Source organism: Anarrhichthys ocellatus, unplaced genomic scaffold (assembly GCF_004355925.1).
Source record: "Anarrhichthys ocellatus isolate YVR2014 unplaced genomic scaffold, GSC_Weel_1.0 scaffold90, whole genome shotgun sequence".
In the NCBI taxonomy this organism is placed as follows: Eukaryota; Metazoa; Chordata; class Actinopteri; order Perciformes; family Anarhichadidae; genus Anarrhichthys; species Anarrhichthys ocellatus.
Window position 1 is genome coordinate 939589 of NW_022280120.1, and position 72089 is coordinate 1011677.

General features: G+C 42.0%; 1 protein-coding gene across 1 annotated transcript; it reads right to left on the reverse strand.

Annotated features, from left to right (window-relative positions):
* Nucleotides 1–44110: 44110 nt before the first annotated feature.
* LOC116398789 (Krueppel-like factor 15) lies at nt 44111–56500 on the reverse strand. Its single transcript, XM_031875418.1, has 3 exons — nt 56241–56500; nt 53491–54977; nt 44111–45128 (listed from the first exon to the last, which is right to left on the reverse strand). Exons 2-3 carry the CDS (start codon nt 54738–54740, stop codon nt 44960–44962), a joined length of 1419 nt encoding a protein of 472 aa, XP_031731278.1. The 5' UTR covers nt 54741–54977; nt 56241–56500; the 3' UTR covers nt 44111–44959.
* Between the last annotated feature and the right edge of the window lie 15589 nt (nt 56501–72089).

The window sequence follows — 72089 nt, forward strand, 5'->3', positions numbered from 1 at the left end:
ACCTTGACTGGATTTGCACGCAGAGCACCTTTAATGTCTTAGTGTTGATGCAGGCTTAGTGTTGACGTGTAGCTTCTGGCATATTGTGTAAGTGGGCGTGTGCTTTCCGCAGCATTTTTACAGATCCTGCATGACTGTGGACAGATAATCGGCCTCCAGACTGTGTGTTTGGAGACAATATATTTATGGGATGTTATAGAGCTCCAGCCACAGCACCCACCCATCTCAAAGGAAAGGAGAGGATGGGATTAAGGATTATTGCTCTATATTTATTAATGTCCAATTTCAAATGAAGGAGTGTTACTTAAACCAGTAAGTAACTTTTTTTTTTTTTTAAACCTAGCCAGTTTGCATTGTTCTTAATCTCTGTTAGAGATATTTACAAAGGACTTTTGTTCCAATCTGTACGTGCTAAACAGTCAAACGGCTGGGCAGTATCAAGGTTTGGGCTGGTTAAATGGAAGAAAAGTGGCTCCACAACCAGGGAATACTTTATTTGTTTGTTTAGTAATTTTCAAAACAGAAAGAATGACACTTTTTACTTCACTGAAGTGAAAGGAGATACATGTATCGGCTTTGAAATGTATCCATCATATAAAAACATCTTTCTTTGTTCAGCGTATTTTAGAGGGGGAACCAAATTTGCACACAAAGTCGATTTTAAAAATAGATGATGATGTCACCAATATGCAAATAAACATATGACGACTTTTTAAAGCTATTGATGCTAGCGCTAGCTACTTTCATTGCAAGAGAAAGAACACTATGTACACAGCGCTGCTTTGACCTAAATGCTAACATCTGACCTTTTGCTATCGATGGAGCCAAATAGAGCCAAATAGAGCCAAATAAGCCAGCAGTGAAGCTTTGTTTATACTGCCGTTTGGTGCTGTAGCCTCTGCAGACGGTGCGCAAGCGCCGAGCACGAAGGTGTTTATACTATATATAACAACAAGAACAACAAGTGTAACCCAGAGACATGCCCAAAAAGCCATAAACTAACCTCCACAATGCAGAGGAGGGTTCATTGTAATTATCTGTAAACTCATACCTCATATTCATGGACTACTGTAAGATATTTACTCAAATGAAGATTTTTGAGACCACCTATTTCGAAAGCATCTCAAAAGGAATTGGCCTTCTTTGTATAATCCAGACATGTAAATAGTGTTTTTATCAGTGAACTATTTGTGACAGTCTTGTGATCGCGCGGCCCAAGTTACAAAAATTTCAGAGGTGCACAACCAAGCACCACGACCAATTGCAGGGCCACACGCCGGCCTTGATTACATCATTTTCTGGCGCTCTCGCCGGCTTCACTGCGAGTATGAACAAAGCTTAAGCATGCACAAACAACAGGGAGCCGCAGTGTAGAAAGTCCCTGACCCACCTTCCAAATTAGAAACATTTCTCCTTTAATTCATTGCAAATCCTGTTAGTTTATGTAATGAAACTCTTTATAAAATACAGATTTAGTCTTTCATTAAAAATCAAACCATGTCTGGTTTCAATTGTTTTAAAAAGGTCAATTTAAGGATGTACCCCCTCACTAAACGCACACCATAATGTTCCCATTCCCCTCATCACAGAGAGTTACAGCCAGTAAAATCTTTAAAATGTCAACAGTGTTGGCCTGTGCTCAGTTACATGGTAGCCATGCTCACGATAAGTCTGTCTAGTGACTAGCTTTTGTGAGATATGGTATAAGTCATAAGAAGTTAAGAGATGTTAATGTACAGAGGCAGCAAGGTAAACTCAGTGTGAGTCGAAAAGTGTTACACTAAAAGCATATTAACAGCACAACTCCAAAAAGAACCGTGATCTTATGAGGCCGGGAGATTTATTCAGTGGGAAACAGTCCTTTTGCTGTGAAGGGGCATGTTATGTAATCCGTTACGGCCTCAGTTCCAGCAGAGCAATGCACACAAATCTAACACAAGCGTAATTTCAAGTATTTCATTTTCACTCTTATTTCTCTGTAGAAATGTAGAATAGTATCATGGTAGTGTAAGTGTAGTTCCTCATGTTGTATAACACTCGAGTCCATACAAACATTTTTTTTCAGCACACAATGTAACCTACAGTATTAAATCAAACATTTGTAATAAACCAAGATGCTCCAGCTGCACCATTTTATCGATATTGTAGCTGTCTTGATTTTTACGTCTTTGCCCTAAAGGGACACTGCTGTGCTTCACGGGGCCAAAATAAACCCTTGAGATGAACAAAACACAAACTCTGTGTTCATCTACAAATCTGTTTTTGATGCAACCTCCAATCGTGATATTCAAATCAACTCATTTGAGGTTCTTGTATTGAAACCATCCCCATCACCTACAAATAAAGTTGTCCAGGACAAGGGCAGGCCCCCTTTTCCCCCCAATTTTTAGAAGAATTTAGAGAATTTATCTCAGACCTTTTTAGTCACTGATTTAACTTATCACTGATTTAAATATTTACCCGCATAAGGCCGACCATCCTCTGGAAATGTAAAGCCTTTCTGGCATTTCTTAATACTTTTGGCTTCGCTCAGCTTGTACAGGAACTCACTCTTCTATCAAGAAGAGTAAATGTTACTGCCGCAACCATCTCCATAGTCCCATCTGCGATGTTGGATTGCTTTCTCAGCATATCTGAAGCAACACTAGGCCCGGCCGTCTATGTGATGTTGGCGCCGATCTATTCATCACTCGCCACATTGGTCTGTAAACCGGAAAACTGTACCAGGGACTTGAAGCTCACAGCTCTTTCTAGACTTCTAGAATAGTTGCATCTCTTACTGCTAAAACTAGAGAGTCAAAGAGGTCTACACCCTAGTATAATAATGAAACATGTGCTCCTCCGCAGGCCTGCAGAAGATTGGAACGCTAATGGGACTTAACTACCTCTCATGGCACCGGTGTGTATTAAATTACAAGCGTGCTCTGTCCTCTGCCAACAGCAGCAAAATGATATCGCTCCTAACCAGTATTAATAAAGTCAATGCTTGATTTCTCTTTGACACTGTAGCCAGACTTACCCCCAAAACAGCCAACTTTCAGCTGCTAATCCTTTATGGGATTTATTATCTTTTTCTTTTTTTCTTTTGCAGAAGAATAGAGATTTGATATAAAATTAGTTCTTCATCTGCAGTAAAACATGAACGTATAGCACCAGGCAACTAGCCATATTTAGAAAAAAAACAATAAAAAAGCAAAAGTCAGTTGGTTCTTTGTCAAGTTCCATGCTTGAAAATCCTTCCACTCTGTCGAGTCGTCGGACCAGGAGGACGGAGAAGTTCAAGTTGGGTCTGACTTTCAAAGTAAAAAAAATAAAGGAGCACATTCATCCTCCTGTTATTCCTCTTACATCTGATACAGTCCATTACCATGGACATGATACTTCCACTTCATGGCTTTTATTTTCTATCCACATCTGATATCCCCAGCTGCTGGAGTGAAGACCACTTCAAGCAAGCACTTACAGTGTTTGCCAACGATAATAAATGCCCTCACGCTGCTTTCGTGTGTCTGACTGGTAAAGTTACCAGAGGGTGTGCTGTGGGAGAAAAGAGTGCATGTATTTCCTGGTCAAACACTATCCCATATTGTTCTGCCTTGTTGGGTATTGCTCTCTGTGTCATCCACACACACACACACACACACACACACACACTTGAAACTCAGAGCACAGAGTTCACCTCTGAACAAACACATGTGAATGACGCATTCACACCAGTTTACAGTAAGGTTACTACAGTGCATGTAAATGTGTCTGTTAATCTGCATAACCTGGTGTCTTTGAGTAACCTAATCGTACGTTATCCACGTAAGCTTGAACGAGGAAGTATAAAGACCGCTAAATCACACAGGTCGGGTGGAAGTGGAGGTGTTTGGGTCCAACAATCTTTCAGCCTGGAGACTGATGTTTGCTCCCATGTGAAACGAGAAGTCAATGTTGATGTCTTTGTCACGTTACTTGTGTACTTCAGTAACGACACATCCGTGCTTAAACCTAACCCAGTGGTTTTGTTGCCTAAACCTAACTAAGTAGTTTTGTTGCCTAAACCTAACTGTGTTTCCTGTGAAGATGGAAGTATATTTTGAAAACACAGAATGCATGTAAGGAGCGAAAATAAACTTTTCCTAAGATATCATACAAACCATTGTATGAGGTATGATACGTTGTTGTATAAAGATACGTTGTTGTATGACATGACATATCACTGAACAAGATTCATTGGACTAATGTACGAACTGCCTATTTAAACAGCAAGCAGAAATGGAGTAAAGTAAACATTCATTTGGAGACATGTTGCTGTCCATCTGATGAATGAAAGTCCAATATTCACTCTCTTTTTCTAACCTCGGTTTTGGTCTCCACCAACTCCTGAGAGAAACATTTAGCTGCTTCCCAGGGTTCTATGTTCCCCAGCTCAATATCCTCTTAATATGAAATATTATTGGGACCTTTCAAAGAGGTTAATGTTCTCAACAATGCTTTTATTTTTCATTGTTTCAAATGTTCAATGTATGTTTCGCTGGGTCAGTTATGTTGCAACATAATTTCATCCCTACTCGTTGAAGGCAGCCTTCTGCATTGTATCGTGATAAAGAAATGTGTGAGAGCTAACGTTGTTAAACAGTCGGTGGTTAACGTTGGTTAACGTTGTAAACCTTGGTTAACGTTGTGAAACAGTCGTGGTTATGTTTTTGGTGAGGGTGACAAATCAAGGACAGGATTAAATTAAGTACATTTGTAATGGAACTCAAGCTACGGATGGAACGTCATGTGACTCAGTCACGTGTCACTTAATCACTCAACTTTTTTAAAAGTTGTTTTGACCCATCCTCCACCCCTCCTCTTTCTAATAATGACACAGACTGGATTTAGTTGAAAGCCCGGTGTTTTCTTTCCAGTTTTCTTAACTTTAGACATTGATATCTTCACAGTGGCTGAATGGATTTTTACCATTAATACTGCATTTTAAAATGTCCATCACTCTCTTGAGTGATGGACATTTCTCAGTTCTCTTGTACAGTTCAAACGGCGAAGATAACACTTACCAATCTCATACAATTAGGGCCCTGGGAACATAACATCCTGGGAACATTGGGTTGACCCCCACTGGGGAGTTTCTAACTTTGTAGTCTGCTGTTTTAATGCTTAGCAGGTAGTGTAACAGTCGTCTGCGGCCGGAAGTGAGACTAATAAGACACCTGAAACTGGACTGAAAAAAATGAAAAAACCTATACTAACTTATCCACCTGATTGACACATTCTCACATTCGACCACTACATACGCTTTGAATTATGACTACACGTCAGGGACGGCATTCAACATACGCTTATTACATGCATAGTGTTTTTTCAAAATAAACTTCCGTCATCACAGGAAAGCAGGTTTAGGGAACAAAACTACTTAGTTAGTGTAGGGTAAAGATAGTGGTTGCCGTTAAATTGACTGACCAACGACTATTGACTGTCATGTCAAAATAAGTCAATGTTGGTCGCCTAAAAAGGTCGTACTCAGCGTTTGGTTGTACTTAGCTCCTCCCTCTCATGTCACTTCTGGCTCCAAAAAACTCGAAGGTTCAAAACCGCAGTCCACAAACCAATGGGTGACGTCACGGTGACTTCAACCACTTTTTAGATACCGTTTATGGTTGAAACGAGCACTCCTTGTATAATGCATCAATTGTATCACACTCGCTACCTGGAGCAGCAAATCCCGGCCACTGTATTACTGTTCTATGGGTGTTATCTGAAGCACGGGGTGTGTGTTGCACTGTCCGATACATGATGGAAGTGATAGTTTTCAACCCACAAACTCTGAAAGCTCTGTTTGCTCTCATAGAATAGCACCCTTTTCCAATGATTTTATTTACAATAGGGTTTAAAGTTATTAAAGTAGCCATAAGTAGCTGTAACTTGCACCATAATATCTGACATAACCACCTTAACTACAGTGTCTTTGAGTAATTGTAGTGTGTCTTGAAGGAAGTAAAAAACAGTGCACTGTCTGACCACAGCTGGTTAGCATTAGGAAGGTCTAGGCCCAGACCTATTCTCTATCACATTACAGGCACACAGACACACACACACACACAGAATTTGCTCATTTGCTTTCGTTCTTAATCTTTCTCTCTGTGTCTCCTGGAGAAAATCTTCCCGGTCTGAACAAAGCAGAGCCCTAACGTGTACTGACAGCTGCTCAATGTGAACCATCCTTCGTGGGTTAAGCCATGAGATCCGTTTGGCTGGGCAGATCCATTGCTGAGACAGGCGGAACAGCCCATAACGGAAAACATATCACAACATCACAGTGTCTGATTTACTTTACATGTGGGTTTACACCATATGAATGTGGATAAGTTACTCATCACATTTTTATTATTCTTGATGGACTGCTTGAAATATTTGTTACACGTATTTAAAGTTACTGTGAGGAAAATTTTACTGGTTATGAAACAGTGGGGGGAATGTCAGATCCTGCTGCAAGCCATTAAGGTTTCCTTAATGGACTCTGGTGCTCGGAAACAGTACCACTTTAACTCAACAGAAAATGAAAGTTCCTTGTAGCAGCCTTAAATGTACAGAGGAGTTTACACTATATATTTATGTACTCTTACATCTGTGGTGACAATCTAAAAAATGTATATGCTCACTTAGAAACGCATCACTTTAAAAAAAATCTTGTTGAACTGACCAATGTTTTTACTTAAAAGCGGTGTCCTTTATTTGATGTTATTTGAAATAGTTGAACAAAATTTCCTTTTATCATTCGCTCATATAGCAAAGTTAAGACCTCTACTGCGCCACTAAGATGCAGAAAAGCTTGTTCATGCTTTTGTTTGTAGTCGTCTTGACTATTGCTACGCTCTATTTAGCGGCCTACCAACAACAGCCATTTCAAAACTACAGAGCATTCAGAATACTGCTGCCAGGGCTCTAACAAAACTAAACTACAATGAGAGATGATAGAACTCCTGTTTTACTTGACCTACACTGGCTTCCTGTATCTTTAAAGTTGGAGTTTAAAGTCTCTTAGTTTTTACGGCACAAAATGGCCCCGCCCCCTATGACATCACATACTTCCTATCATTTTATGATCCTCCGCAGCTGTTATTTTAACAGTTGCCAAGGTCACCACATAAACCTGTGGGGACTTTCAGCTGATATGGTCCAAAAATATGGAACGCTGCCTTTAAATATTAGACTTGCTGACTCGTTGTTTTAAACAAGAGATCAAAACGCATCTTGAGAGTAGCCTATTACTAGCAGTGTGTTTTTAATCTTTCATCATTTTCTCAATTTTTTTTGTTTAATAAACACTCAAAAAAACACTCAAAAAATAGATACTGTAAAGCCCAAACTATTTTGAAGTTACTTTTCATGTAAAAGCACCAATAACACTTTGATGTCTCACATTGTGTCAATACCAGCATTGACATTGTGTTAAAAAATGCTGCCCTCTCATTAACTTCAATGAAACCACCTTGTGGGTTCTGGTAAATCAAGCCAAATACCCGTAATGGTTTGTAACGTGAATGGTGTCATTCTACAGTTAACTTCTGATCCTCAAGAATGAGTGTAAAATAATTGTTGACTTTTCAGTCTTGAAATCCAACAAGATCTCACAGAAATACGTGAAAGGACCGTAACCTCTTGACGTTGCATTACGCAGTGGTGGCACAGAATAAGTTAAAATTCACAGTAACAATTTAGGCAAAAAAACCCCTATTGATTATGTTTAGGAAAGAAACATCACAGTCTCACGTAGCCTACGGAAGTTCAAATAATATTCACTTGTTGTATCGCTCAGGGCACATCCACTGTTCTCCTGGGTGAAAGTCCCGTGTTTGACCCACCCATCCACACAGACCACCTCCCATATTCAGACTTTGAGTAACACATATTTCATGGATCTGTTTCTCAAACTAGACTTCTAGACTTCATCTAGACTTCATCATCCCAACATGCTCCAACAAACACAGTGCTGTTAATGAGTCCAAACACCCCGTTAAATGTAACTCATAAAGGCCCTGGTATACATGGCAGGGTGGAGAGTGGACGCACATGCGGCTCTGTTTATAACATACCGATACATGAGCTTCACACGTCAATACATACACAGTCCATGCAGTCATCCTTTTCCGGCTGCATTCAGAACATTTTATGGACATGGGCAGAAATATAATTTGGTTTTCTTTTGTAAATAAACAAAGTGACTTTATGTTTTACATCCAGCGTTTCTAACTGAAACAGATTGTGAGTATCCTTGAGGCCTAACTAACATGTTGAATGCATTTATTTTCTCATAAAACATTCTAAAGCAGCTTTTCGGAACTCACTTTTTTTCTTCCTCTCCACCTTTGTTGGTATACTCAAGGTTTAGATTGTGAGATTGTGGGTTTGGTTAAAATAACTAAGGAAGTGACAATACTTAAGTACCCAAGTTACGCAACAAATGAGTCTGTTTTTAGACCCAAACAATCTACCCCAACCTCTTCATAGTGAAGACTTTATCCTTCTTTATACTACATCACGTCTCCTGGCTCAAAATGACGTGGATTACATATGATTACATGAGTTTTCTCACAAAAACATCGCTCCATAGCAATACCACAAATCCAAAACTCCACAGGGTCCCTTTAAGCTTGATATTACCTGACAGGTTGATATATATTTGGCTCCGTATTTTGGTTCATAAAGCCACTATGTGTCGAGCTTTTCTGTGAATAAAAAATGGCATCGATTTTTGTTCTGTGGTGTGGGAGTGGGAGGGATTATATGCACTGTACTGCATCACCACTGGGGTTGTTCTAAAGTCCGGAATTTAAAAAATCTTCACTGAGTGACTTAAATGTTGCATTAGTGTTTGTTTTCTTCACATAAGTTAGGTAGGATGTGAGAATATTTTAAAACAAAGTGAAACGCCTCCACCTGCACGTCATCTACATTTTTATAAGCCACTTTTGACTCGGAGGCTTAAGGCTCAGAGTGGACCTTCGTTAGTTTGAATAAAGATAAAATGTATTTAAAAGCCTGAGACGTGAACACGATGATAACACATCATAGTGTACGGCAGCATTTACAGTGTGCTAACAGAGTTGGACTCAAATCTAATGTCTATGGATTTATGGGCATTCCTTCACGCACCGTGGAGAAGAAACCCCTTCTTGTTCCCCATGAGCCCTCATCCAACCCCAACCCCGCCACACACACACACACACACACTCTGCTTTGTGTTACGTAACCGGAGCCCCATTATCACACACTCAGTTTTAAAGCCAGGGGGTCCCTTTTCCCAGCAGCACCATCACTCACTTACTCAAACATGTAACACACATACGTACATGGAGAGAGGGAGAGAAGGTAATGTGTGTGAGTGTGTGTGTGTGTGTGTGTGTGTGTGTGTGTGTGTGTGTGTGGGAGAGAGAGAGCTTCCTTGCTCATCTTCCAGGAAGGAAGACACAGAATTATGTGCTTCTTCACTCCTGAGTTCCAACACAGGACACATGCAGATGTCGACTCTCTCTGTCTCTCTGTCTCTCTCTCTGTCTCTCTCTCTGTCTGTCCGTCTCTCTCTCTCTGTCTCTCTCTCTGTCTCTCTGTCTCGCTCTCTCTGTCTCTCTCTCTCTCCCCCCTGTTGTATTTCAATGACCTGGAAGTCACATGTTGAAGTTGTTTTACTCTTCAAATACACACACACACATTTCAGCGTGATCAACATTCCTCCAGCTACCTCTATTTCGGTCTTTTATATGAGCTGCAAACATACTTTCAGGAATGTGAGAGTCACCCAGAATAAGAAGAGACGTATATGTGTGTGTGTGTGTGTGTGTGTGTGTGTGTGTGGAGGACCAACAACAGCTTATATCTTGAGCTACCAATGTCACCCTGCATTGTGTGTGTGCGTGTGTGTGTGTGTAAGCAAGTGTATGTGTGTATGGTGATGGTGACTTTGATTCAGGGCTCCGGACTTACTGTTCCATTTTTTCTCAGTTGGTCACACCAGCACATGATTTGGTCGCACCCTTTTGTTTTGGTACAGCGTGATATTAATGACACTTACTTTCATCATCAGTGTGTCTCTCTCTCTCTCTCCCCACCAGCCTCCTCCTCTCTCTCCTCATTTAGCTTTTTAAAATAATCAGCTAGACTGTTTCCTTTGTGGAACACGGTAACCCATAATGGACTGTTTCGTAATGTTCTACGCCGCTACGTACACTTGCCACACTCGCCGTGCACCCCTACCGTACATATACACGTACGGCGTTTAATTCATTTTAAAACCCGCGCGCATAAAAACCAGGCGCATGCACGCATTTCTGCTCCGTGTGCACAAATGTGGTGCTCGCAACTGCTCCTCAAGTTGACCTTTGAGACTCTGGAGGCGGAGATGGAATAGACAGTAGACATCTATTGCACTTCTGTCCATCCTGGGAGAGGGAACCCTCCTCTGTTGCTCTCCCTAAGGTTTCTTCCTCTTTTCTCCCCGTTAAAGGGCTTTTTTTCTGTTCCGATGTGAGGGTCCCGGGACAAGAGGATGTCAAATGTGTACATATTGTAAAGCCCTCTGAGGCAAATTTGTAATTTGTGATTTTGGGCTATACAAAAATAAATTGAAATTGAAATTGAGTAGCAAGTGGAGGCACCAACGATAATGATCATAATTCAATTCAATTCAATTTATTTTGTTTAGGCTAAAATTTACAAATCACAAATTGGCCTGAGAGGGCTTTACAATTTTGCACAACATACGACGTCCCAGGACTCTCGCGTCATGCACCCGAATGAAAGCGACCACGTGAAACCCTAACTCACACTCACATAAAATGATCACATATGGAGCCCTGTCATTGATATATATTCCTTATATCTTTTCAAAGCTGTTAACAAAGCTAAAACAGTGGGATTTTTATCTTTCCATATGGATTAACATGTGAAAACAACAAGCCCTCATAGCAAAATGATAATGTAGATTGTTTGTCATTGCCCTCAAAAGTGACACCTACAAGGGTCGTAATTTTCTAATGGATCACCTCTACAAATCAAGTCAAGCAAAGCAAGTCAAGCAAAACTCCTTTTGGCAGCCAAAAATCATTGATGAAGTAATTTTTACATTAGCAATTGATTGGGACAAGTGTTTTGGGTCATCTTGACATTTGTTAAGTTTTTTGTTTTTATAACAGCTGACTGTTAGCTAACCTGCCACGTAATGCTAACAGAAACGCTGTGTTCTGACCAGTATATGCACAGACCGGGCAGCAGCCTCCAGCTGCTGAAAAATCAATCTTGTCGAGAAAACATGGGTGATGGGTTTTAGAATCCGTTACTCTGTGGAGGACAGTCTGAGAACATGTGTGTCTTTTCTGTTTGTGCTTATAGTCTCATCTATCAAATGCTCACCGGGTCAATAAGCTGGCTTCCACTTTTCAAGGACAAAACTAGGCCACGACAGACGAACGCAGAAACGCTCCAATATGTCAACAAGCCAGACACACACACCAGGAACTTAATATGCCGTCCTACAGACGTGTGTACGGGATGCATGAATGAACATTACCATTTAGATAGCGGGTCTTTTGCGAGGAAGCTCGGTGTTGATTTAGGCTGCTGTGTTTTGGAAGTCTCTCAGTTTATGGGCTGATCAGTATTCATTGCAACGGGACAATTTCAAAGAAACCATAGACTTTGAATGTTAAAAGATCCTATCTGCCCATCTCTTCATAATAGCAGCAGGGTTTTTTTTCCCACCACAAATTGAATGAAAGCAACATTTTCAGATGTAGTTTGTGACAGAGGGAAGCTGTGCAGTCTGGTCATATTTGACTTAAAGGCCATTTCTTCTTCACTTGCACAGATACATGTTGTCTTGATTCCTCTGCAACATCATTTTCTCAAGTTTGATTTGGAGACAGCCTTCTTTTGTGTTAAAATGGGACGGGGGGGCCTCCAAAGTCCAGACTGGGGCTATTTTGGGTGGGCTGTGAGGGACCGTGGTGATAACTGGTGTGTTGGATGAAAGGCTCCCCTCCCACTCATCAGCCAAGAGCTGGGGCCACTGCAAGGTAACTGGGAGGGCAACAACCTCGGACAATCCCTCTATGGATGCCAACAATTTGAAACGTGACAAGGTGCCAGGGGGCCTCAAGAGAAACAACACCTAAAATCTGAAAGGACGCAGTAAACTCAGTAAACTACCAACACATCCTATTTTTTCCCTGATGTTACATTGCGGACAACATTTTCAACAATCTTTGTTGAAATCAGCAGGAAGAGAACTAGTTAACGTTAGCCGTTAGCCGTTAGCAGGCGGTGGGCAGCGCAGTCCTGCGGTTTCATTATACTGCGTCCAAGCTCTGCTCGTTAAATATTACTAGTAGCCAAAGGTAAATTATACATTATCATGATATGTTAAAATGTATGAAAAAATGAATATTTTTTACATTTTAGTGTATCTTGTTTTGTTTTGTGTTTTTTCCCCCGTGGTATCGAATTGGTTATCGAAAATCATGGAATTTCTTGAGTATTGACTACTACATTTCTGGTATCCTGACATTCCTATGTTGTTTAGACTTTATCAGCATACTGATTGGTTTGCATTGTCTATTGTTGAAAGTGTGATAATCAACTGCTGGGATCAGTAACTGAAAATGATACCAGCAGTAAGTCCTGTGATTTGCATTAGACCTGCTTTCAATGGAAAACAGATGGCTGAATTTTAAATCAAACATTACAAGCCTAGCAAGTTATTATCTCATTTTTAGACTCAAGCTATTTATTTTTAGTCACTGTAGACAGACAGTTAATAATTATATAGGAAGCAAAAGTGGAAGTATAGGAAGACTTTTATGTTGTTACTTCAGCATCAAGCCAACAAGCTGCTTGTGAAACAACCACGTTTCCTAAACTTAACCAAACACAGAGCAGATCAGAGAATAATTGTGAAGAACAAACAACACAAATTTCCCCGTGGGTCAGTTTACCTTTTATTGTCCCATAAATGTCTCTCTGTCTGTCTCTTTCATCATGTGACAGGTGGATCAGCTGTCAGGCTTCACCACACAGAAATCTCACCTTGGCCATTTTTCAGATGTCTCACTCTCCTCTTTGTACACACAGACAAACAAACCGCTTGCATGTGATTCACATACTGGTACATACAGCACATAGCAAACACACACGCACATGACAAAACACAAGCCAGGACACTCTGTGTCCCTTTCTTCTATCCTCCGCTCTATCCCTACACACCCTGTGGCCCGTCGTAAACAACACAACACCCCATGTACCAGGAGCTGGTGTGGACTGACATGAATGTGATGAAGAGGCGACATCCCCAAACAGCATCTGTGATGTTAAAGCTGTGACACCTGGTTCCGTCATGGGAAGCTGCCATCTGTAACCTATCTTTAGCCTGTTCTCGTGTCCTCTCTCTGTCATTCGCATTAATGGGGTTACATGCTGCTGTACGCGCTGGAGCGCACAATACATTTAGGGTGTCATTGGGCGACAAAGTCGAATTTTCGTGCCAAAACTTAAAAGTTAAATAAAGAATGTATTGAAGAGTTCTCTCAGACCACAGCAGATACAAGATGAATGAAGAATAGTTTGCACTCTCGATTTCACCACAAAATCTTGCAAACAATACTACCTATGTGGTTTTCACAGTGGCGGGCCGTGCATTTTATACCTAGGCCTTCACTGTTGTCCTGCAGCTGAAATACCACCTTATAACCACATGATGGCACCACAGTTATCAGTTTCTAAGGCTGTAACTATGTACGTATTAAATGTACTTACCTATGTAACGTTCAGTACGAGACTTGCAATATGTTTGAATAGTACTAGATCATCTGGAAAATGCAGAAGCTTATATTCAGGAAAATATAATGTTTTCTGCACTCATGGAGGACAGTGGTTCTCAGCTGGTCTGGCTGTGGAACCCACCATCACTCATTAATGACACGTCACGGGCTAAAGAGATCATCTTATGATTTTACTTTCACAACTTGAACATTGTACGTACTGCTCTGCAGTGTCTTTCCTCGTCTCAGTCTCCTGTGTCATGGTGTGTGGTAATCTAACTCAGTCAGAATGCCCATATTTGATTGGCTGAGCTGCATCACGTGATGTGATTCACTACCCGACAGCCTCTGCTGTTTTGTTTCACGATAGTCACGTGCTCGCCCACTGACCAATCACAGCACACTCTGCACTCGCGGCAGAGCTGCATGGACACTGAGCTGCACGTTATGCTGACGTCATTATAGGCCGGCTCGCAGGCGCTGACACGTCAAAGAATACGCCCAATATGTCAAACTAAAGATCTGATTGGTTGAAGAATATGACAATCAACAATATCGTCCCCATTTACTTTAATCTGCACTGGATGCACCTGAGACTCTGCAGGCCTCTGCCTCTCTACTTAAGCTCTACTTAAAACAAGTTGCACTGGAAGCAGAGCAACTGAGGAAGACAGTAGCTGTGCAATGAGAAAATAAGATAATGGGTAAAATATTTTTATAAATTATAATACATGTAGTGTATTTCAAAAAAACTATTAAATTATAAAATAGATATAGCTTTGTGATTCTGTTTAGGCCAGCAGAGAAGGCCTTGCAGGCCCACCACTGGGTTTTCATGATGCATTTGAAATGGTTAACATGAACATCAATCATAAAATGGCTTCACTGAGAGCTACAGCTCAGTGCATACAGAAATATACCAGCAGCTTTGCTTTCCAGGAAACCAACCACTCCCCTAATGGGCACCAGGTTGGGACATTGTTGGACATCATTCACCAGTACTAACTGAGCGTGACCACTACCGGAGCCTTGAGGCACCTCGCCATCTCACCACAAACAGATCCCCCGCCGTGGACCGCTCCAGCAAAACACATCGTACTAACAACCAAAGCCTCCAAAACTGTGAAGCAACACAAACAACAGGTTTCACACACACACACACACACACTCATACACACTTTCTGATGCACAGCGTAACAAGAGATAACTTTTTGTTCGTCGAGCAGTTTGACAGAACAGAGGAGACATGAACGTGTTTAAATTAAGGTATGACAATGTCAACAGATCCCATGCTACACATGTCTTCACTCATGTTAGAGATTCTCACACCTTAAAAGGGGATAATGAGAACACGCCTATGCTTTCTACGAGCGAGGAATCGAAGGACCGCCTAAGGAACTGTTGCAGATTCATTCTTGGCTAATGGGTCAATCAATTACATCAAAGGTGAATAAATGTCAGTGCTGACAAACAAAAAGTCAGGCAATGTAGCAATGAGTGTGAAGCAAACAAATTGACATAATGGCTGAAACCTGACTACGAAAACCTACAAAAACTAGAAAACTAGAAATTCCATCAACATACATGGATTTCTCGGCAGACAGAAATAGCCCAGATTCAAGGTCTACTGGGGACTATGACTAGACATGAACCAAAAGTCAACCCCCCAAAAAAGATAGCGATAGGTTAAGGAAATAGGTTAAGGAAAATAAAGACAAATGCGGGTGAAATAATGAAGAAAGACATGTGGCCACAGATTGTAAACTCCTCGGAGAGAGATGGAGGGGAACTTTGCTGAGCCGTGGCTGAAACCTATCTGTCAACACTTCTTGACCGGGACCCTTTCTTCAGAAGAAAACACTTCTAAATGAAAACTGTTGACAGAGGTCTGTGGATTAACCCAGATTAACTGGGACATTGTTTCTGGAAAGGTATGCTGTTTTCTTAATTCCTTGTTTGGATGGAGGCGTGACCATTTAAGATCCAACTGCTTCCATATTTTTCGGCCGAAAGTCCAACTTTGGAAGCTACAAAATTGTCTGAGAGATCAGCACTGCAGCCTCAGTGGCTCAGCAATAGGAAGTCAGCCACAGTCACAATATCTTAATTGCACTGACAGCAATCTTAAAATCTATCACAAGGCAGAAACATTATAAACAAAACACCACAATGTGTGCGTGTAAAGAGGGTGGTTCACCAACCAGCAAGGGGAACATGACTGACTAAGTAATAACTTACTGTTAATTAGTATTTGACAGTAAGAGATCAATAGGGGTGATTTATATGGACGCATCCAGGAAGATATGAAGTTCGGTAATGAGATGTTTCAAAGCAACACTGCTGCACACGGTGCCTGCTTTTATTTTGAAATATTTATAAATGAATTTTTCACACAGGGAGATTTCATGCCCTACTTGTCCTCCTTCCCTTTCCTTTGTGTTTAGGTTTGTCAGTGTGTGTGTGTGTGTGTGTGTGTGTGTGTGTGTGTGGGTGTTCAGGTCAAGCATGTGCACATAAACACACACAGGCCTTTCATTTTTGTTTCGTCATTTGTGTCTGTCCTGTGAGTGCGTAAGTGTTTGAAAATGCACAGTTGCATCCACATCAAAATGCGGTGTTCGGTTGGTGTGTGTGTGTGTGTGTGTGTGTGTGTGAGAGCGAGTCTTTTCCATGTTAGAAAACAAAGCACTGTCTTTACATATACATTCATTTATTACAAAATCGTCTTGAAGCTCCATCAGACATGTGGCAACCATTGTAAACATGGCCCGGATTTTCTATGAGTGCGTATGTGTGTCAGTGTCTGGTTCCCATTTGAGGCTCTGTTTTGACCAAACCAAGCATGACCGGGTGTGGATGGCGTGGGACTTCCAGAGCAGCAGGGGTGAAAGGACCTTTGCAGCCCCCGTGAAAAAAACAAACCCTCACTGCCAACAGGAGGCCACAGACAGGTTGATTGAATCTGCATTATCACCGTATCCTTCACTGTGAATGCTACGTTTAATTCAGTCACTCAGATATTCATATACTGACTTTACTGTCTATGATGCAAAGACATCACGCAGAACACGGTGGAAGTCCTTGTCGCCAATTTGCTGGACCAAAGAGAACACATGCATCCTCCCAATGCAGGAAAATGCTCCACAATTAGGCAGTCAGAGATTTCCACAACATTAGAGTCCCCATCAGTGAGTCCTTTGTTTTCCTTTATCAGGATGTCTCATTATCTCTTTCATAACGCAGCCAAACCAACCAAAGAAACCGGGCAGAGCTGGGTTTAAAGCTGCGTTACTGGGATTGCCTTAGAATGCACCGTTTATAACTAGATATCTAGTCCACAATGTTTCTAAAGTAGCCCAGATAGGACAAACTCTTTGTGCAATTAACTTAAATATATATATGTTTTTTGAACGGTTGTTTTTGTCATGACTAACACGGCAAAAAAATGTCTTAATTTTTTCCCCTAAAAGTCCTAGATATATGCACAGGTTAACTGTTTACCAGAGGGAACTCAATCAGATATCTTACGTAGCTTAGGCTATACAACAGTTAGACAGAAGCTGCTTTGCATCTATAGAATCCTGGTAGTTGGTCCTCTACCTTCATGAATTTATTCAAACTTTGTATTAATTAAAACCTCTTAAGCTCGGGCCCTATTTGTAGGCCTCTGCTCGAAAATAGCATACCCACAATAAAGTGACCACAGTTCTGTAACTACAAGGTCTATTTTAATATTTTTTGTTGATATAATCAGATCACAACACTTGTGAGATTGTTCAGATGGGTAATATTGTGTATATGTTGCTGGTTAATATAGTAATGAAGACATTACACAGCTCAAATTGAAAATAATCAGGTTCGCCTGAAAAAAAAGCACTTTTATTGATATAAGGTTGTTGAAATAATGCAGATATCTCCCTAAAAACTCTCCCAAATCATAGCACAACAAGTAGTTGCTGAATAAAGGTTAAAGTGGGATAAAGTGAAGAATAAGAGGCTTTAGTAGAGAGCGGTCAAGCGAGGTCATCATTTTCGAACCAGCTGTTGCAGCTCTTACATTGTATTTTTATATACTATATAACTATATATTTCACTTTTTTATCACTCATATTATTCAATACATCCAAATACAGCTGTTAGGAATCATTTTGAGATTCCTAACATCATCAGAGCCTGTTTCTGGCTGTCATCTATAGGATTTTCTCAGTTCATGTGTGTGTATGGGGCTGTATCTCAGCCTATCATCGGTCGATTTCAGTCAATAAGCCCTCCTTCGACGCGTCAGAGTCTCAGGAAGGCGTGTCTCGAATTTGGTGTTGATTGACAGAAGTTTCAACCAGTAAAGTTGCAAGAAGTGCCGCGTCTCCCCGAGCGTAAATTTCCGCTCGCCGGAAGTCTGACCACTCGCCCATGCTGGATTGACCGCTCTTATTCTGGAAACAGCTCGGAAGTAAACAGGATGCAGTTAGCAACAATTACCCCAGCTTTGAAACGGATAATCTGCGACGTTATTGTACTCATTTTTCATAAAACTTGGCCAACAACCCACCATTTTTTTCGGCGGAGGGCAGTACGAAGGTACGTTTGACCACTCATAGCTTCGTAGTGCTCCCACGGAGAGAAAAACCGAAGTTATTTACGCGCTTGGCCAGGTGTGCTAATGCTATAAAATGCATTGCATGGCTTGGTAGCCACTAGCATCAGGGTGCAAATATTGATTTGCGGTACTCATAACGGCGATTTCTGGCCAGGATTTCATGCTTTTATGCCACGTTTTCTAGATGCTTATAGTAGTAGTCTATAGTTGTGTTTGGAGTGTGTAAGAAGTGACTTATATGATAGTGTTGCCCATACGTTGCTGTTTCATCCGGAAAAAAAACTGGACCAATCCACAATATTACCGAAGATTAAGGCTATTTTCCGTACATGATTTTCAGGGGTGCTGAGCCAGAGTGCCTCCGAATTTGGGGGCGTCGTGCTCAAGAGGACAAGTGTAGCAACTGTCGCAAAAATCGCATCACTGCCCGTAAGAATAGTTTTGCTGCGAAACATTGAAACAGGAAAGTATCTCACTTTTTTGTGTTGTTTATTCAACACCCCACCAGCGTAGAAAGGCCTTGACACAACCTGATGTTTGAGTGGAGCTAAGGGCCGACTGAATGAGACACTGACATTGCAACTTGAGCTTTCATTCTTCAAACTGAGGTATTGTGTGGCGTAATCCATCCCTCCTCTAATTTAAGACCTGGGGACAGGAATGGTAGGACGAGGAAGTAACCCTCAAGTATCAGTCACACAAGAGTGAGAGTTTATCTTTTCCTACAACAGAATGCTGGCCGTCGCACAACCAGGTCAAGTGAAGTCATTTTTCATGACCATATCATGGAAACGCCTTTCATCCTGCACACTATTACTTGACAACCAAAATACATTCTGTGTGCTCTTGTAGGATTCTTGATCCCCATCTGGTTCTCTCCCTTCCATTCACGAACACCTTTTTACAGTGAATATGAAATATTTCTTTCTGTCTCGATTTTCTTCCCTCTCTTTTTATTTGCATCTCTGTAAACTCTCCCCCTGCTCTCCCTTCCCCCTTCCTGCTTGGCAAAACCACAGAGTGCTTTTATGACTGTAAAATATTGCACCAGGAAAAAGAGGGGCCAGCTGTACGACAGCATTCTTGTCCCAAGAGGCCTGCTAGAAAGAACTGGAACGAAGGACAATAGCATCAGCACAATGTGCCGGTCTGTTTTAGTAAGTATAGCTGCCAGGCTCCTCTCAAAGTGTAACACTGGGTCACACATGATTACATCTGTCCTGGATGTGAACTCTCTCTATTAGCACATTATCATGGAAGACACGCTTTGTCTTACACCTTGAATGCTGTGACGGAAGTCAATTATGGTAATTATAGAGGACTTTCAGGTGACATAACACACCCTGTGCTGGCCATAATAATAGTACTCTGCAGTCTGTGATGGGATATGTCCACACTGACAAAAAATATGAAAATTCCTTTCTATGACCATGGACCGTTTTTGATATTCTCCAAAACGGTCAACAAAAAGACAACATTGAAGTTTATTGACATGATGTTTGAGGCTTTGCACAGCTTAAATACTTCAAAGTGGACTAAAGACAGAAGAGGAAGTCCTTAAAACAAATAGGTCTTGTAATGACGGAGGTCATTTTCTCCAGCACTTGACCCTAAACAAGTATTTTACCTGTAGATATAGGGCTGGAATTGGTAAAATGTGCATATGTAGAAGATCAATCTGCACAATGACGAATCTTAGAATCGTAGAAATTACGATTTAAAAAAATGGTCTCTCAGCGGTTTCGGGAGTTTTTTCTGTACATTTACAAAAACTGACTTCAGACTCCAGAGGGAGCCGCGCAAAATCTGATGAATTTCGTCAAGTGATGTCACTTGAGTCAGCGTCAGTTGAGTTTGAAGACTGCAAGTTTGAAAAGAAAAGAAAAAAATCTGGGGGTGTGGAGTTAGGAAGACGTGAGCATACCAGACCTCTGTTGCCTGCTGCCCATCTCTGCTGCATGCTACATTAGCTGCTAAAGGTATAACACACCATCTGACCTGCAAGCAGTCAACTTGCATTGTGGGTAATGTACACACCAGGTTTTGACAAGGAAGTACAATATCTGCGGTTCTGCTGCATTCATTTTGAGTCACTTTTTAAACTGTCCATGAGTCAGACGCTATAGGAGTGCAATGGTAAACAGGTGGAGTACTCTTTAAAAAATGCTGATGTGGTGCTTCCAGAGTTTACCCATTCGTTTCAATACTCACCCCTTTGATAAGGAGTGCGCTCAACAGCATTAAGTGTGACTTCATGCAGCAACACTGTTATGGGAATGATCCAACTGTGAACACTGAGTATATTTCACCTCTCTAAGCCTCATCTATTTGATCAACAAACAGATCATAAATTATATGAATGCACACATTCAGTCGACAAAAACTGCTGCAGCAGTTAACAATTTCACGAGAAATATGCTGATTTCAGAGCTGTGTTATTTACATCAAGGCATTGTGATGCCACTGGGTCAGTCGATTCACCAATTTTGTCCTGACTGTGATATCTCAAAAGCTATTAGATGGATTCCCATGAATTTTTTAGAAGATAATCATGGTCCCCAGAGGATGAATCCTAATGTGACTCCTCTTGTAATGCCACCATAATGTTGACATTTTGTGTTTTAATTGAAAACACAAAATTGTCTCAACAACTATTCGATGTATTCTCATGGAATTTGGTACATACAGTATATTCATGGTGTGCAGATGATGTTTCCAATAACCTTTGGTGATATCCTGAGAGGTCTGAGTTTTCAATCAGCCAGTAAAATACATAACTCCCTTGACAGCTCATTCATATGTCTTGAGTACTTTTGACCTCATATCCTTGGTCCTACAAAGTAGGACCATCTCCGAACACGCAGCAGCCAACCTTGCCTGACATAGCATATCTCTGCAGCCTGACATGCCATCACATGAATAAAAACCCTACACCTCCCATGAGACCTCATTAAGGCCCTCTCTGCCATGCTGATAGGACAGAATGGGACTCTCGCTTTGTACGCTGGACTACACTACCTCAGGCAGGCGGAGAACAAAAAACGTCCCAAGAATAAAGGTCCGTTGTCTGATTCCTGCATCCACTCACTGTGTCACTGTTCATCCTTCAAACGCCGACCCTGCCACAACAAGCCCTGTGCCAAATGTTCCTGGTCCACTGGGCCTGGGAATTTTGGAGCCGGTTTTCACACTCATAAATTAGAGGTACAGTTTAGTTAACAAACCACAGCCTCATGTTAGGCCCTCATGAGCACAGATGTGAACCAATGATCTACCAACAAACAAGTTTCTGACAGTTAATGGCACAAATTTGTACCGGTTCAGCCTCATCTAAATATACAGTAGTAATCCTCCAGCATTCAGTATGCTCCCTATCACCAAGGACTACTTCTTGCTTCCAATGGGGAATTCCCAGTAAGAGCTGGTATAATCTTAATGGGACTATACCAAGATTTTTACTTACAGTGATGTAAGTAAAGATTTTTACTTACATCACTGATTAACAGGGTAGCTTTTCATATAGTCTCAGTTTCATAGTCTCAACAACACGTTTTCTCACTCCCAAAGGCTTTTTTTCTCAGAGTGTAAGAAGCCCTCTGCCACTGCCCGGCTGGACTATCTGACTTTCCAGCTCTGATGAGCAACACACTAACTGGGTTAAGAGGAAAATAGGGCACTCCGGGAAATAACACAAAGTCCTGTTTTGATTCAAATCAAAGGAAAAATGATTTTTCCATTTGTCTCTATTTCCATGTAGGCACAGTAAATATGATAGCCCTTGTGCCTATAAAGTGTCAGAAAGCGCTGCATTGGAATTGTATAGCTCAGTCGACAGCAAGTGAACGCACCGTGATATCCTGTTCACAGATACAAGCAGTAATCAGATCCCAGTGCTCCCAGCACCACTGAGGCTTTCTCCTCAGCTCTGATCAGACTGGATTAAAGGTTGCTGTGGTCAAAGCTATACTACCGACCTCATAATGCAAATGAAGTACTCCTTCAGTTGTACTACACATGTCTGTATTAATACCATCGTTATCATTATAGTTTTCCTGTTTATTATTATAAATAGAGTCGTAGTTCTATATTTTCTTGCTGTACTCCACTAAAGCTTAAATTGATCTGCAGTGGTTTCTTGGTTTGGTTATTTTTCTTGTAACACTTACCAGCTGTTATGTAAGGGGGGTTAGGTGTCTGTGTGTGTTTGAGAGAGAGAGAGGGAGACAATATAAGAGAGGACAAGCTGGTATCTTGGGCTCCAAGCTGCATACCCTTAAGACAAAACTGTTTCTTGGAGCATGTGTGAGGGAATAAAGAGAGCTACAAGGGAAACATTTACACATTTACACACACACTTGGCCTTTACTAAAAGTACACAGTGCTTCTCTCAAAGAGAAGCCCAAAAAAAAAGTAATTTCATAAGGATTCATAAGAAACGTGTACAGTCAAATGTTATTACACGGTTAACTGGGGCCGTATCTGTGAAGCTAAAGAATTGCTCCTATCAACGTAATTCTTAGAATTATGGAGTTCAAGAATTTCCCCTGAAGAGTTTCTCAAGCGGAACCTCCGCCGTTGACAAAGGAAGCCAACTACCATAAACTGTGGTTCATCATATTTGTTGCCTAAAACGAACTGCTTTGTTTTCTGAGAAGAAGGTCATTTATTTTGAAAAGACTGTACGGGAGGGGAATTGACACATTCTTTCATGGAAAAACGCACAAAAACTGAGGAGTAACTTATCGTATGATATCACAAGGATAAGGACTTTCACCCAGGAGACCACTGCCCATGCATTTAAAGTTGACTTATTCAAAGTTACATTTGTCACGTAACTTATGTACTTAACGCCTTATCAAATAATTTTGTTAAGTAAACCTTCAAAAAGAAGGAAGTTTATTTTGAAAAGACACTGTATACATGCAAGGAGTGAAAATGTTACATTTCCTGTGAACACAGAAGATTATAGCGGAAACTGACACGCCGTCCCTGGCACATCCAAAACTGATGCTAGATTATAATTTATAACAACAGTTTACTTTTACTTTAGTTTGAGTTGCATCGTGGAAAATGTTTCATTGGCACATAATGGTGAAATATAAAGACTGAGCTGTATCATTGCTCAGAAACACACTTTCTTTTCTTAGCTTAAACAAACAAGGATCGCTAACAAGCGGCATGCTCATTATCTAATCAATTTTGATTAGCAATAACGGTGCTACTGGGCCAAATGAACCAAGATTAATTATCAACCATGTTCTGCGTCAGAAAAAGTCACCAGTTTTTGGACACAAAGCAGACAGCCTGCTGCCGCACCGCTGCCGGTGGTTTCTTCATCGCCCTGTTGACACATGACAGCTTTTAAAGCCTGTAATGGAAAGGAGTGTTTATCACCGCAGCTGAAAAGAGGTTCTTTGATAAAACGTTGATGAACACTCATTCGGAGCGACTGCGATATTCATATATGCAAGATGGACGTGTGTGCTGGATGGTATCCCTAGATAGAGCAGCTGCTGTTATGGCTTACAGTTACTGTACATACCTGAGAAGGCATAGAGTTCCGCGATAAGTTTAAAGCTCCGGTGTCATCTCTTGAAAGCACTGGCAAACCTCATGTCCCACTTCATGACAGGCTTTTATTCACAGGCATTCTTTGCTCTTCTTTCAACAAAGAAATTCTCTCCAGTTCTGATAGAACTGTTGCTTTACTTGAAGCCTGACAAGATGGATTTACATTGAAAACTAGTGATCCTGCAATTCATGCTTGATGGCGTGATATCTGGAAAATCCAGCTGCATGCCGGCATGCCGTAAATACTCCAGTGCCATAAAACGCAGCATGAGTGCATGAGCGTCATTAACTCAAACGAGAGTTAACGACACTCACGTTCATTAGTTGCAAACAAATACGTTCAGGTCACGGTTCCAAGAAAAGCATGAGCATGAGATCACTGAGCATGTGATTGGAGAGGAGGTGTGATAAAGACTGCTCATCAGTGATAGAAATGTATTTTATATAGTTCTTACATTCAAAGGTTGGTATGAAAGGGAGAACTTCCTTTCAGCTGCATGAGCAAAGTTTCCTCTCAGAGGCCTGGGCATGCCGATCGCCGGCAGCATAGACTAGCTCTAGGGACGTGGAACGTCACCTCGCTAACGGGGAAAGAGCCAGAGCTGGTGCAGGAGGTGGAGCGATACCAGCTAGATATAGTTGGACTCACCTCCACATACAGCGTTGGCTCTGGAACCAAGCTCCTGGAGAGAGGTTGGACTTTGTCCTTCTCCGGAGTTGCCCAGGGTGAGAGGCGCCGGGCGGGAGTGGGGATACTCACGAGCCCCCGGCTGAGCGCCGCTGTGTTGGAGTTCTCCCCAGAGAACGAGAGGGTCGCCTCCATGCGCCTACGGGTTGCGGGGAGCAAGGCTCTTACTATGGTTTGTGCTTATGCACCAAACAGCAGTTCGGAGTATCCGGCCTTCTTTGAGTCGGTGGGAGGGGTCCTGGAAAGGGCGCCGCCTACCAACTCCATAGTTCTCCTGGGGGACTTCAACGCTCACATGGGCAATGACGGAGAAACCTGGTGGGGGGTGATTGGGAGGAACGGCTTGCCCGATCTGAACCCGAATGGTGTTTCATTATTGGACTTCTGTGCTTCTGTGCTTGTGACCGAAAGGACAAGGTCGTGGCTACAAGCGGCCGAAATGAGTTTCCTCCGTAGGGTGACCGGGCTCAGCCTTAGAGATAGGGTAAGGAGCTCAGTCATCAGGAGGGAGCTTGGAGTCGAGCCGCTACTCCTTCGCGTCGAAAGGAGTCAGCTGAGGTGATTCGGGCATCGAATTAGGATGCCTCCTGGACGCCTCCCACTGGAGGTTTTCCAGGCACGTCCAACTGGGAAGAGACCCCGGGGAAGTCCCAGAACACGTTGGAGAGATTACATCTCCCAGCTGGCCTGAGAACGCCTCGGGATCCCCCAGAATAAGCTGGAACATGTTGCCGGTGAGAGGGAGGTCTGGGTCAGCCTGCTTGGCCTGCTGCCACCGCGACCCGACCCCGGATAAGCGGAGGAAAATGGATGCCGGATGGATGGATGGCTTCACTTTTCTGACCCAGAGGTTTCTGCCTGGGGTGGACTAGCACTACAGGGACCCGTTAACTCTGGTAATTCAGCTTTGATGACGATAGGTTTTAAGATCTTTAAGCAACACTTTGATTTGCAGATAAAGGATAACTTATTTGACCTTGACCAAAGCCTACTCATGGTCATATTTTTTTGTATACTTTAACCTCATTGGTGAGGCTCTCTGGTAATTCTAAATTTGACGTATACAACATTGATGGGTCAGAGAAAAACGTGTTCCAAAGAACAGCTACCATCTTCTATGACTGATTGACAGGCTGGTATCATCTCTGCTGTCGTCAGCAGCTGTTTACCTATGTTTGTTTTGTCCTTGCTTATCGATAAACAGCCAGACCCGGGGTCCTGAGGGGACTTTCTGGAACACCATCTGCCTGCACAAATATTGACCATAGCCCACAGCGGCTATCGTCATCATCCGCGATCAGGTCATTGGCACGGGGTTCGCTGAGGAGAGCCGCGAGTGTGGCATCAAGTGTAGAGTATTGCAACATGTGTGTGTTTACAAGTAACTTATTACATTTACTCTGCTACTTTATGTGCACTCTTGAGGTACTGGTACGCACCTTTAGTATCATCATTTTATGCAACTTCATAGCTCTACTCCACTTCACAATGAAATTCAAATCCATTTTATTTATATTGACATATAATTATAGATAAATTACTTTATTTATCTCAGAGGTCTAAGAATAACATTTGGCCTCAGAATTTTAACAAGGAAAAACACGAGTGAGCTATATGTACCATATCTCTACTTTTCTAAAGCATTTGGGGAAAGAAATTATTTCTACAAATTATAAGAAAGGCAAATAGGAATTCTGAACCATATGAAGTCGCTACAGACATCAGAAACTGGCATCGCTTGAGATGACGGCTCAGAGGAAAGGACGTCTCATTACCAACAGTTTCTCTCTCTTCACATATTTTCCTGCACCTCTCCTTGTATCGTCAGTAGGAGGGACTAAGATGCAAGAAAAAGACGAAAAGTGAAAAACATGGATGCAAATAAGGGAATTGCGATGTCAGCTATTCCTCTGCTAATACATTCATGCCAATACCTTTTGCTGCTGCAGCTCCAACACCAAAATGTCCTCCTCTAATTGTTGCTGTTGGACTTGGTAAATGGTAAATGGACTTGCATCTGCATAGCGCCTTTCTAGTCGTCCGAGCCCTCAGAGCTGAATGTCATCATTCACCCATTCATACACCTTCATACACTGATGGCAGGGGCTACCATGCAAGGTGCCACCTGCCCATCAGGTCTAATTAATTCACATTTACACCATTCATACGCCAATGGCACAGCCTTCGAGCAATTTGAGGTTCAGTGTCTTTCTCAAGCAGCCAGGGATCGAACCTTTGATCTTTTGATTCAACTATAACTAATTCATGATTAATTCCTTTAATGTTCATGTTTGTTCATCAATTGTAAGTCCTCTCAGCAGAATCTGTGTTGCTGCTCTAAATACTTGAAAGCTCACTCAAAGGGCAGAATCCAACCTTGTAACCATTTACAAGGAATGACCAATTGCTTGTCTCCGACTGCAACTCTGAAAATGTCATATTCAGAACTTTTACTTGGAGAGGAGTGTTTTATTTATTCTGGTATTTCTACTTTTAGCCAAATGAAGAGTCTGAATACTTCTTCCACCCTCCTGATATTGTTTTACATTTAGTCATTAAAGTGTTTCCTTCCAACCCAAACTTTTGAATGTACAACTACACAGAAACATTTGTATCACTGATGAGCAGTCTTCAGATGATTTCTTTATCACTCCTCCTCTCTCATCACATGCTCAGTGATCTCAGTGTTGTGGCCTCCCTGCTGCTCATACCCTGTTGAAGGCCTGAGCCTCTTTGACTCTACATTGACTTCTACACCTGGTCGGTAATAATAGACATGGTACAATCAACCCTCACAGTCATATGTTACACAATTATTATAAATGATCTTTTCATCGTTATATGCTCCAGCTGGGAAGAACAGTGCGAGATACCATATGCATGTATTCGTATTAGTATGTTGCACTTATTGTATTCGTATTAGTTTGTTTCTGCACTGTACTTTTGCTCTGGTTTATGCTCTTAGATGCTTGTTTAAAAAAGGAGATGCACATATGACTTCTGGTGACTATAGTTCTCTTGAATACCGATGTTGAATACACTTATTGTAAGACGCTTTGGATAAAAGCGTCTGCTAAATGACTGTAATGTAATGTAATGGTTGATATCATACGTTTTTTGTTATTTTTCATGCGTTCTACCTGCGCAAACCCCTACAGTGAAGAACCTGTTTAGGTAGCAAAACTACTTGGTTTGGTTTTAGTAAATAATTGTAGTTTCTGTTAAAAAACAATGCTTTTGTTATGTAACATAGGTAGGTGGCTTTTGTAAGTTACTTCACAAAAGAACACTAAAATAAGTCAAAGCTATCGTTGTTTGTTTGATCAATCCATCCACCCCAAACTCCTTATGCGGACGATATCGCTCTTTATACTACATCACCTTACTTTCGCCTTTGCTCCCATCATAAATACTACAGCCGTGGCCAGTATTTCTTTTGTTACCCAAGTAAAGGGTCTGAAGAGTCCACCCCTGCTGATCTGAGATGGTCTTACATTTATTGATGCATAATCTTGACACATTAAGTAAGTAAGTATGTAAGTTACATAACAAAAGTACAAAAAAGTCAACGTTGACATTTGTTTGACGCATCCAGCCTGACCTCGTCCTCCCGACACTAACGTCTTTATACTACGTAACTTGACTTCCTCCTTTCCCCCCTCTAATTTTAAATGACTACAGCCACTAGAGGTCAGCGCTGTCTGGTTGTATTTGCATCACTGATCAACCATGTGTTTTGTTATGCAGATGATACAATTATTTATGCATATGCGCCATATGTGGAGCAAGCTGTGTCAAATCTTCCATGTGCATTTGACTGCATGCAGAAATACTTTTTAAAAACTCTGGGAGCTTTAGGTTCTAAATGAGTCTAAGACCAAATATATGCTATTTAAAAGGTATGTATGTATGTATGTATGTATGTTCATGGCGCCTACTGCATTTGTTCCCTTAATGGGCCCCAAATTGAGCTTGTCACAGAATACAAATATCTGGGCATTTGGCTGGATGAGAAGGTTTCATTGAAAACACGTCCTTGAGCTCACAGATAAGGTGGGAATTTGACTGGATGCTACTTACAGGATTAGATCATTCTTTTCATTTCTTTAAAAGACACAATCACAATTGTTCAATAAACTACAATGTTGATTATGGGGATACAACTACAATTACACTGGAATCACTAGATACAGTGTACTATAGAACTCTATCTTGTATAACTGGGGATACTTTTACAACTCACCACTGTGAGCTATACCAAAATGTGGGATGGTTTTCTCTCAGTGAACGGAGAGAAAGACACGGCCTCCTTTTGTTTACAAGGTGGGTGGGTTACCATTTTACATCACTTCTCTTTTAAAAACTCAAATCCATTTGTCATCACAAACTCACAGGAATTTAATCCCCACAAACTCCTCAGATCAATACTGAACTTGATAAAATCGCTGTTTTTCCGCACCAAATACATTGAACAAATTACAAGAGGTACTTAAATTGGTCAGGTATGTGTTGGTAGATGATATGGTTGTTGCATAGTGTTCCTGCTTTGGTTAATTTGCAGATATGGTTGTTACAAGATTGTATTGCTGTTGATGTATATTTGTCCTTATATATTGTACATCCATCCTATTGTATATCCTTACTAGTAGTTGCTTGCAGGCCCCTTACCCATATCCATGAGGCTGATAATAGCTGATGATGCCAAATCAATTGTCTGATAACATTTGAAGGAGGTGCAGATACATCAAAACATCAAAAAAAGAGGAAAACAAATCTTGTCCAAAACTGTCCCCAATGAAAGCTTTAGTCATAGTTCATGACAAACATGCTTTTAGTCTCTGATACAACCTTTATAACATCAAGTGAATGTTTCCATTGAAAGCCAGATAAATTTAATTGAGCAGTGACAGCAAGTTGAATACATTTTTGAATAATAATTTGAATAAACGATACTTTAATACTCCTGTTAAAAGTGGATCATTGTATGCACCAGTGTTGTTTTAGATTCCATTTCATCATTCCAGGCACATCATTAAAGAGAAATCAGCATATGTTTCTGCTTTCATTCTTTTCCATCCTTTTTGTCTCTTCACAAAAAATTGTTGTCTCTTCCAAAAGACTGGTGTAATGTCTTTCAGATATACATTTGTCATCATGAGTAATCGTTACATGATCAAACCTTACTTTCTCATCGTGGAAACATCAAACTGTGATGTTTCTGTGTGTTATTGCATAACCTTTGGCTGTGTGGTATGACTGGAAGTGTTTTCAAGGAATATTTCAGACTGTACTCTCCAAAAAAGAACGAGCTGCCCCAGAAGCGAACATTCCTCATATGGAAATCTTTATCATCGTTTGGGCCTTGTTGTATTCTAAATGTAATTGAAGACATAAACTGTTGTGCTGTTCACTGAGTTCTGATGCGGGCGAGGGGTTCATCTACAGCAGGGGCATTCCTATCAGAAACATATGTGACTGTTTGGGAGCTACTTATACTGAAATTGCAGCGTTCAATAAAACTTTGTCGGCTGAAGACTTAAAGCCACAGTTGGTAACATTTGAATGTACTGTTTAGCTGTAAAATCTTTGCTCCGGCCGGTGGGCGGTGCTTGGTTTTGGCCCGACTGTTTTCAACATGGCAGCCGGGTCACAAACTTTCTCTTTTTACAGCCATTGCCGTTAGGTTTTTATGTAGAAAATAACCCTTACATTTGTTTTGTGAGGAGACTTTATATATACTTATGTCACCTGATGTACAAATGAATGTATAAAGAGTTAAAGTTGTACCTTGGTGCTGAAAGAGGCTATATGGAGGTCAATGCAATCCAGCCAGCTTTAAAAGATATCAAAAGTCTCTGACTCATGCAAACACACACACACACACACACACACACAAACACTTTCACCCTTGAGAAATCCCTACACAGACAGCTGACACTGCATGTCAATATTTTGCATGTTGTGCAATTGTCCCCTTCCCTCTGAAGGTGGGTAATGATGCTTCATTACATAAGTGATTTCAGAGGGCCCGGTTAGCCCGACCTGCTCACCTTGGCCCTCGAATGATGTGACATTTCACAGGCTGTCGGGCTCACACCTGGTGGTATATGTAGATAGATTTATAACAAAATAGAAAAACAAGAGGAATGCATTGGATGTTCACTCTTCTGCTGCAAAATGTGCAGTCTAAAATGTGTAACACATTTGCTACGCCCTTTCATGTTGCCTCAGACGCATGAGGTTTCATCAGATCCAAACTGAGAGTTTGAATGGACTTGAATAATTGTGGCTATTTCTCAACTTACAGTGAGTTGGCACAACAGCATTCTATACTATAGTGTCCCAACAGGGCTTTCAGACAAAAAGCACAAGTTTGACATTGCGTAGAGCAAGACCTTTATTTCCAGTGGAGAGTGACTGAGAACTTTGACCCCTAAATACACCACACACACAATGGGATTGTGCCAACCAAATCAAGCAAGCTTTACCACTTAACCACTTCCTCTCTGATTTGATGCTGGTATGTGGTAGGAACAGTGGGACATCTGTAGCGATCCGTATCTTTGTGATTGCGACGAGTGAAGAGTGTCGATACCGTACTAAGGCACATTGGTACTGTGAGCTAAATGCTGATGTCAGCATGCATTACATTTTAATTTTTTTCTACTATTTTCACAATCTGCTGACAAAGTGCCCCGTGGTCCTGCAAATTATGGCTGTTGTCTCACAGAAGCAAAGCTTAGCGGTAAAGTGACCTAAAGTCACAGTTGGACCTGTGTCAAAACAAAGGAAGCTGGTTTGCCAGTTGTACAACATGCATGATTTTGACACTGGAGACTGTTTAGAATTTATTTCCCAAATAAAGCCAATGTTGGTTTCTTTTATCCATGATTGTTCCCTGACCTTGTAACCAAATGGCTTCTGTGCCTAAATCTCACCAAACCTGAATCAGGGGCGTCGTTAGGCCTATTTTAGGGGGGCTGAAGCCCCCCTCAAATGTTCTTCAGCCCCCCCAAATAATTTGGCATTATTGGCTTTAAAAAAAAGAAAGAAAAAAAAATATATTTTTATTTTGGTGATGTCATTAAATTAAATTATTGTTTCTCACATGGACAAGTTATTTATAAGGACTTTCACCCAGGAGACCACTGTCCATGCATTTAAAGTTGACTTATTCGAAGTTACATTTGTCACATAACTTATGTACTTAAGGCCTTATCAAGTAATTTTGTTAAGTAAACCTTAAAAAAGAAGGAAGTTTATTTTGAAAAGATATTGTATACATGCAAGGAGTGAAAATGTTACATTTGCTACAAATGCTACATATGTGCGTGCATTCTGGTTTGTATGTTTTCTCCCCCTTCAAATTACAATCCAATAGCCTATCATCATACTTAACGATATAAAGTTGACACTGTCAGGTCCATTCTTCATCCATTGTGTGCGGTCCCTTTAAGAATTAGGATTTGGGAGTGACGCGGATATTCTTTATTTGAGAAAAGTTCATATTTGTGTTGTCAAATTTCACTATGACCCTCAAATTCTGTCTCTTGTGTTATCATATACTGAATGCAAGCAAAACTACAGAGCAAAATCACACTCTTTCTGATTGAACCAATCTATGAACTGTCTGAAACAATGGATATCTGCGGCCCCAAATGGGCCCCAAAAAAAATTGCCCCTTGGGGCTAAGCCCCCCCTTTCTTTGAATCCTAGAAACGCCCCTGACCTGAATCATAGTGATGGCAGAGGAGGAAACACTCAACATATTTAGTCATTTTCCAGCATCAAAGAAGCTGCTGTTGGGATCAGTCAATTCTCAATTAAGGGACAGTCATTCTAACCACCAGGGATCTAATATTTTCAGATTTTGGCAGTTCAATCTAGCTAAAACCCAGGATGTTATACCTTTAAACCACACTGGATGGTTGACCCCCGTAATGACACATTCAGCTGAATCAATTCCCAAATATCTGAGAATTATTTTTAACATGTGTCACAGAGTTGGTGATCATGATATATGACTTCTGTATTTTTTTAAGAGGCTGCACATCTTACATTTGCTTTGTATTGCTAAACATTCTCAGTCTATGTGTTTACTTCTTTGTCAGCTCTCTTTTGACATCGTTCTCTTCGCCTTAACTTTATCCTCCTTTTCCTGTACCCAGACTTCTCCTACGCAGATTTGCAACCTCTACTCTTTAGCAATTGTCTGTCCACCAAGACGTCTGCAGCGTCTATTTTCACTGCTATTCTCTGTCTGGTTGTGCTCAGAGGCTGCCAGTGGAGGCCAGATTCTCCCCTGCTGAAACCACACAGGACTAGAAAATTTCTACAGTGAACTGCTGGAAATAGGACCTTACTAGGACTAGGACAGTTTTAACATCATGCAGTTATGCAATTTATAGGGATATTATATTGCAATTATAGCAAGAAAATTTATTTTTTTAAAAATTGTGTGGGACTTTCTTTACTGACGGACCAAATGTGTCATTCTAGACTAGAGTCATAATAGAACTGGTTAAGCAGACTCCAGTTAGTAAACTCGCCAGAGTGAAATATCATTAAAAGGGTGTATTATAGAAAGAACGAAAGAATTGTTGTTGTCTTTTCATTGTTAAAATAAGTTTGTATCTATGTGACTATGACTTCGGGTATCAGACCTGAATTGACCATAGTTTGGCAATAGAATGTTAAAATGGGCGTCAATGACAAGAAATTATGATCAAATAGTACCAAAATACAATCTACAGTTGGTTGTCAAATAACAGGAAAAACAACATAAATGTGTCAGTGACAACACATTCTCACCCAGGAGCTGACTCTTTAAGCTACTATCCAGGCTTCTTTTCAAAGATCATCGTGTATAAAAAGACCAGTGATTGCTGTGGCAGAGCGGATAATGCAGTGACAGAAAGCAGCAAAATATAAACTAAACACCAGATATCACATGCATGATTCATCAGATCTTACCGAACGTATTGCCTAAAAGGGCTTTCAGACCAAAAGTGTAAGTTCGTCATGTCGTTATTTCCAATGGAGAGTGACTGAGAGAGTGGCCTAGTTCAGCTTCACTGACCTTTGACCCCTTGACGTTAATATCCACAACACACAAAGGGATTCCGAGCTTGACGTTGGAGGTAGAATTGATTTGACTGTAGAGTAGAATGTGAAGGATCTCTGTCATCCCAGAGTTCTGTAACTGTACTCTGTAATCATTCTGGGACATAACTCTAAAAATCTCAAACAAGACTAAGGCCCAGATCTCATCGAGAAGCATCACTAGAGACATGACGTGTTCTCACTCCCAGCTTGTCAAACAGCTTGTCAAACACAGACGCTTGCTCAGCGGATGTCAACGGCTGATACGTCGCACCGAGGCTCACGTTAACGTCTGTATAAAACACAACGGGCTTTGAGCTAACTCCAATGTAAACCCATCAGTGTCGGGGTCAAACAAACACAGGACTTTCACCCAGGAGACCACTGTTCCTGTTCTGTTTCCTTTGTGAAACCAACATTGACTTATTTTATCTTACTTTTACAACTTCCATACTATGCTAAAAAGAGATTGAAAATTGCTACAAAGACACACAAAGCAACAACATAAACAGCCTAACATCTATAAAGTCTGTGTATCTATGCAGGACAGGTGGTGGAGCCTTCTGCATGTCTGTTCCCAGCAGCCCATAATGGGCCCTTGGTGCTACATGATGAAATGCATCTGATTTAAAGCCTATTTTGCTCACTCTAATGAAAATAATGTATCAAAATGCAATGCAATGCATTAAGGATTTGTTATAGTGTAATGGATAGTTTGATTGATGATCTCGTGAGTTTGACTTTAAAGTCAGAAGGTTCATCTGAATAGCAGCTTTATGAATTATTGTTATAAGTTGTAATAAATGGTGTCCTCCTACATGTCGGGTCAAGCTTTGTTTCAGACTTGCCTCAGCAGTAATTAGGAGGAAGTTACACAGTAACAATCACACACACAGCCACATGGTCGTATGCGTAATGGCCCACAGATGTGTTCTCAGCCCTTGTGCTCTCAGGAGAGGATATCCTGACGACCGGCTGGAGAAGCTGCCAAAGCTTCGCAACAACACAACAAAAATATATAATGCAGAGCCAAGATGCAGATGAGAACATTATTCATATTTGATGATTCTTTTTTTGTAAGAGAGAATTTAACAGACAATAAAATTGGACTTGTTTCTGGTGGAGCCGACATACAGTACACAATGTTATGTCATAAGATGGAGCAAAGTACAATCCAGAGGGAAAGATCTGCACGAATCTAGGAACAAACTAAAAGCTTTAATAAAAAGTCATTTTTTAACTTGCCTTAGTTGTTTAATAGCCATTTTCCTTTACTTGGTCTTTAAATAGCTGCTTGTGCTTCATGAGCTAAATATATTATCATATTATCATTTTGGGATTTTACAAGCCTCGGGCCAGTGTTCTGGGATTAGCACGTCGCAACAAAGTCAGTCCACATATGTGCGAAAGTAATGACATTTGTAGAACGAATGAATTAATCATACAAAGCCAACATTCTCCTGGCGACCAGGTTGCCAAGTGTGTGTTGAGCTCCGACTGTGACTGATCTCAGAACTCATTTTTTTCAAACGCACCTTCGCCTCAGCACGAATTCAAGCATATAATTGTGCCCACTCACATTTTGTAATTTACTTTGTATGCGATTGTTAGAATAATAAACCATGCTTCTGGGACAAATATTTGCAGTCTTGGCATGGAATAATTCAACAATTTGGAAAATAGGCTTATTAGCTTTCTCTCCGAGAGTGAGATGAGAAGATCGTTGCCGCTCTTCATGCCTGTGCGCTGAATACGGAGCTGGAGCCAGAAAGTGACTAGCTTAGCATAAAGATTGGTAGCAGGACAAAACGCTTTGTCATTAAATAGCACTTTTGTGTGCGTGTTCCTACCATGTCTACCGGCATCATAAGAGGAAGGAAGTGGTAAAGTTTAAGCCTGCATCTTGCTTGATTCCATTGGCTGACTGGGACTAGTGGGACATTTGGTGGGACCTTAAGCCTTTCGCTCCAAAGTTGAGAATGTAAATTATTATATATGTCAAAAAACCTTAAGAAAAGACATGACCTGCAGTGCGAGAGAGCAGGCCTTACCATAGGAAGACAATGTTTTTTGCTTTTTTTGCATTTGCTCCACAATCCTGGAAGTTGCTACCCGACTGAACTAATAACATTAACGGAGCTACAGTTTCCATAAACTGTGGATGCCTCGTGCATATGATATATATCATATGATATATCATATACGTGTGTGAGGTGAGGTGTTCAAAGCAAATGAGGAAAGAGGAGTGTGAGCAGCCCATTGTCTAACTGCTTCCCTTCAAACAGGAAAATGTGGTTTCCTTGTGGAAGACTGTTGTGTCTGTGCAGGCAGAGGTACCTCAGATCGCAATTATATGGATACACATGCGAGCGGAACACATGGGCACACACATGTTCCCATGGCCAGTTTTCTGTAACTATCGTTGTGTCTATAGATCACAGAGCTCTTGTCAACCGCAGCTCTGCAATCCCCAAAGCCAATTAATCAGCGCAGACCGCTCAGTCCCGGCTCAATGATCTAAATTCAGACATAAAGTGACTTCCGCCGAGCTATCATTATGTAACATTGAGCCTGTGTGAACGCCATAAAGCCAGCGGGAACACTGATAAGATACTGCATGTTTACGTACAATATACTGTCTGCTGTGCATGACACTCTGTGTTATAGAACACGGGGATGAAACAGCACACTGTGATAGCAAATGAGTTTTCTAGACTCGGGCTAAACTATTGTGTTGTGTGCAAAGAATTGCTCCTCAAAACATATGCAGACCACTCAGGGGCAATTTCACAGAGAATGCTATTGCGGCGGTTGATAGCGCCACAACATGCAAAGAGAGGAAAGGGGAAAATGTCAGCCCAGGATTTGGGAAAGGGGGGAGAGAGGAAAAATAATTTGTTTATTCCTTTATATAACAACCTTAATTTTCCATCCATTTTTTGTTTTAGGAAATGACGTGTAGGGGAGCTTCATTCTTTTTTTTTCCATGACACAACTGGTACTGCATCCCAAAATAAATGAGTTTGAGCGGACACCCCTTACGAATACGCTTCAGTTACCAAAGACTCTCTGAAGATGCTAAAAATGTCACTATAACTGTAAGTGACTATTAGCGTTGATCTTTGTTAAATAAACAGTTTTTGCAATGAGGCTCATTTGCATAAAAAGAGGCCAAATGTCTGCATATTACCTCATTTGTGAAAACAGCACAGGAGCAAAGAGGCACTGTTTGCTTGCAGCACAGTTAAAGGTGCATTTCAGCCTTTGTGGGCGCTTCGAGAATTTTTTGTCTTATTTACAGAAGTTAAGCTGCATGAAAGCTGTGCAATCCTTTTTGGGAATTTGCACCCCAAATATTTCAAAGATTCTGTGTTGTTAACGTTATCGTGAGATGCTATCGCTCATTGACCAACTTGCTGTATTTCAGCCAACGTGATCTCACAGAAATACGTGAAATGCCTACGTCATTTTAAAATAACTCAGGTTTCACACAAGACCAGTTCCTTTGGTGAATGTCCTGCGTAAAAGCACATCAATGAGTCACACTGTTGCACTGGGTGACACGTTCCTTCATTCCCACGAAAACACAAATGTTTATTTCGACTCAATCCTGCATACACCCGTTCTCGTGCCACAGCAAATATTACCTACAGCAACAAATGGGTATTAATCCGCCACTGAAAATAGCACTATTTACTGCCATGTAAAGTTTGCTAAAAGCTACAGTGAGCAGATGAAAGTGCTGAGCCTTTTTTCTTTTCAAAAGTAAACTATACATTTCAGAACCAAAGTTTTTTACCTTGGTAATGTCTGCTCTTTAAGCTGTATGCATTGAGGGACACGTTGTTTGATTGTTTTTTGTCTTGATAGAAATAAATGAAAAAATGAAATGAACACCGGCCTTATCCTTTATGTGTGAACCCTTAAGGAGATCACTTGGACCAGCATTTTGTTTATGAACATAGATATATAATAGACTGAGTAAAGGGATCACCGCTACCTCATTCATTATTTTTCGCATATGGAGATGTCTTGCGATGCATTATAACTTACTGTGCCTGTTTTAGGTAGTGTTTGCTAATCTTCAGCTTCCCAGAAGTCAGCAGAAGCCTGTAGTTGTACTTGGCAGCTTCCAGTGTCAAAATGTAAGAAAATCAAAGCAAACAAGAATGCGCTGCTAACAAAATCAAGTTAAAGAAACTTCAATTATAGCAATATGTGCTAAGTGTAAGCGGAAAGAAGTTTTGCCGTAGTTTTGTGTTTTAGCTCTTGACCCGAAACCAGGTGCGGCCTGCACAGTATGTTTGTCTGTGATCTGTTGTCAAAGTAAATGCTTCCACAGCGGGCCGGATCATATGGGATGAATTAGCTGTCACTTCCCCCACCTCCCAGCATGCTGTGCTCTCAATAACCCCTCTCCCCAAAGTAATGCATGCACACACACACACACAGATGCTTACCCCTTGCAGACTGTACATCATTCGCGATGTACAATCTCCAGACCAGGCCTCTAAACCAGACCCCATAATCACCTTCATCAATTGCAACACGTGAGCAGCCTCCTTTAGGAAGGTGAGTCAGCGACTTCTTGCATTTGCAACTTTTAATGCAGTGTTCTGGTCCTCATGTTTGTGTCTCCGACACACCTACTTCCCTCTGCGTCTACGAAAACTTTAGTTTAGTGAACCCATCCACTCTGTTCCACAAATCTCCACTTCAGTAGCTCTTACCTATACAAAACATGACAGTTTCATTCCTCTCTATATTCTGAAGGTTTTTACAGAGGGGTTTGTTCATGTATCATTCAAAGCCTGATTTATACAACATTTTATTCCTAAACGTACGGCCGAAATGTATTATTTCATGGCTGTTGACAGTATTTTGTGATTTATGGAGTGATACAAATAAATATCCCAAATTCGCTCTGTAAAAACCTTTGACTCTAAGATGTCAACAAAATGAAACAAGAATTTTGAACATGGCTTCATGCGATTTCCATCCATCCATTTTCCGTTATCGCCTGTCCTATTCAGGGTGGTGGGGGGGCTGGAGCCGATCCCAGCTGACATTGGGCGAAGGCAGGGTACACCACAAGTAACAAGGCTATCACTGGGCTACATGGAATCAGACAAACATTCACACTTACACTAACACCTACGGAATTTTCAATAAACCTAACTCCACACAGAAGAGCTGGCAGGCCGGGATCGAACCCGGCCCCTCTTGCTAGGAACAGAACCACTTAAGCCCGAGCACCCCCTTTTTGGGGGGCTGTGGAGAAAGTTTAGCATATACCGTCGGAAAATATGTACTTATCATGAACGAATATAATGATGTTGCAAATCAGATTAAACAGCAGAACCTGGGCTACAAGAATGTGTAAGCCATTTTTACATGCTCCAAACAACTCAAACAACTAAATTAATTACCAAATATCAAAATCCATAATGCGCCACCTAGTCAACCCACTCGGCACATTTCTGGCTCTACCGCTGTGGTATTTTATGCAATACGCACACACGATATCTCAAAAGAAAGCAGACACTCAACAGATTCCGGACATATACCTACATATCAAATCCAGCTACAACAAAGCATCAGCGAGATATGAGCCAAAGAACACCAACAACAGAAATCGCTTCATCAAACGATAGTTGTAAAATGTCTTTTACCTTTGCGGTTTTTCATCGATATGTTTATTTTCCCAGTAATTCCACACTGAAATATGTTAGAGCTACGTCCTGTGTTACACTAAAATCATTCCGGCGTTTCTAGGTGGCTGTGGGTCTGAGAATCGCCTTGCTTCATAGCCAGCACGTCTCACAGGACGGCGCCCCGCTGGTTCTGATTGGCTAACAGTGCTGTCAATCTCATTTTGGTTGGTATAGCTAAATTCTATTGGCTCTAACGCTTCAAATGAGGTGTCAATCACTGAAATCGACCAATGGGTTGCTGAGATAGAGCCCTGCGTACTTACAGGGGTCTCACATCGAGAAAAACTCCAGTACGCAGAGAGACACAGAGGGTTCCGAAAGGATTCTGGCTTTCAAAATGAAGCTAAAACTGCTGTATTTGGATGTATTGAACACCATTAGTGATATACAAGTGAAATATATAGTTTGGTACATGAGAAAATTCAAATGGTACAGATGGTGCCAAAATGACCATTTTGGAGATCTCGCCTGAACTGTCTGTACTAAAACCTCTCTAATTTTGTTCTGCTTCACTTTATCAGAGTCACATTTTGCAGAGACTGTTCACATATTGTGCTATGATTTGGGAGAGGTTTAGACCTGCAGCTGCATCATTCCAAAGAAATATTAATCCTGTAAGTGCTTCTTTTTTTTAGGCGAACCTGAAACTTTTCAATTTTCAAGTGTCCCATCTTCATTTACTCTTAACCAGTAACATATATCCTGGTATTTACACATCTGAACAAATCTCACAAGTGTTCCCTTTATTATACCACCAAAATTATTCAAATAGACCTTGTGGTTGCAGAGATATACTCTTTTTAGTATGGGTATGCAATTTTCGAGCAGAGGCCTAAAATATACAGTAGGTCTGTTTTGCAGACTTGTGGCACAGCATTTGAATTCTTACTTTACCAACATGATACCTCTGGTATAAATTCACAAAAATAGTACATTAAACATTCATGAATGCAAGCTTTTTAGCTTTTTAGTTCAAATATATGATTGAACCAAAGATCGATGGAAATCTACCCCTTACTGTAAACTTTAACCCCCCTTTAAAAATAGCTCATTTACGACCCTACATCTGTTCAACAGATACAGTTCCTAGTTGCTTTTCAGATCAAGATTTGACATAAAAACACAGAGAGCTTATAAAATACAATGGATTATTCAGCTTCAACCAGTCATTTCCAACATTTTGGGCCTGTGATTTGAAACCGGTGTGTAGTTGGAGCCCAACTTTCCTCTCCCATTAATTATTTCACAACCCCTCAGATTTATCTTGTGACTCTTAAACTGGGAACCACTGGACTACATACACTACCTAACTGTCTATAAAGTAGTTCAAACTAGCTCCTCCTCCAGCAGCTGCAACAGTAAAATGCTGTTTACACGTTGATGCATGGTTGAAAGTCCTGTATTTGTTTGACCCATTTGCCTCCCCTTCCACCCTCAATAAGTAGTCTTCCTCACTTTTTATACTACGTCACTAGCTCTGAGCGTTACATTGCAGTCAATACAGACTACATGACGTAAAATGACAATGGCAAAAAGAAAGGATGGCCTTTTCATTGCTTGCTAAATGACTTACAATTTTTCGTGTCGTTCAATTTCCATTTTAATTTCCTTTTAATTATCCAGGTCATGGTTGGTTTGTTTGTTAAAAGACTTGACGAAGACCGACAGTGGTTGAAACATGTTTTTTTTTATTGATGTAGCCTCTATAATAAAGGCTTTATAATATTTCCAAAATAAGATTTTGGAGTGCCTGGCTTGTCAACACATTTTTGATGTACGTTTGAGTACACAGAGCATCTAGTCACCTGTCTCTCTTCAAAATATTTTGTTATATTATATATATATATATATATATATTTAGAGGCTGATAAACTTTCTCAATGATGAAACAGGTGTGGATGGATGAGGGGTTCACCCTCAGAACCTCCGTCTGCAAAAGAACTATGCAACTCAATGTCAATATACAACTTACTAAAGACAACATAGACATGTTTGTTTCTTTTCAGTTTTATTTGTAAATGCACCTTGGATAGAACAAAGAAAAAATATATAATATATTCATATGTACTGAAACATTAAGTTATGTACACATTTAGGGTTCACGCTAGAAATCTTCACAACCACTGATTTGTTTTAAAATATGGTATCAGAGTCGTGTTTCCTGGATGCCATAATGTACACTCCTGCATATTTACATACATTCATAGGATGCGATAAAACACCTGTGTTCACACAAGCATTAAAAATTCAAAAATTGAATGAAAGGAATGATGCACAACATTGCGTACCCCCCCCCGCCCTCTCCCCGCTTGTTGTTGCTTTACATGCATGAATTACACGTGGACGGCATTGTCACAACCCCTACATATTCACCGCGGGGTACACGTAGCAAACACTGTACCAGAGCAATTACAAAGTGTGTCGTGGCTTCAGGAGGGATGATGTGACTTCATTTCCCAGGAGCACATCGTCCGGATAGTTCAGCACCATAGTGTGTCCATCGATGTCACCTCAAAGTAACGGCCGGCTGAGGTCAAAGGCTGTCAGGGTGTCTCAGTAACATATAAAGCAGATTTGAGGCAGATTTTGTGTCAAGTCGTCAGCAAAATAATAGTCTAAATGATAATAGCAGACTGAGACGTTCAGCTCCATGGCTATGCAGCGACTGTCGCAAGCCATATTATGAACAGTCACTTCAACACCCCATTAAAATATGGATCACTGAAAAGCCTGGTTCCCCATATGGTTTGGCTCTCCTGTAAGGATTCCGTGGTACAGTAAGGCCAAAGAAGCAACACAAATAGAAGACCAGCAAGTGGACACACACGACTTCATCAAACAACAAAACAAAGATCATTTAACACTGATCACAAGGCCGATTCAACAATCACTGTGCACTTAACCCTTTTAGTTGCATTTCACGTCTGGATTTCTGTTCCTCGTGTCACAACAGGTTTACAAAGTCATTGTAAAAATTGTCGTCAGGTGGAAACCACGTATGTTTAAACCCATTTGTTTTCAGGAAATGAAAAAAACGCCTGTTTTCAAAATAATTGCACGTTGCGTTGTCAAAGTTAGTATTGTGTCTTTATGTATGGTCAGATACTTGCATGTGCAACTATTCATATCTTACCACAAATCAAGCTCGAATGGAGCAGCTAGCTTTATCGACCAGCGAATGTGGAAATACGTGTTTTGTCCGTCACTGATCAGAACGACCGCTCAGCCGCTGAGGTCACATTGGTAGCTAGCTACACTAGTCTCCTTAGCAAACATTTAGATCTCAAATCAAGAGTTTAACATCAGAGTTAAATCCAGTGGTGGGCCGTCAGGGCCTTCTCTGCTGGCCTAAACAGAATCACAAAGTTATAGCTATTTCATAATTTAATCATTTTTCTTAAATACACTACATGTATTATAATTCTATTATAATCCAGCTCTTTACCCTCGCAAGACTACTGGAGGGGTTCTGGGAGTTTGCCCAACCAGTCTACATGTGCTTTGTGGACTTGGAGAAGGCTTTCGACCGGGTCCCTCGGGGGTTCTTGTGGGGGGTGCTGCGGGAGTATGGGGTGCCGGACCCATTACAACGGGCGATCCGGTCTCTGTACGACTGCAGTAGGAGCTGTGTCCGCATTCTCGGCAATAAGTCAGACACGTTCCCGGTGGGTGTTGGCCTCCGCCAGGGCTGCCCTTTGTCTCCGGTCCTGTTCGTGACTTTCACGGACAGGATATCTAGGTGCAGCCGGGGGATGGAGAACGTCAGGTTTGGGGGTCTCGGGATCGCCTCTCTGCTGTTTGCAGATGATGTGGTCCTGTTAGCCTCCTCGGATCGTGACCTCCAGCATTCACTGGGGCGGTTTGCAGCCGAGTGTGAAGCGGCGGGGATGAGAGATAGCACCTCCAAATCTGAGGCTATGCTGCTCTGCCAGAAACCGGTGGATTGCTCCCTCCAGGTGGGCACGGAGTGCCTACCTCAAGCAAAGGAGTTCAAGTATCTCGGGGTCTTGTTCACGAGTGAGGGTAAGATGGAGCGGGAGATCGATAGACGGATTGGTGCGGCTGCAGCAGTAAAGCAGGCGCTGCACCGGACCGTCTTGGTGAAGAGGGAGCTGAGCCAGAAGGCAAAGCTCTCAATTTACCACTCGGTCTACGTTCCTACCCTCACCTACGGTCACGAACTCTGGGTCGTGACCGAAAGGACAAGGTCGCGGCTACAAGCGGCCGAAATGAGTTTCCTCCGTAGGGTGGCCGGGCTCAGCCTTAGAGATAGGGTAAGGAGCTCGGTCATCAGGAGGGAGCTTGGAGTCGAGCCACTACTCCTTCACGTCGAAAGGAGTCAGCTGAGGTGGTTCGGGCATCTAATTAGGATGCCTCCTGGACGCCTCCCACTGGAGGTTTTCCAGGCACGTCCAACTGGGAAGAGACCCCGGGGAAGATCCAGAACACGCTGGAGGGATTACATCTCCCAGCTGGCCTAGGAACGCCTCGGGATCCCCCAGAATGAGCTGGAACATGTTGCCGGTGAGAGGGAAGTCTGGGTCAGCCTGCTTGGCCTGTTGCCACCGCGACCCGACCCCGGATAAGCGGAGGAAAATGGATGGATGGATGGTATTATAATTCATAAAAATATTTTTCCCATTATGTTATTTTCTCATTGCACAGCTACTGTCAGTTGCTCTGCTTCCAGTGCAGCTTGTTTTAAAATCGCAACGTCGCTGTTTTCTTTCGGCTCTGCTGTGAGCGACACTCTATTCAAGCACGAGGCTGGGTGGAGCTATGAGGTTTTTGCCGGTAGTTTGAGGATCAGATTGACTTACGAAATGTATTCACAAGCCCTTTTTAACACTTTTCATTGGTTAAATATTTGTAAAACCCACAGACAGATGTAACAGGTGACCAATAGAATTGATGTATGGAAAGAAAAAGACAGCGCAGAACCCAGGTAGATTATGGCGAGATTTCACAGGTCTCTCCCTGTGCATCAACTGCACTGTCAATGAAAGACTATACTGGTTGTAGCTAATGAGGATCCCAATGATCTTCCTCTGACTTCCTAAACATTGCATAAGATGAGGAATGTCCAAGACGTTGGCAACTTTAAGGAAGATAAAAGGCAGTTGTTTTGATCCAGGTCGCGTGGACCAAAGATATCACATAATCCAGACAGGATGAAAATAAGCTTATCTTATCTTCTGCGGAGGCAGGCGATAAGGACCGAACAAACATAAGGAGTACAACATACCAAAGCACCAACAGCAACGACAACCTTCAGCTGATCACAGACAGGATGGTAACTGGTAACAATAAATTAGGACAATCGCAGACTGCTGAAACAAAAAGTGAGGCATGCTTCCACTCACATAATCAAACTGACTTGATAATGACGCAAACATTTGCGCTAAAAAGATCTGTGCGTTCAGACTTGCACCGTGCGCCGGCGGCCTATGTCCGTATGAGAGTGATCCCAGCATTCCCAGCGATCCCAGCATCAGTTTGCTGTGCGAACTGTCCGGCTGTTCCGTGGGAAACGGTGGACTTTGATGTGTTTTGACAGGTGGTCGCTGCGGGCGAACCTCTTCTCACAAACCGGACACTGGTAGGGCTTGACACCTGAGTGGGAGCGCCGGTGTCGAGACAGCTCGTCGGACCGGGAAAACCTGAGAGAAGAAGAGGAAGCAATGTTTGAATGTTCGGCAAGTGGAGAAAGTCAGGTGGAGAAAGTCAGAGATGTGGACTCACGTCACATGACGTGGACTCGAGTCACAAATCTGATGACCTCAGACATAACTTGACAAAATCGTCAGTCAATAAAGACAAGCATTATGAAATGTTAAAATTGATGTCATTAAAATGCTTTCAACATTTCTCCTGACAACGGATATACTTTAACTCAATTTGACAGCAGCTAATCATGTTGCACGGGCAAGAGGGAAACCAGCACATTACCAAAATTGGATAATTTTATAATTTTATAATAAAAAGAAAAGACATGGACATCTCATTTTCTACAGTATGGGACCTTTCAAACATGAAACACAAAGTTTAGGACTTGGCACATGATTCATCACCTTCAGCCAAGACTTGCTTGTGATTTGCAAAACAATGACTTTGTCCCACCCTCTTGAGAAAGTTGTTGATAAGCGAAGCCCTACTTTAGCGGTTTGTCTCAGGCGTGTGCGCTCCTCCGGCAAAGATGATCACACTAAAAACCAGTTGCATAATACATCCAGAATCTGTTCATTAAGGAAACGATTCTTCTTGGCTCCTCTGAACAAACAATGCCAATGGATCTGACAAAAAACATTTACCCTTAGAGCAAACATCCCTTTGTGTTCTGGGGATATTCAACAGTGCCAAACTTGAGCAAGTGCCTCTAGCGCGTGATGCAATCAGAGATGAAAACCTTGATCTTTCCCGCCGCCCTCGCGCTGTTGTTTTCTATTTAGCTCTAGCAACTCTCTGTTTTTCACAACATGTACACAACCCAGAGCCCCATAGAGCAATTATCTGTCATGAGCACGAATGCTCCACATGTTGATGCTACAACTCCTTTGCCTGTAACTCATTTAGACCAGCATATGAGGCGATGGCAGCTACGGGGGCTTCTTCCCAGCAACCTAGTTCTCTGAAACTGGCTGTTCCCTGCCAGGCTCTGCATCCCAGATGTTGCTCTGCTGACCTGACAAGATGATGAATCGATACGATCGCACCCTGTAATTAGGTCGCAACACATAAGGAGCTGCAGTAAAACAAATAAAATTAAAATAAATTCGTAGCGTAGATGCAACAAGCTCAGGAGCAAAAGTAATGAAAGTAATGCTCCTGCACTAATAAGACATGATTAAAATGCAGCATGCGACATCTGACAGGGTTTATTCAGGGAGACAGTGAATACAACTATTCCAGAAACACCTGCCCCAAACTTAAGAGTAAAAACATGCTGATTAAGTGTACACAGTGACTTGGGTAGATGAAGCAGTTATTTGAAAGAGGTACATCTTCCAACTAGGAGACCATTGGTCCAATGTGATCCCATGGGAACCAACACATATATGTATGTGCAAGATCAGGGGCGTCGTTAGGCTGAAGCCCCCCTAAAATGTTCTTCAGCCCCCCCAAATAATTTGGCATTGTTGGCTTTAAAAAAAATATATATATATATATTTTTTATTTTTTTATTTTGGTGATGTCATTAAATTAAACTATTGTTTCTCACATGGACAAGTTATTTAAAACTGTAACATGCTACAGATGTGCGTGCATTCTGGTTTATATGTTTTCTCCCCCTTCAAATTACAATCCATTAGCCCAGGGGTCCCCAACTGGCAGACCGCGGTCCGGATCCAGATCTGGACCCAGACGCAGTTGCATCCGGACCCAGGACCTAAAACCGATAGATAATTCGAAATTATACATATTAGGCAATGAGTTTATACTTTAACCGGCGCTTCTTATTCAGCCGTTAATGCACTTGTTCAACGATGCAGGAAACACACCGACCAATGCGTTGTAAATCACATCACGTGATGCAGCTCAGACAATCAAATATGGGTATTCTGACAAGTTTCCTGACTCGAGCGCGGTTTACACACACCGTGACACACGGGGCTAAGACGAGGAGAGAGAAAGAAGAGCAGGGAAATTGCGCTAATCGAAGAAGTAATCTCACATGACGTTCTCCAAAAAGAGAAACGTGTTCAGAGAGAATAGAATTTATAAGCAAAAATGAACAGAATCTTATATGTTAATTGTTCCCACAGGCAGTTAGAACCAGCATGTCTCATATGTTCAGAAACCGTAACTATTGATAAAAGCGGCAAATGAAGCGCACTACGAGGCAAAGCACAACTCTTTTGAACAAACGTACCCTCTCACATCTTAAATGAAGACACAGAAAATAAACCTAAGAGCCCAATATGATCAGAATCCTAACACATTAGTTCACTGACCAACAATGATGTAAACAGAGAGAATAGAGCTGAAACAAGTGGTTTAATAACCACAGATAAAGTCCATGCTCACTGATTTATCTTTTTAAATGACAAAAATAAAATATCGTGGCTTTTTATTGACATCACTTCACACCTGACTGAACTGAATTTAAAGCTGCAGGACAATTCAGAGAAATTAATTTTTCTAAAATGAATTACTTTATTTTATTAAGATGCACATTCTTCAAAAGCTTTCTGTTATATCAGTTATTCTTTAATCCAGACATTATTTTACTTGAAAAGAGGAGAACATTTAAATATGTATTTCTATGTATTATTTATAATCCATCCAGTTAAATTTGAAAAGTGAGAATAATAATTGTTAAAATATAATTGATGTGTACTTTCTTTATTTGAGTTGACAGTTGTTGACTACACAGAGACGTTCTTACTACTACTAGGCTTCTTGAATATATTTATATATATATATATGGCACTAAATAACGCGAGTTAGATATTATTGTAATGTTCCGGACCTTTGCCCGAGGACATTTTCTCATTCTGGACCTTTTGGAATTTTAGTTGAATACCACTGCAATAGCCTATCATCATACTTAACGATATAAACCCCGGGCACTAGGATTGATCTATGAACTGTCTGAAACAATGTATATCCGCGGCCCCAAACATGCCACTCTCCTTGGGGCAAAGCCCCCCCTTTCTTGGAATCCTAGAAACGCCCCTGGGCAGGATATGTATAGTTCGGCATCATCACCGCACGACGGACATGGGATGAAATTTCAGGCACAAAAGAGGCTAACGGCTTCAAACAAATGTTTCATATAATTCATGTCTCCCAGTGATGCCAAACTGATCTACAAACAGTTTTTATGTTGTTTCTATAGATGGTCTTATTGTATAAACAGTAACACCGTCACTGCCACTCTGAAGTCTGATGTTAAGCTGACATTATTGTACTATTTTACATATTCACTCTTCATCCCGTGCCTGGCACATTGCTCCCCCAGGGAGTCCCCAGCTTCATTCCTCCAACAGTCAGCCTGAAAGAGTTGAGCAGCACTGCCTGGGCTCCACAATACCATGCTCTCTATGAAGCAAAAATATGAACCCCACAGTTATAACATCGAAATGAATTTAGAATTGCTCAGTGAATATCTCCATGCGGTGCTGACTCTTTTCCAATCAAAGTAGCAGCACTAGCTTCAAAAGTCGCTAAATCTAGCAAGAAGTTCGCCAAGTCGGCAACACTGACAGCACATCCCTTCAGGCCTCCCTCCCAGGCCACTCCCCCAAAATGATCATTATGAACGTAAACATATAATAATGAATGCAAACAATGAACAAGGCTATTGTTAGTATTCATAGCTGTCAAGCTAGCAGCTTGTGAAAGACTCTGGTTACGCACCACGTGTGAACGGGCCGAATTAAATAATTGGACGAGCTAATGACAGTCCTGCGATAGCCAGTTAACAGATTTCTTTTTTCTTTTCTTTTTTTGTCAGAGCATTTGATGTATTGATTTGTTGTCGGAATGTTATGAGAATTTCAAGATATATAACAAAATTGTTTTTGAAGAAGATTACAAACCCCAGCTTTAAAATCACTTCTTGAAAGAAGAGTGAATAAGTTGCTGATCACAAAGTGATTCCCTCAAATGAGACGTGGCTGTATCTGCCAGAGGCGGGACCAAGTCATTGTTTCACAAGTCCCAGGTAAGTCCCAAGTCCTTGCACCCAAAACCCAAGTCAAGACAGGCAAGTTCCATGTCAAGTACCAAGCACTAAACTTTGAGTTTTGAGTCCTTAACAAGTCAAATGTAATGCTATTTTAACAACAGAGTAATAATATATCAAATTTATATAAATCATGAATGCTTTTTGAATTTATTTTGTGAAAACAAGTTTGTTAAGACAAGTATGACTAAACTTCAATCATAAAAAAAAAATTGTGGGAATTAGGTGTCCACTTGAATAGATAGTGTTAAGTTGATTCAGGAAATTAATTAATTCGTGGCACACTTTTTAAATAACGTACTTTTTAATCTTTGGAGCTTGGGGGAAGTTATCAAATAATTCCAAGTCAAAAGTCTCAAGTCCAAGGGAAGTCACAAGTCACTGCCGTTGAAGTCCAAGTCCAGTTGCAAGTCTCTTATGATTGTATCAAGTCGAGCCTAAAGTCATCAAATGTGTGACTGGAGTCTGACTGGAGTCCAAATCATCATGCGACTCTAGTTCACACCTCTGGTATCTGCTGTGCTGAAGGCTGGATAACCAACTGCGCAAACATGTTGAATCGTCTCGGTGCCCCAGCCCACAGCGCCACTTACACTGCATTTCAGTTGTGATTTGTTTGTACAGGGATCACAATTTTTTACATCTATGACTTAATTATAGTAGTTTATATTGCACAAATGATGCATATTCCAAAGTAAATATGTCGTGCTAAAGTCCTAAGCATATAACAGGGTAGCACTGGGGACATGAGGATGGTTCTGGTGTCTATGTTCTTACAATACTAAGACCTAAGCCGGCCAGCAAAACATTGTACTAAGAATGTGAAATTAGATATTTTAGTTAAATTGGTCTACCTGGACCTGTACATTTTGAATATACAATACCGCGCTCACTGCATCTTTCCATCCAGCCGTTCCCTCCCTGTCCCTCCCAGTCCATGTGAGGGAACCTTGACCGATCCCTCTCTTCCCTTTCATGCAGCGCGGCAGCCTGGACGTTCCTAGCCCACAGTCATGGTAACTATTCAACACTTTGTCTTTGTTCGTTCCACTTCCTCACTGCTGCTCCCTTCAAGTGATTGTGTGCAAAACTGAAACAGGCCTTTTTTCTCCCCTTCTATCAGCCTCTCTCAACTCCCCCCTATATGCCACCATCACCACCAGCGCCTTTTCTCCTGTCTTCTTTAAAACAAATCTCAGTTACTTTCCGCTCCTCGTCCATTTGCTTGCTTCTTTCGCAACATTATCAACTTTTTTTTTCTTTTTTCTCCTTTGGTCGGCCCCCTCATTTATCCCATCACACACACACACACACACACACACACACACACACACACACACACACAGGTTCTCGCACACACTTTCATCCAAACTACATCCTGCCCTTTGTGCATAGACAAGAGCCCTTTGTTAGTGGGAACACACAGCCTGGATTACTACTGCACAAATTTCTGCGACTCCACTCATTTGTTAGGACGCGCAGAGCATTACAACTACAGTACATGAGTGGTGGCGGGTTACCAGCTTGGTACTATGGTCAAATAGCCCATCACAAAGCTTTTAAGGGATATTATTGATCACTCAGTACATGAATGCAAACTGGGGGTTTATCAATGAGTGGATGTTTGAAAGAGGAGGCTCCTCCATGACTAATCTCTGCAAGCTGTGGCAGCTAGAGGCCAAATTACATAACGGTACGCTGGCTTGGTTGGTTTTGACTAATGTGTTCACGCAGGTAAATGTAAGCATTCCATATGGATAGGCCAATGCACACATGCAAAGCACATGAAAAACACACACACCATGTCAGTACTTGTCACTGAGTGGCAGGTCTTAGTTCTGAGTGTGTGTGTGTGTGTGTGTGTGTGTGTGTGTGTGTGTGTGTGTGTGGAGCGTTTAGAGCAGTGGCCGCCCAATGGTCTGGTGCCAGGTTTCATATTGCTCCTTATTCATTAAGTAATGGTTTATATACAGGCTAACTCACCACTCATTTAATTTAACTGCATAAAATGAGAATAATAATGCGATAAAATAATAAACTGCTGATTCTGGAAGTATTTTCCCTGCAGGCAACTCCCATTTCACAGTTTTCTTTTACAGTTCTGTGCATTAGTTTATAACAAATGACTCAATGCAACAACAACCATGAGCTTTAGCTGCTGTTGCTGTGGAGTAGACCATATTCCAGAATTAACCCAGAATGTGAAAATAAACTGATCAAGAACACTTAAAGCAAATAACTTTGGGCTATATTCTTCAATGAAAACCACAATATTTAACATAAAAAGATGAGAATATCTACATTATCTGGGGAAAGGGTAGCGCCAGATGTGTGTCTGTGTGACTCTCACAGAGGGGGCGTGTCTGCAGCACCAGACTTTGAATCTCTACTCAGCCATGATGAAGTGAGCTGTCCCAGTCTTTTCCTTTTCATAGAGGAACTATCTTCATACTGACGTGGGTGTGTGAGGGGATTTCATAGCGTGGTTTAAGCACTTTAAATATATTTTGAACCATGACGGGTGATCCGAACTGTGAGGGGTGATCCGAACCGTTACACCACTAGTAACAACATAACGTAACAACGCAATGTAACGACATAACGTCACAATGTAACAACGTAACGATGTAACGACGTAACGACGTAACGACGTAACGATGTAACAACGTAACAATGTAACGACGCAACGTGACGACGCAATGTAACGACGCAATGTAGCAAGGTAACGATGCAACGTAACGACGTAATGTAACAACGTAACCACGCAACAAGGCAGCGTCATGTAACCAGGCAACGTAACCACGCAACGCAACCACATAATGTAACGTAACAACGTAATGTTACTGAACCACTTAACGGAACAATATAACGGAACAACCTAACAGAACAAGTTAACGAAGAACTTAACAGAACAACTTAACGGAACAACCTAACAGAACAAATTAACGGAAAAACTTAACGGAACAACTTAACGGAACAATTTAATGGAATGGGAGCATTAACTCAATGTTTAATTTTTGTTTGAAGCAGGACATAAAGTGAAAATCTTGTTTGTTGGACCGCACCTCCCACCCATAGTTGGTAGTTGCAAGGCTCTGAAGAAAATGAGAGTGAAATGGTTGTCTTTGCAAAAACGGCACCAGCAGAGGGAACTCTCACTGTCTGACATGATGTCCTCAGGAAAACAGCCAGCTCAACTCTGGCAACTCTGGGCTCAAGTCACACTCTATCACACACACGCATAAACACACGCACACACTTTGAGACTGATGATATAAAAAGGCCCTTACTTTAATGAGCAGAGAAATTGCCTTGCTGATGAAGACATCCAAGTTCTCCCTCTGCCTTTCTCCATTACACACAGCAGGTTCCAAATTAGATCTGGCTGCTTCATACTTAGCGTACACAAATACACACACACACTTGCACTGCCCCAGCAACCGCACAGCTGTCGAGCCTCAACAGGAGGTGCCCATGTTGTGCTCATGTGACTGAAGCCCACATGCTCCGTACCAGATTTAGTTTGCATCCTCAAAGAAAGACACCCCAGCTATTCTTGCACAGATCTCTCACTGCCTGACAAGAAGTGTGATTTTGCAACCGTTGCTATTGCCACCGCATCACATCATTCCAATTAACACTTGGGAGACTGCATGACAGCCATTAAGATGTATTCAGCTCCAGGGCTCGGAGAAAAGAAAACATTGCTTGGCTTTTCTATTACAGATCCTTGAATAACTGTGAGCATACTGTCTGTGCAGCATGTGGCTTCCATGGTAATGATCCCTCTTACGAATAATGACATTCATGTTGTTCTCTCATTTTAGTTGCTTGGAGCTTTGCTAGTGTGTGTGTGTGTGGGGGGGGGGGGATTTGCTCTCCATATCCTCTAAGTCCCCTCATCAGTGCTACTATGACCCACACAGAGACAGGTCAGTTCAAGTGACAGTTACAATCTGCAACACACTATGGAGCAACATGACACCATGCACAGCACATAGACATGCCCCACTGACATATAATTACTGCTGCTTCCAAAAAGGCCACGCAAACTAATGGGGGTTAAGCCCTTTTAAATCATGCAGGCGCATGCTGTTATTGCCCAGTCCTGTGAATAAACAAACCTTTCAAACAGGCTTTATATAACCAGTCATAAATATGAGTCTAATCTGGTAAGATAATAATAAAATAATAAAATAAAAAGCAGTAGGGTTCAAATATGGCCATTTTAAAGGGGCATAGACCATTCTGTCTTGTGAGGTGAATGTTTGACGTCAACATGGTCCAATGTAACAAGAAATACATTAATCCAGTCAGTCAACACTAGTACCCACCTCCATCCACAGCCCTGCCAGTTGCATGCAAAAGGCTTTTCCCCCGTGTGCCTCCTCAGGTGGGCCTTCAGGTGGCTGCTCTTGGTGTACATCTTGGTGCAGCCAGGGAAAGTGCATTTGTGCATTTTGATAAGATCCGCCACCGGGTTCTTCTGGAACTTTTGACCTCCAACAAGAATCCCTGAGCCCTGGCCGGCTGAGCTGTCCCCGAGCCCGAGCGGCTTGGCCGCAATGGGGACGGGAGCAATGCGTACAAACTTGGAGGAGACGTTAAGGCTGGTGGAGGGCAGGATGTGGGGCACCAGGGCAAAGGTCTGACCTTGGATGTTGACCAGTAGCTGTGCAATTTTGATGTCTGAGGCTGGGGCAGGCAGTGGGGGCTGGGCCATAGGGGTAATAGGCGCTACCGTGGGCTCCTGCTTGATCTGAAGGGGCTGAATCAGTTGGACACCTGGCATCCCGCTACCGTTTGTTCCACTGTCTGCTGATGAAGGTTTGTTGGCTGACGCTTTCTTGGCCCCTGTGCTGGATTCATGTGTGGGCCTAACTGATGTAGTTTTGGTCTTGCTGGAGGCAGCAGTGGACAGGCCAGCAGTGCTGGCGGTAGGGACAGTTTGGTCTGAATACTTGGCCTCTGGCTCTGGCTTAGGCTCAGGGGAGGCTTCCCTGCACCACTCCAAGCCAAATTCTAGACCAAGGGCCTCCTCCAGTCCCACTCCCAATCCCGCACAACCCTCTCGGAATTCCTGCTTCATCGTTACCACCTCCATATTTTCCTCCAGGAATTCTTCGATCTCTTCCAGTGTGGGCTGGAAGCACCCTCCAAGTTGTTCCTCTGTCTCAGCATTGGCCCAGGATAGGAAGTCAAAATGTTCCTCCTTCACAGGCTGGCGTCTGGGCGGCTCATCTCTCTGTGAGTCCCAGAAGAAAGTGGATAATGGCACAGGTGCAACAGACCCTGCCAGCACACTGTTGGCACCCCCTAAAGAGGCCTGTGACAGCAGGTGATCCAGGATGCTGTCATGGCTCTCAGCACTAGAGTTGCTGCCGTAGCTGGAGCTAAGCACCTGGGAGTCGGGGCTGGAACAGGAACGAGGGCTGGACGACTCGCTCCGGTCATCCTCCGAAAACGGTGACGGCATCACCTGGTAGGAGCTCAGGTCTGTCACCATGTCAGACAGCCGGTAGACCTGCGACGAGCCACTGTAAGGTAGAAAAATCCCCTCGCTAACTGGGAAGTTGTCCACCATCCCTGGACAGTGCCAATCGGTCGTCTCTTGTTGGAGTCTGTGGTTAGGATGATTTGTAAAAAAAAATATTCCTTCTGCTTCTGGAAAAGTTAGGCCATACAAACCCAGGTCACCGAGGCCACACTTCCCACTCGGGGGAGATATCGAAACACCTGGTGTTTCTCTCTCAGGGTGGAAAAAGTAGGCGTCGCAGAAACACTTTTACAATCCAAGGTCTCCAGCCGGGATACAGTGTGTCTAAATAGAAATAAACAGAGAGACAGAGAGAAGTGTGTCAGACTTAATCCCATGAGTGCATATACTGCTCAAATTCAAAAAGGACAGTTCCTGACTTTAAACTAAGAGCATCAGGTGATTACATACTGAAAATGTGTCCTCCAATGCATCTGCCTATTTGCTACTTGTGTATGCAAATCCTAAAATGTATTTTAGACTTGCAAGTTGATAGTTTTTTTTGACTGTCATAGGAGCAGCACCTGACAATATCAGTGACACAGCACAGTGGAAAAATAACTTCATGACATTACAGAAATGATACAGAGTCAGCTTTTTTTTCCATCTACTGTCGGCCTACTACATGCTTGTATTAATCACCTATGATATCATAACAGTGTTATCGTTCAATAACCTCATCATATTTTGCTTTCCACTTGGGTTTAATAACATGAGTATATTAATCATTTGTTTGTATAAAGTCCAAATTGGCCGAGGTTATTCTCAGTCCCCTCCCGCCTCTATCCACCCACCCTATCCAGGGGCCCCTGCATGGTCTGAGTGACCGAGAGTAAACCCAGCCACAGGAAAAAAAATAAAAAAACTGTCAACATTATTATCAGAAAACACCGCACGGGGCAGCCGGGAGCAGTGTGCGTAAATCACATGCTCTGCTTGTTTACGGGATAATTAAAGGGCAGTAAATCAGTCACACCGCTGCCTCTGAAGACGGGAAGATTTTTTTTTTTATAGTCAGTCATTAGATTTATCATTACAACGTGCAGGCTCGCTGCGTTATTGTCGCCTCCTGCGGGGCATATTTGGATTCATTTCACATGTTCCTAGAGAGGATATGACTGATTTCTACAATCTTGCACAGCCAGAGCCCCGTGTTTGTAACTAACTCAACTAAATGTCGTATTTTTTAAGCATATCCAAGATAATAATTACAATTATAACCATTAGCACCGTCAGATTTAGCAGGCGGAGAACTTATAGAAATCACATGCGCATCTGCGTGCAGGAAACCAAAACTCATTCAAAATTAACTGCAATCTACTGTTATACTGCGGCCGAGCGGAACCCGAATCCCGCAAAAATAGTCCATCAACATCGGACAGTGTGTCATGTTTTCTTGCCCGTCCCCCCGCGGAGCATAACGCACGAGTAGACGCGCGTCTCCGCGCTCAACGTAAACATGTTTTCGTCCAGCCTCCTGCAGCATATGGCACACACGCGCACCCTGCACCCCTGACACCCACCGTTCCATAAAAAATATCCCCTTACCTTGTTCAATTAAAAGCAATATAATCCCAATGCAAAAGGCGCGGGGAGAAATGTTTGTTGCATCCGACGCGGCAGTATATTGCCAGAGCAGCTATTGCCCTTGAGACTCGCCATGCAGCAGCAGCAGCAGCAGCAGCAGCAGCAGCGTTCAGACTGGACTGAGCGCTGACTGAGTTGTACTATATGACCGTCACATGACTACCAGTGTGCGTTACAGGGCTAGTCTACTGTAGTGAGAAATAAGAGGCTGCTGCTGAAGGCTCGTCTCCGCTCTGCAGCCTCATTGGTCGGTTGTGGTGGGATGGAGGCGGGCCGTCTGGTCCGTCACTCAGAGGTTCTGCTGCGTGGAACGGCACGTGGGACGCCCCGGCGAAGGAAGGCAGCTCGCTGGGAGCTGCTTTCATGACAAATAACAGTCGCGAGGGACGTGCGTTAAGTGGGTCAGATGGACACAGGGATCCAATGTTTTTTTTGGTAAAAAAGTTGTTGTTTTTTAAACCTGAATAGTTTTTATGAGTTTTTATGAGCTAAACATTATGAACATTAAGATGAGATTGCTTTATGTATTTTTAATGAATTCCTTTGATTGATCTGTTTGATTTAAGCAGAGCTGTGTATTGGCTTTGGGGCCAAGTCAGTTAAGTTTGGGTTGCATTTATTTGCACAGGCTTAAATCAAAGACATATAAATATATTTCCACCATAATTAGATATTTGCACATGCTGAACATCTTGAAAAATAAAAAGTTCTGATTTGATTCTTTCACTGAAAACGAAAAAGAACCATAAACAATCCACCATACTGTCTCCATAGAGAGCTGCAGGAATGAGTCCTAAAACCAATTGATATATAAAAGAAGGTTCACGTCACGTCAAAGAACTCACCTAGATACATTTGATTGTAATAGAGCATAGTTTTTACCAATAACTAACCAACCATCAAAGTGTTTATTGATATTTAGGAGGGCTAACGTTAACCAGCTCTCTTGATAATCTTCCCTGTTATTTTCATGCAATGACGCTAATCCCTAAATATGATATGCCTTTTATAAATGTGGACCTTCATAGTGGTTGCAAAATTAGAATGGTGTCACGATGACGTAATGAGCCTTCCTTCTTTTAAATTTTCTATGCCTAAAACCCCGAAATGAGTCAGCATTTTGATCTTCGGGTTTCCCTTGTTTTTAAATGTCTTTTTTATTAGATGCCTGAAATAAAGTCTGTGGTTAAACACAAGCTGCAGAGATTTTAACAGTTTGTTCTGCGATATATAGAATTTGTCAGTAAATACCGTTCTTGTGAATTTTGAAGCTTTGAAGCTTCTTAGTAAATGGCGCTTGCTAACAAATGTCTAAATGAGACGACTAAACGTCCTCACGAGAACACCAGTCCTCCTTTAGCTTCGTGGTGGTGACGTGAAGTCATGTGACCATAGTGGAGTTCCTTTATAGCCCAATGTTAGCTTTTTACTTCTGCCGATATCATTCACGCTTCAATAATCATAAAAGTGGCGTTCATTTGAGAAGATTAGATTGCTGAACAAAACGTGTGAGTATCATAAACATTTGTTTGTCACAGAGATTATTTACTGCAATAATCCAGAATCCAATGTAGAAATCCCAGTGGCCTTTTGTCCAGGGAACCAGTGTGATGCTGACTTCCTAGTTGGCCTACAAGATTACATCATCCCTGCAGCACTCTACTGGATTACGGGGATGTCCTGTACGCTCATGCTGCTGCCATCACCCTTAAACCATGGTCTCTGTCTCAGGCATTCCTTTCCTTTCACAAGATAGCTATCACGCTCATCACTGTGTTACATGGAAAGGTCAGAGGTCACTCTGATAGTGTGATCTGGTGTCACCACGTCATAGGGTCGAATTAGCTTTTAAAGTTCCTCATTCTAACAGGGGAACACTGCTTTCAATACATTTTCTTGTGATCTTGTGTTTATGTATTTAGTTCTCTGGAGTCTTTTGTAAAAGAGATGTTGATCTCAATGGGATTTCCTGAATAGATCGAGCTTTAGAAGCTTAATTTACATGGACTACCAACGGGAGATAATGTGCAGGAGAGCAATACGCCTGAAAAGGTCGTGTTCATTGCTTCTACTTAAATTATACAAAACAGTATCACAAAGATTTGTGTTGGTTATGACATAAAAAAGCATTAAACATTTTGAAGTCTTTATTTGGTACAGTAACAGTTCAACATTTTGAATTTGAAAAAATAGCTTGTGCAGATCAAACAAACAATATATAATAAGTTATTCCAGTAGCTGCTTCAGAGGTGTTCGTGGAATTTGTTACCCATGACCAGAGCCAAGCTAGCTTTTTCCAGTCTAAAGGCCGCTGAGATCTCCAGTTCCAAATGTACTGTGCAGACATGAGAGTGGGATCAATCTTCTCAACTCTCTGCATGAAAGCGTGAAGTCATTCGGGTATGTACCCATTAAAATGACACAGCTTCCTCTTTTTACTTGAGCTTTCTACACATTATGAGAGGAAGAACAGTGAAGGCCTTTACCCACCAGGGATGTGATGAATAAACAACAGGAAAATGTGAAATACTTGCCTGCGTATAATATATGTCTCGGGCTTTTATTGTGAAAGGTAAGAACGGAAAGTGTGGATCTGGTCTTCGTTGCCTTCGTCAAGGTAAAGGAGTAATAAAGTTTGCCATCTTGGCTCTGACTTCAAAGCCTCTGTTTTGATGTTTCAGAATATGCGCAACTCCACTCCGTTCAGCACAATGTTATTGCTTTTATTTGCAGTGCGAAAGCTCAGAAAAATCGACCTTGTTCCGAAAAGAAGTATGCCACTTTTCTGTCACATACAAGGTGTGTAAGTCACATGCAACAGCAGAAATGTCGAGGAAAACACAATAACGTCAAAGGCTTATTTCCACTGTGGTCCTTGATGTAAAGATAGCAAAGATGCAGACCAACAAATCAGTACAATAAATACCTATATCATCCTAATCATCATCAAGTCAAAAATAAAAACACAAATAAAAAATAGACGTAGAAAGGATGATAAGCTTACATGTCCGGGTTGTCCCGAAGTATTTCTTTGACCTTCTTTTGAAAATGGTGTTCGTATTTTTTCAAGGTTTTCAACAAGAACAGGTGTCCATGTATTTCACTCTGCAAACAATCTGCTACCTTGTAGTTGTAGTTGTGCTGCTGCTCTGTCCTTCAAAGCTCCCCAGCTGTTTGCCAACATGGGCTTTGACTAACTTGCTCTGAGAGATCAGAAGTTTATCTTTAGTGACCTTCAAACCATGAACAGATCCAGTAGTCAAAGCAACTCAAAACAAGAGGATTGGCTTTCAGTCTTCCTCTTCCTTTATCAGTCAAATTAAACGGGTATGATATCTTACCAAAAGTTATTTCTCATTTTTTGTGTGTTCTCTTACAAATTTCCGCCAACAATTCGTGCCCCTGCATTGCAGAACCTGTTGTACTTGGTTCAGCTTTGGAAAAGATGGTGGTTTGGGGAATAACTCCATTTGTTACATAAAATAAGCTATGTCACAAAAGTAAAGTAAAAGTCAACATTGACTTTTTATGTTAGACAAGACACAAACAGTGGTATCCTGGGTGAAAGTCCTGTTTGTCAACCCATCCACCCTGATCTCCCTAAGTGGAGCTCTTTAGTATCACGTCACTTAACTCCCACAGTGGCAGCCCTGCACGTCCTGGCTCACATTGGTCATATCAGTATTACAGTATAAGTGAACAGGGAATGAGATCAGCCTGAGCTTTAATGTCAAAACACCGGTTCTATTCTATAACCACGCTCTCTCCAGCCAAGCCACTGTCTTTCAAAGATGTGTTTATTATGTTTCTACATAACTGAGTGAGACTAAGTCTTTTTAAACGATTTTCAATCACTGTGTCGCGGCACACCAGTGTGCTGTGAGAGAAAAATATTATTTAGTTGCTGCAAATACTTTGCCATTGTTGAGCGTCTGAACCTAGAATATAGTGGCTGGATAAGTAATAAATACTCTTCCATGCCAGTGGGTGGCAGTAGGTAGCACAATAATGACCTTGTTAATTTAAGACAGTAGAATGAAATGATGTGTGGGAGAGGTTGAGGTGACAAGAGGAACAGCGATGGAGAAATATTTGAAAAGGAAAAATGCAGACTCTGAACTGGGCCCTGGACAAGAAAACTAAGAACAGAGAGACTGAGAGCTGTTGAGGAAGAGCTTTGTGTTCATCTAAACAGGCAGGTTTCACACTGAGGAAGGATCAACAAATTGAGAGATTTGTCATTAAAATGTCAGCATATATGCTGTATTATACTACAATGTGTCATTTTGTGACTTTTGTTGGTTGTTAGTGTGCTGCGGGATCTTTTTAATGTAAAGAATGTACCGCGGCTCAGAAGAGGTTGAAAACACTGCAGTAGTGCACCCTCGAGCAGAGCAGGTGGGGTTTGCCCAGTCAGGGACTGACGATGTTCTAATTTCCTTCTTTTTTTCTGTTATTAGTTATAACAATATATTTCAGTACTTTCAATCGAATTCCATGACGTCTGGGCAAACTCCATCTCCTGAAGAAGATCATGTGATATCATCAAAAGCCCTAGAACAGCTACATGTGGTGAAATTGTTTTGTCAACTGCTGTTTGTTTCAGGGGTCAAAAATGAACTCCGGTGTAAATCCTCCATGTCTCGCTGCTGTGGATCCTACTGCTACTGTCCCTGCATGATTACAACACAACATCAGCTCACTAGCTAAGCTGCCGGGCCTATCAGATGCATTTCAGAGGTAAGTGTGGGTCACTATGGGTCAAAGGCACTCGGGAGACTTTCAGTAACGGGCCCCACAGCAACACTTCCTCGCAAAGAGGAACTCATTCTCAGGAACAATGTGGGCGAAGCAGTCGAGCTGGACAGGAAGCGTTCCAAAAACATTACGTTGTTCTTTAACGTGCTGTTTGTTTTAGTAGTTACGTCCAGATTCTGAGAGACAACAAGATCACAGAGTTTGGTCATTGTGGGAATGTCAGCTGTAATCAGGTTTGGCTGCGAGGTGGCAGACTTTTGATACCTCGCATTTCCACATTTTAGCGCCTGGAGGAAGTGGCTGGGAATAGACTCTGAGGCAGCGTTGTGTTCTTGATGCTTCTCTCTTGGTTGTGTTTGTGACTACACAGAAAGTCTGTCTCTTCTGATGGGCCTTTGTTCTTGAGTTCCTGTTGGGAAAGGGAGAGTGCTGACTGGTGATAGGGTCAAATAAACACTGTACGAAGTGCACATGTAAACAAGTGCTGAAAACCTTACAGTACGACATTAAACCACATCAAGTACAGAACAAAAGATGTTCTTCTTTACTGTTACTTTGGTCAACAGTGGTGTTACAGTGATTCAAGTTCAGTCCACGAGGTGACATTTCAAAGGGAAATATTTTTACTCCATCTGAGTAATATAGTAGCTATAGTAACTGATTACTTTTTCTACAATATGATAAGCTTGTCAACATTAAAAAGCATGAATTTATATTTTAGCCACTTTTTGCCTAGGCAGCACATCTGTAAACATGACATTGAGCCATTATCACCTTGGTAAGTTAGTGAACATGTTTTCAAAGAGTTGCTTATTTACACACTCAAACAGCTGGCTCTGTAGTTTTTAACAAAACATTCCACAAACAATTTTCCGCCGCGGATTAATCCACGTTTGATGCTCTAGTGAGTATTTGTGGCAGCAGGATTGAGTCAGAATAAACTACAGTGTGTGTGTGTGTGTGCATGGTTGATGGAGGAACATATCATGTGCACATTTTGAAGTTGTCCTTGGTAAAGATGTGTGGAAATGGGAAAACTCAAGGACATTTCCTCAGTGGCACTGATGTGCTTTAGAAGCTCTCTGTCAGGAGGAAGAAGTTACATCAGGCTTGTTAGTGGATACGTCTTCTGTTTGTTTTGATCTGTTGACAATAAGAAAAATATAGAATATCACATTGTAGAAAAAAAGAAGGAATTTTAAATCAACAGGTGTATATTTTGCAGGTCATCTGTTTCTACGACTTCCTCCTGTCCTCCCCTCAGACCCCACAGTGTCTCCAATGAAGGATAAAGTAAAGGGCTTGACCGGGCTCTGGAAGAGGGCCCATAAAGAACGCATTGCAATAACTGGGTGTCATTAGGCCTACCGTGTTGTGCGATAGGCACGTGTGAAGTCAAGTGGGAACTTGACCTCTTAATCCAGTCATCAAGCAGCTGGAGCCAAAAGCCGTGAGAGCGTCCCTGCAGGGTGGATCTGGCCCACAGATTACAGGCTCAGTGTGGAGGGATGGGAGTGCTGCTGAATGGCAGATTAGTCGCGTGCCTTTGCCCTACTTCTCCCTTGTCTCTGTCTCCCTGGGGATGTGCACAGCCTCTAATTTCTCATTTTCAGATGGTGAATGTCGCAATCCGGTTGCTCTTTCTCTCCAGAGAAGTCCGAGGAGGCCACGTTGCTAAGGGACAGAGGATTCATTCAAACTAGATGCATTTGTTTCTGCCTTTGTATTTGAAGTGTGAAGCGAGTTAGAGCCACACTGGCTGCTGAAAGAGGAACTTGGCCTTTTCAATCCCTGACTGGATGTGATTTTCACTTCTTAAGACCTTCAATTACATCTTTTCTTTCTATTAGGAAAGAATCTTTGTCATATTACTGTTTTTAATACCTTTTTCGTCTGATGAACTCAAGTTACCCTTCATAGACACCACCTGCCATGTTCCCAATATGTTCATTTTAAATCAGGAGAGATTTCATTTACAGTGAAACAATCATTTAATACGATGAGACAAATAGTGAAGAGTCTTAGGAGTTGGACTCCATGGTGATGTAGTGTATTATATATATTAGTGATGCTGTGGTTAGATCAGGAATATTCCCCCTGGAGACTAGACACTGGTGGAGGGACTCACTGAAGATCTGGTGATGAGCTGAAGAGCAGGACTGGGCACTGGATATGATAGAGACAGGAGGTGAACGGGGCGGAGGAGGCTCAGAGAACAGCTTTATAATTCGACAGCAACGATGTGATTGGTTCAGGGGGATTGTGGCAGAATCTGGTTGATTTCATTTGAGAGTGAACGCTGATAATCAGCTGAGACTAGAAGCCAAAGAGATATCGAGAGAGACGAGGAGATTTGTGAATGAATGTAAAGAGTCTTCTTGACTGAACTTTCGCTAAGCTTCATTTGAACCAATTATAAACTAGAAGCTATTCAACACTATTCATTATCAACAAGTAGATATTTCTACAACCACTTTGTCGTACAAGACATTGCAATACTGAAGTTGCCTTTTAGGTTGTGTCTTTTTTCTCTTTTTTTCTGATGCATTCTGCTACCACTTGGAGTGACACAAGCCAAATGCTTTCAGCTTTCTATTTACACTTTTCTGCTCCCTGGCTAACTAGAGACCAGCCTCACACCAATTTGAAATCCTATTTGTGTCTGTTATCCTCATTAACACGTCATAGCAGACCTCCACCAGCTGAGGGCAGCAGTACAACACATGTCAGGGAGAGAAGAGTTGAAGCTAAATCCTAACAGAAGAGGATTGAGAGCAGATGCATATCTACCTTGATGGAGGATTTCAGTGGAAGAACCCTTTAATGACCTCCTAACGTTCATATCTGTAGACCTGATGGCTCGTTGTAAAACTAGAGACTCGTGATTCTTTTTAATGATCTACTTAATTCACTTTCTAAAGAGCCAAAGAGCTTTTTCACAGCAGACATGTTGAGTGCTCACAGTGTCTGATCTTAGTAGGAAAAGCACAGGTGTTACCAGTGGCGGGCCGTGCATTTTATACCTGGGCCTTCTGTGCTGTCCTACTACAGTTGAACAGCTACGGTGCAGATACATAAATCCGTGCATGACGGGACGCTGCGTCATTAACGGACAATACATAGTTAAATCAACAATGACAACAACAAAGTCATAAGAACCAGTCACATATATTCATATGACAACAAAGCATGACACATCAATCCAGCAGACCTGCAGCACATCCACCACACAAGAGAACGAGCCATTCAAATATTATTCATAAAAACGACACGATAGACAAATGAACAGTAGTAACGTTACTGCAGATGTAAAAAAAGAAACGCAGTTTGTCACTTACCGAATGCTGTTCACTTAAAGACAAAGTCCATCCTCTTTTCTTTGTCGACAAAGAACTTAATCAGTACATCGTTTCAGTTCCAGTAAGAAGTCCTTCTCGATTCATGGACGCCAGTGACAGTCGAGCCTCCCCAGTTGTATTTCGCCAGTCTGCGGTGGCCGGTTCGCAGCGGGGCCAGGATCCCACCTCCGCCGGGGGCCGGTCCGCCGGTGCGGCCGCGGACCGCGGTTGTGGAGCTCCGTTTCCCTGCGAAAGTGTTCGTTGATCTGTAGATCCACTCGGGTTTCTCCAAAACTTTTCAAAAGCACTGTAGTGTCCTGCCGTGCTATGGCGTCCTCAGTTAGCGTAGCGTAGCTCCAAACACCAAGATGCTCAGTTAAAATGAAACACATTCCCAGCCATAACATGTGCAACGTTGTCAGCCAGGAACCCTAAATATTTTATAATTTCTTCCATTTCTTTCAATTTGAACTCTTACTACTCCAACTAACTTCTGCCAGCTTTGCAACCTCTTGCACACGACGCCCCCCAAATTTGGGGGCTCTCGGGCTTAGGGGGGGTAGCAAATATGTCACGGGATTTCACGGATAGGACCCAAACGCAAGACCACAGGAGACAGAGTCCGATGTAACGGATTTTATTTTGAAGGTGTGTGAAGGTGTGTGAAGGTGTGGAGCCCGTGGTCCGACAGGGCACTGGTGGACACCGGTTTGATCAGTGACACGTGGAACGTCGGGTGGATCCTCATGGATGAGGGGAGTTTAAGACGAACCGCGGACGGGTTGATAATGGCCTGGACCTCAAAAGGGCCGATGAACCAGGGGGACATCTTCCGGGATTCGGTCCTTAAAGGGATGACCTTGGCGGAGAGCCACACCATTTAACCGACTTGGTAATGTGGAGCAGGGATGCGGCGACGATCCGCCAAACGTTTATTTTGTTCCACCGTACGGAGAAGAGCGGCCCGGGTCTCCCTCCACACCTTCCTACAGCGACGAAGGTGGAGCTGGACTGAGGGAACGGCTATCTCCACCTCCTGGGCGGGGAACAGAGGTGGTTGGTAACCCAGGGAGACCTCGAATGGAGTATGACCAGTAGCCGATGATGTATGGGAGTTGTGGGCATATTCCACCCAAGGCAGGTGAGTACTCCAGCTGGAGGGATTCGATGCTGCCACGCAGCGGAGGGAGGCCTCGAGCTCCTGATTAAGTCTCTCTGTCTGCCCGTTGGACTGGGGGTGGAACCCAGAGGACAGACTGATGGTTGCGCCGAGGGCCCGGCCGAAGGCTCTCCAGACCTGCGATATGAACTGCGGACCTCGGTCTGACACAATGTCCACAGGGATCCCATGCAGACGGAACACCTGGCTGACCATGATGTCAGCCGTCTCCTGAGCTGAAGGAAGCTTGGGCAGAGCGAGGAAGTGAGCCGCCTTGGAGAAGCGGTCAACCACCGTAACGATGACCGTGTTTCCTTGAGAGGGTGGCAGGCCTGTGACGAAGTCCAGGGCGATATGGGACCAGGGACGATGTGGCGCCGGGAGGGGTTGCAGCAAGCCAGCGGGAGGTCTGTGTGACGTTTTATTGTGGGCACAGGTTGAGCAGGCGAGGACAAATGCTCTAGTGTCCGCCTCCAGTGATGTCCACCAAAAGGTTCTCCGAAGCAGATCAATGGTGCGTCTGACGCCAGGGTGACAGGAGAACCGGGAGGTGTGCGCCCACTGGAGCACTTGGGAGCGTGCGGACAGGGGAACAAAGAGGCGGCCGGGAGGCCCGCCTCCGGGGTCTGGCTGGGTCTGGAGAGCATCCTGCACCACTGATCCGGTGAGTGACTCTGGCCAGGAAGCTGCCGTCTAGGGCATTGACCACTAGCGGACACTCTAGCATCTCTAAGGTAATCTGGGCTCTGGCTATAAATTCAGGGTCCATGAAATTTTGTTCTGCTCCAGAGTCCACCAGAGCCGAGAGAGAGAGAGAGAGGGAGAGTGCAGAGAGAGAGACGCAGGCAACAACAGTCTTGGTAGGGAGTTGAGAGAAGGACAGGAGGAAATGGAATGTCCCAGGCGGCCACAGTACAGGCACTCGCCTGCTCTCATCCGCCTATCTCTCTGCTGTGGCGAAAGGTGAGCACGGCCGAGCTGCATAGGCTCCACCTCCGAGGTGGAAGAGGGGGATGAACTCGAAGCCTGAGGACTTATCCGCTCGTCCTGATAGGCTGATGCAGGAGCACGAGGGCGGAAGCTGGAAGAGGATGACATCACGGGCGATTCCCCTTGGGACCTGTAGTTCCTCTCACGTCGCCTCTGCCACATCCGATTATCCAGCCCGATCGCGAGTTTAATCAGCTCCTCCAATGAGCCGGCCTTATTACAGGTTGCCAGTTCATCCTTCACTGCTTCAGATAGTCCGTGAAGGAAAACTCCCCTGAGCGCCGTCTCACCCCACCCGGACTCGGCGGCGAGAATGCGGAAGTCCACTGAGTGTTCCGCTACACTCGCTTGGCCCTGTCGTAAGCGGAGGAGGCGCTGAGCTGCATCCTCGGAGTCCACCGGGTGGTAGAAAACCCTCCTCAGATCCTCCACAAAGTTCACATAGTCCACGAAATTAGGCTGGTCAATACTCAATGTGTATATAATGTAACTATATATACAACTTTATAAGCTGTGATATCAAATAGCTTTTGCGGCTCCAGACAAATATTATTTGGTGGAAAATAGGGCAAAATGGCTCTTTGGGTAGAAAAGGTTGCCAACCCCTGCACTAACCATTCCCACACAAACAAAATTAGGCCCTTATATACACCTGGTCCATCTAATTGGACCAGCCCTACCATCTACAGGTAAATATATTTCTAACCATATATGTATAATAAATATTTACCTGATTTTACGTGCACCACAAGTATCTATAATAATTCACATCTAATTATAATGCCTATAAATAAAGTAAATTACAAACACCATCATTTATCTAAATAAACACAGCAACACATATCTTCACTTCCCCCTACCTGCTTCCTGTAGTTGGTATTTCACAGAACTATAAATGGGTGCTCGAGCCCCCAGGGAAGTATTTTGCCCGAACACCCTGGGAAGAGGAAACAGGCAGACGTAAGTTGTTGCATTATATACACAATAATGTTCTGCCACATAGACATTTACCACAGTCAGGTCTATTCACTTTGTCACTGACTGCAGTTGTCTGTTTGTTGGCAGGGAGAACAAAAGGACCAGTTCTGTGTCCTCACTGTGCACATGGCTCCCAGCATCCACAGTCCAACAATAAATCCATACAATAACTTGTGTTCTCCTTGACTCCATCACACCCCATCTCACACACTATCCGTGGTCTAAGTAACGGCGGTGCGTCGTTACAGAGCTTAATGTGTTCTTCATAAGAATGTTAGATAGTCCTGATGGGCAGGTAGCTCTGTCATCAGTGTATGAATGGCTGAATGATGACATGTAGTGTTAAAGAGCTTTGAGTGGTCAGAAGACTAGAAAAGAGATGTACAACTACAGTACATTTTAAGCCAGCATGCAACAGGAAAGTCATTCTATCTTACCATGGATCTTGGAGACAGTGCAGAGGACAGTCCTTTCTTTTTATAAGAGTGCTAATGCTGAGTGGGCTTGCCCCTTGACATGCACACTCGAGGGTAAATTGGTTACACACACAAAACTAAAGATAAAAAATTATCATATATTCATTTAACTGATGTCTGTACTGTGTATTTTGCTTTTTCAGGAGATCCAGCAATTGGTGATGACGTGACTCGCCATTTCTTTGCAAGCATCATGTCCAAACTTCAGTATGGTATTGAGATGAATTTTGGTAAGTGAATATTCACTTTGGCTGATGGCTGGTTGTCAGCTATCAGGCTCTGTGTTTGGTTTGCACCAGTTCCAGGCTGACCACAGATCTGTCTCTACTTACCCAGAGAATACCTAAAACCTTAAAGAACAAACAAATGTGACGCAGCTGCTGTGGCCCTGTAGGTTTCTACAGGATCACCCAAAGTATTCAGTGGCTGATTGATATTTCCTTACTAAGTCTGTATGAAAGTTTGAATATCTGTCCTTTACATTCTGCACGATTGATGTTCTTTCTCTTTTAATTGAAGTACCAGGAGGAACTCTTCTTTTTGAGGGGGAACAAGATCATCTGATTCCCTCCACTTGGCATTACCTTTTGGAGAGTGACTTCTTTGTTGTTGCTGGCCGAATGATTGGTCATTCATTCCTCCATAGTGGGCCATGCCTTGGAGGACTCAGCCCAGCTATCCTGCATGTGCTCTTTGGTGGATCCCCAGAAGAAGCCGTAATACATATTAAGGACTGTGCTGACCTTGACATCCGTGAGACAATCAAAGTGGTAAAATACATTTTTCCAGTAAGATTTTTAATGATACAAATTCGGGCAAGGACAATAAAAGTAATACCTGATGTCAGAAATTTTTCTCAGATATTTATAATACCACGATCACATAATTTACTCATTTAAACCAGCAGGGGGTGCTGAAGCAATATTAAAACCATAAACGTAAGTACATTTCTTTAGAACATGTAATTATAGTGACAGATGTCATCATGTAAAATGTGTTTTTAGAGCAAACACAGTTTTAACAGGTTCCCAACATGCTGTTTAAAAGGGATACAAAATTACATTATTTGGGATGTGGTTTGAGACCAGTGGGTGTTGTCAACCACGTGATTGATAGTTATTGACAAGTTGTCCTTTCCCTATTTGTTGTATCAAATCTGAATATTATGCAAGTCTTGATGAATCAGGAATTCTAATCTATTCTAATTCTAATTGTCACTATTAGCTGGAGGGTACAGCAGATTTGTCATCTGAAGAAAAAAACATAATCAATGAGTTGGCACTGTCATGGGATTTGCCTGCAGTCACATCTGACAACAGAAGATAGCTGCTGGACAAACTGCTCCTCCATGCTGTGAGTATTCTGATCTGTACTTAACAGATCATATAAACCAGACCGACTAATCAGAGTTGAAGTTCTGATGTAGGACAACATTTTGTCTTTCACATTTTGTCTTTTTTTGTGACATACACAGGATGGATGTTGATGAGTTTATTAAGTAATGCTAATTCGACTACTAGTTAAAGATTAGTAAGGCTGCTTTGCTTTTCTGTTGTGATGCAAATGTTTTGCAGGTCCTTGGAAGAACCTCAAGACAAGTGAAACAGTTCTGAAGGGGTTAAAGGAGACACTGATCTGGCGTTTGCTAACTGAGAGGAAAGACACAATTCCCCTTCTCTTTACAAGAGCATCTGATGTACAGTGCACACCACAGGTAAGTGACCCCATGATGCTGAGTCAGAAGCACTCCTCTGAACTCACACAAATGACTTTCTCAGAAATGACATGTGTTTTCTACCCTCTGGCAGCCATTGGTTTCACTTCATTACAATAAACATTAACCTGGTGAGATCTGAAACGTGTTGCATTGAAATGATCACAGTCAGAATTTGATCTCTTTTTTTAAAGTTAAACCTATATCACATCACTGCATGAACAAGTACTGCTCAAACATGGTTGTCCTGAAGTCCTTGCAAGTCGAGTTTCATAGAAATGAACTGACACTAATTGCTGCCTGAAAGGAAGGAAACCAATTTAAAAAACGTGTTGCCATGCAAGAACCTCCAGTATGGTTCTTTAAAATAACAACTATGCCCTGATCGAGTTACAATTTGGATTATTAGAATTGAAAATTTCTCATTTTCTATTCTGCTGTTTATTGTGCTTTCTATTCTCTTGTTTGTTTGGAAACACAAGTGTTAACTGATCGTATGAAGTGAATCGGTCAGATGGTCTTGGAGAAGATAAAGTGGCCAACAGAGGATGAGGATGAAGACAGTGATGTCTCTTTGGAGGATACATGTCGAATCACAGGATTCCTTCGCACATTTATTGAGAACGGTAAATAATTATATTTAAATCGCATTCATGATTGATGTAACAAAATCCTAATCGGCAATTAAAGAAAATACCAAGTTGTTAATTGAATACCATGATCCTTGCACTATTGTTCAGTTTGTTTAGTTTACCTAGTTGTTAATTTAATACCATTCTAATTGTTTAAACTGTGCATTTTTATTCTATTTTATCTTACTTTTTATTATTCTATTTCTTCAAATTCAATATCTGCTCTGTTTTATTGTACTGTATATATTGTGCATTTCCATACATAATATTTTACTCTGTAAATTGCTGCTGCTACAAACTCATTTCCCCCTGGGGATGAATAAAGTTTATATCTATCCATCTAAATATTGACTTTTCTTTTTTGGAAGCGTCTCCAAGCATCCTTGGGAAACTCGTGGATAGGATGGAATGTGCTTCCCAGACACCAGCTGGATATTAACATGGTGGAGAGCAACTTCCCCAGTTCTTCCACCTGCTGAAACTTCCAGGACATTACAAAGACTACTGTAACTTTGAAAGAGACATTCTTGCTGCTATTTGTAGCACTGACACTGGGTTTGGATTGGTCTAGACTCTAGAGTGTAAAAGGGCTTACAACACCATGACGGAAGTATGTGATGATGTGGCAATGAGCCAGTGTGAGTACCAGTACTCAGAAAACTTAAGCTGCTAAATTGAACAAAGTGATCATTGATTTAATTATTTACACCTGTGCTTTTCCTACTCCGACATGTGCAAGTGTATGAATGTAAAACTGCTTCAAATGTGTCACATATTTGACAAAATGAAAAGCAACACTTCATAAAAAGACTCCTGTTCATTATTAAATAACTCATTTCTTTATTACTCATAAAATATACAGCACTGAAAGAATTCATTGGAGCGTTGAATTCACAGTAATCATTTCCATATACATGCTAGTTTCATCCCTCTTCAAGAAAAAAGGAAAAGAAAAACATCGTTTCCTTTCTAAAGAACCTAGCAAATGTATTGTACATATTTCCAGTTATTAAAAGGATATTTCAACAGACAGAAAAGGGAAGATTTGCATCATGGTAGGATCGAGTGGTTTCTTTTTTTAAGTTAAAGCAAGCATAACCTGTCAACAAACATCGATTATAAGAGCAAAAAATATTCAAACAAAAGAAAATCAAACGCTGTCCTATCATTGGTTTACAGTGTTTCTTCTCACAAAGCTGAGCGTCGGATACGTCAGTACAGGATCAGTGCTTCTTCGAAATGTTCCATCACTTACCTAGTGTGCATCACTGTACTTTTCACAGCTCAACAAACTCATCTTTTCTCAGTAACTAATGAAGGCACAAAATTAACATATAAATAGGAAGCGAAATTACACAAATAATTTATTCTTCAAAGACTAAACCGCAATGGACGGGTCAATATACAAAGGTAAGGTTGATCAACTTAAAAATATCCTGCCGCACATATCAAATGTTTTTAAATTATTCAGGTCGCTAAATTAGATTTCTTCCTGAGGGATAAAGAGTTTAAGACATGAACATTAAGTATTAAAAATGTTTGATCTCAAAAAATAAATGATTTTCCGGCTGTATGACTTACAGACTCGAAGGACAAGTGCATTCTGACGGATGTAGTGTGCGGACATCAACCTTCTCTAACTCATCAAGAAATCCCCAAAATGAAGGTCCAGTATCGGCTGAAGGACACCTGGTGCTGGATGAGGTCGGGATGAGTGTGGCCCAACATGCTGCACCTCCTCCCTCTCTCCGGTGTGTGTTTGTGT

Excerpts from the sequence above, each read along its gene's own strand:
- LOC116398789 (XM_031875418.1), bottom strand. The coding sequence starts at position 54,740 with ATGGTGGACAACTTCCCAGTTAGCGAGGGGATTTTTCTACCTTACAGT. Across the intron at positions 45,129-53,490 it reads TGGCAGGGCTGTGGATGGAG|GTTTTCCCGGTCCGACGAGC; the intron begins GTGGGTACTAGT and ends TTCTTCTCTCAG.